Source organism: Silene latifolia, chromosome 3 (assembly GCF_048544455.1).
Source record: "Silene latifolia isolate original U9 population chromosome 3, ASM4854445v1, whole genome shotgun sequence".
NCBI classification, from domain to species: domain Eukaryota; kingdom Viridiplantae; phylum Streptophyta; class Magnoliopsida; order Caryophyllales; family Caryophyllaceae; genus Silene; species Silene latifolia.
The window spans coordinates 132,921,688-132,993,776 of record NC_133528.1 but is presented as its reverse complement, the minus strand read 5'-3'; the positions used below and the strand labels follow the sequence as shown (position 1 = coordinate 132,993,776).

Sequence of the window (72,089 nt, the reverse complement as noted above, 5' to 3'; positions counted from 1 at the left end):
AATTTCACTCCTCTCATCCTTCTCTAAAGTTTCACTCACCAAATCTTTCAACAGCACATCATCATCATTCTTTTCAGTAGCATCATTTTCATTTTCACTATTCTCCTTCTTTTCCTCTTCTCTTGAGTCCCCTTCATTTTCTTTTGATTTTTCCTCACTTTCCTTTGATTTTTCGTTGTCTCCCTCTAATTTTTCTTCACTTTCTTTTGATTTATCATTGTCTCCCTCTGATTTTTCCTCACTTTCTTTTCCCTCTTTTGATTTCTCACTTTCAAGTTCCCCCTCTTTCATCTCACTTGAGTGATCTCCTTTTTCAATTGTTTCGACAACATCACTTGATTTTCGAGTGTCTTCATCCTTTTTGGTTCCCTTAGAACCGGAATCTTCCTCATCGGTGTCATAGTCCACCGCAGCATCTAATTGTAGAGAGATAGGAGGGTTCCTACTTCTACCTCCTCTGCCACGGCCACCGCCCCTTTTGGCGGTTGTCTTTTTTCGTGCAATGGTTGGCTTGGCAGTGGCAGGGCTGATCTCATTAGTTTTGGCAGCGGTTTTAGGAGCCATTTTCTTCTTGGCAATATATTTTGGATTGAAAGTGTTTCTGAGTTGAAGAACTTCTTTTGAAAACCTTGGAGGCATTTTAAGAGGGTGGAAAAGGGAAATGGTGTTGACGGTTTTGGGAATCCGAAAAAGGTGAGGATTGGTTTTTGTTTAGTGGGTAATAGGGAGTGTTAGTGGAAACATGGAAGTAAATGAGGGGTTGGTGTAATTAATCAAGGTGAGAGGACGGTTGAGTGTTAAGAGAGTGAGGCTAGGGTGTAGGCTTTAGGGGTGATGGGACATAAAGTAATTTGGGAAGCTCAATGCAAAAAATAACTCAAGTGCACATAGACAATTGTTAATTTCATCTTGTTCGACATATGCATGCATTTTAACCATATTAACTAAAATTTAATTACATGTAAATCCTCCTTCTAATCAATCATTGGAAAAAGTAATCTAATTTAGCGGTATGTCACCCAATAAACCAATTTCCGACCGAAGTCTTTCGAATTGTTATCTTTCTAACGGTTTTGTAAGAATGTCCGCAATTTGATTTTCTGTTTTACAAAAGCTTAGACAAATATGACCTTTCTCAACTTGATCACGTAGAAAATGATGTCGTATGTCGATGTGTTTAGTTCGTGAGTGTTGTATAGGATTCTTTGATATATTAATTGCACTAGTGTTGTCACAAAAAATAGGGGTAGTCTCGAAAGTAAGGCCATAATCATGCAATTGTTGACGTACCCAAAGAATTTGTGCACAACATAGAGCGGCACTCACATATTCACTTTCGGCCGTGGACAATGTAACGGTGTTTTGCTTCTTAAAAGCCCATGAAATGAGACACGGTCCTAGGAAAGTAGTAATGCCCGAAGTGATTTTCCTATCCAATGTATCACCGGCATAGTCCGCATCCGAAAAACCTACAAGATCAAGTTCGTAGTGAGTTGGGTACTAAAGATAAAGCCCTTGTGTTCCAATCAAATACCTAAAAATCTGTTTGACGGCTTTGAAATGAGATTCTTTAGGATTTGCTTGGAAATGGGCACAAGCACACACACTAAATTGTATGTCGGGTCGACTAGCGGTTAAGTAAAGTAAGGAACCGATCATACCTCGATATACCTTTTCACTAATGCTCTTACTGTTTTCGTCTTTGTCAAGCTTTACTTTAGACACCATTGGTGTAGGCATAGGATTAGAATTAGTCAACCCAAACTTACTTAGCATTTCTTTTAAGTACATTTGTTGGTGAATCATCGTTCCATTTTCACATTGTTTGATTTGAAGACCAAGAAAGAATCCAAGTTCTCCCATCATACTCATTTCAAATTCCGAAGTCATCAAATCAGAAAAGTACTTATAAAGAACATTGTTGGTTGCTCCAAAAATAATGTCATCGACATATACTTGCACAAGCAACAGTTCATCTCCTTGTGACTTGATAAACAACGTTTTATCCACAGACCCACGTATGAAACCATTTTCCAATAGAAACTTAGAAAGCCTATCATACCAAGACCTAGGAGCCTGTTTTAAACCATAAAGTGCTTTATCTAGTTTAAAAACGTGGTTGGGAAACTCGTTGTTTATAAAGCCCGGAGGTTGTTCAACAAACACTTCTTCATCAAGGTATCCATTTAAAAATGCGGTTTTGACATCCATTTGAAAAAGCTTTATACCTTGAAAAGACGCAAAAGCTACAAGCATTCGTATGGCTTCAAGCCTAGCTACCGGTGCAAAGGTTTCATCGTAATCAATTCCTTCTTGTTGGTTAAAACCTTGCACCACTAGTCTAGCTTTATTCCTTACTATTTCTCCAACATCATCTAGCTTATTGCGAAAGACCCACCGTGTACCAATTACAGTACGTTGGGAGGGCCTAGGGACAAGATGCCATACCTTGTTTCTTTCGAATTGCTCCAATTCCTCTTGCATTGCAATCACCCAGTATTCATCAGTCAAGGCTACTGTGACATGGTCTGGTTCGATTTTTGAGATGAAAGCATTGTGTGCACAAAAATTTTGAAGCGATGATCTGGTTTTTATTCCAGAGGTTAGGTCACTGGTTATGTTTGATAAAGGATGTGAGCTTTGGTGTTTCCATTTCTTGGGGATAAGTGAGTTAGAGGATTCGGTTTGTTCGTCCGCAACAGTAGAGGGGACTGTTGCATGAGGATTGTTTGAAGGAGGTGATTGTGGTTCATTTATGTTTAGATTGGGCTGTTCTTCACCATCCTTGTTCCCCTGGATGAGGTAGCATCATCTTGTGTAGGAGGACGATTAGCTCCCCCTGAGTTTTGGACATCCTCCTCATGCAACAGTGGCTCCAACTGTTGCTCAACCTCTTCTACCACTTGATCCATATCATGTCGTATCAAACCAATCTCAAAATCGTCATCATATTCATCATCCTCATCATCAACCTGTGTGTTTGACACAAAAAGACTAGATTCATCAAATATTACATGAACGCTTTCTTCCATTTTCATAGTCCTTTTGTTATAAACCTTATAGGATTTACTATGATCAGAATAACCAACAAAAACTCCTTCATCACTACGAGCATCAAATTTGCCAAGGTTGTCTTTTCCATTATTGTGCACAAAGCATTTACTACCAAAGCATTTTAAATGTGAAAGGTTAGGTTTTCTTCCTCGTAATAGTTCATAGGGAGTTTTCTCAATGATTTTTCTAATCATGACACGGTTGTAAATATAACAAGATGTGTTTACGGCTTCGGCCCAAAAATTCTTAGGAACTTTAGAGCTAATGAGCATGGTTCTAGCCATATTTTCAAGAGTTCGATTCATTCGTTCCACAACCCCATTTTGTTGTGGGGTTCTTGCAGCCGAGAAGTTATGACTAACACCATTCTCATTACAATAAGAGTCAAATGACGAGGTTTCAAACTCGGTTCCATGATCGGATCTCAGTGAGACAAGTTTATAGCCAAATTTGTTTTGAACATTTTTGACCCAAATTAAGAACTCATCAAATGTTTGATCTTTAGAACTTAAGAAGAGAAGCCAAACAAATCTTGTGAAGTCATCCACAATGACACAAATAAAACGACTTCCACCTCTACTCACAACTCGCATGGGACCACATAAATCAATATGAATGAGTTCAAGAGTTAAGGAAGTGCTAACAACCTTTTTGGATTTAAAAGAGCATTTAACTTGTTTTCCTTTAACACAATCATCGCAAAGTGATTTAAATTCAAACTTAATGTTAGGAATGCCGTCAACTAGATCATGTCTCTTGAGGGTGTTAAGTGTCTTAGCATTTACATGACCAAGTCGTTTGTGCCAAAGCCAAGGGTCGTTCTTTTGAACACTCATGCATGATAATGATTGACCCGACAATGAATATAAGTTAGTCATGTAGACATCTTTGACACGTTTACCTTCAAGTATGAGTTCTCTAGTTTTTCCATTGATGATTCTACATTCACTAGCAAGAAATTCAACAATATTACCTCGATCACATAGTTGTGAAATGCTCAAGAGATTGTGTTTCAAACCTTTGACAAGCAACACTTTGTCCACGTATAATGACTTTGACTTACCAACTTTTCCAATACCAACGATTTCACCTTTCTTGTTGTCGCCAAAAGTCACCATGCCACCATCGTAGGCTTCTAGCGAGAGGAATTGGTTTTCATCTCCCGTCATATGACGAGAGCATCCACTGTCTAAGTACCAATTGCTGCTGCCCCTCACTAATGCCTATAAGAAATCAAACATTTAGTTTACGAACCCAAACAAGTTTGGGCACCTTCTTGACAACGACCTTTTTGACTTCCTCTTTCTTTATCCACACTTACTTAGCATTTTTAGTGTTTCTTTCTAAGTCACGGACTCTTTTATCACAACCATTAAACTCATGACCTATTTTGCCACAGTAGTTACAAATGATGTACTCAGGAAGACCATCATACTTTCTTCTTCGGAAGTCAGTTTGACTTGGATCCAGTTTTGAGTGCAACAAAGTGTGTGCTCTTTGTTGCATTTGAAACCAAGTCCAAAGATTCTTTGAAAATTTTTCATATTCTTGTGATTGTTTCAAGAGAAACTCCAAAACATTCTGACTTCCTTCCCATTTTAAGTAGAACATCTTAGCCTCATCTAGCTCTTTAGTCAATGTTTCGATTTTAGCAAGATGATTAAGATTCAATTTACCTAAATTGTCGAAAGCTTGTTTTGCAAGTCTTGCTTCGTCACTAAGTAACATCCTAATTTGTTCCAATTGTTTATTATCCCTTTGACATAATTTGAGGTCAGCTAGAAGAGTGTCACGTTCCTTAGTTAAAGAAGACACTAATTTTGTGAGAGTATCTACTTCTTTTCTCGACTCAGATGCCACAGTAGAGACCTCTGTGGCATGAGTCTGTTCAGCTCTTTTTAACATCTCAATTTGAGCAAGAAGGTCATCATTTGATTTTTGAGCTCGTTCTAAGGCACTTTTGGCATAACTAGACTCATCATTTAACATTTCAGCAATTTTAACAAGATCGTCTTTTTCGTTGTTACGAGTAGCTAAGTCAATCAAAAGTTGGTCACGTTCTTGAGTTAATGATGACACATTTCCTTTGTTAAAACTGGATGCAACAGTGTAGGGATCTGTTGCACCGGTTTCATCAATTTTGTTGGCTAGAAACAAGTTTTGTTTTTGAAGCTTTTTGATTTCTTTCTCAAGACTCAACATGAAACTAGGTTGATCATTCTCATTTAGACTTTCTTTTAGGACTACATTTTCCTCAGCTATGTCCTCAATTTCGATTTGCATAGCTTCCAACTTATTAGTTTGGACACGACATTTATCTATGAATTGATCTAGGAGGAGACAAATTTTGTCTTTAGAGAAAGATCGAACCTTTTTCTTGAGCTTAATTACCTCATGGTCCAATCGAGTCCGAATCATGGAGTGAGCCATAAGATACTTGATGTCTTCTTTCTTTGATGATTTGGAAGCAATTTTTGAGGAACTGGACGAGATGCTAAGTTTGGCGTCTAATTCATCCTCAAGGACATCGTCCTCTTCAGAATCAGACATGCCCCAAATAGCAGTCATTACTTTGTTTTGTAATCACGTTTTGCAAAGTCACGTTTTTCCTTAGATTTGATATCGTTCCACTTTGGGCATTCCTTGATTTGGCGACCTTTGTCGCCACACTTAAAGCAACCAATAGTGGAGTTAGATCTTCTCTTAGGAAAACGGCGTTTACTAGAGTTGTTGCTATACCTTTGAGAGTTTCGACCATTGATCATGCCAACAATGTTTTTAGTGAACATTGCAAACTCATCATCTTCATCCTCCTCATCACTTGAGAGAGCATTAAGAGCGAGTCCTTTCCCTTTAGAGCTTTCACTAGAACGCTTCATGAGAGTTAACTCATGAGCCATAAGTGAGCCCATAAGTTCATCAAGGGTGAGCAATAAAAGGTCCTTAGCTTCCTCAATAGCCGTAACCTTCGGTTGCCACTTTTCAGTTAGGCTACGAAGGATTTTACGGACTAAATCCTCGGATTGAAAACTCCTACTTAAACTCTTAAGGTCATTGACAATACTAGAAAAACGTGAAGACAAACTATTAATTGACTCATCTCGTTCCATATTGAACATCTCATATTGTTGCATGAGAAGATCAATACGGTATTTCTTGACTTGTGACGTTCCCTCATAAGCAAGGCTTAGGGTGTCCCAAATCTCTTTGGCCGAAGCACATCCAGATATACGAACCGATCCCATATTGAAGAATGGACATGGCCTTAGAGTTTTTCTCGATTTTCTTATAGTCGGCCTCAACATACTTATCCTCACTTTTCAAGGAGCTAGTGCCATCAGCATTAGTCACTTCGATTTTGAGGGGACCCTTTTGAATGATTAACCAACATTCATAGTCCGCACTTTTGACATAGTGCTCCATGCGATGTTTCCACCAGGCATAGTTTTCTCCCTTGAAAATGGGATACTTAGTGTGTTTTGAATCGTCCATAACTATAGGATCAACTCTTTGGATTTAACCAATATCAAGAGCACGAGGCTCTGATACCAATTGAAGAGTTAAGAACGATTAACACCTAAGAGGGGGAGGGGGTGAATTAGGTGTACCTTTTAAAAATTTTATCCTTAACTTAGTTAATTAGTTACTTTAAGCTAAAAATAAAGAAGTACAAGACTTGAGAAACTTAGTTGAATGTAAGTTCACAAGAAGGTACAAAGAGTTCTCTCATTACGGATAGGTGATCGTGACACGAGCTTGATTAGGTACATGCGAGAAATAGCAAAGTGGAAGAACGTAAAAGTAAATGAACAAACAAACGACATTTAAAAAATTGGTTCAGCCTCTACTCCGAGGCCTACGTCCAACCGTTATTTTATTGATTGTTTAGAAATTTACTCAAACTTACTAAACCCCTTACAATGAAAATAACTCGCCAACCTACTCCGGTTGCACTCAAACTTAAAGCTACTCCGCTTCAAGAGTTTATGGGTTCTATCTCAAGGTGTTACAGAATCTTAAATTTCAAGAGTTCACTTAAATGAACATGGAGATTACAATGAAGATCTAACACGAGAATCATGGAACAAACTCATTATGTCACAGTACAGCGAACTGATACTTGGAGGTTTTACAACTTTTTTCGAAAATAATTTTGAAGACTTAAAATCAGAAAAACGTTTTGCAAATACTTGAAGAACAAAGCTTTAAATGCACAAATGATTTGCAAGGTTTTTACAATAAATGTTTTGGAAGTCTTGAGAAATAAATGTGACTAAGACACTCTATTTATAGTGGATTTAGTCTTAGGTAAGTACAACTTAGAAAGATTAAATCCAATATTAAAATGATAGCTTTGAGTGATGGTAAGTGTTAGACTATAGGCTTGGGGCTTAAGAAATCAGAAAACTTAAGCTTCTACACTCAACATGTGACAATTTACCAAAATGGCAAAAAACTTTTCTTACTTTAGAAGTTTGACAAGTCTTCTTTGCCATTTTAGTAAAAGGTGTTTGCACAAATCTAGAGGCTTAGACAAGTGGGTTTGTGACTCCAAAATTTCAGATTATTTTCAAGCTTTTGAAAATTCAAATGTTTAAGGTTTAAAGTTTGCAAAGTTTTGACACTTAAAAACATTTGGTCGAAATTCCTCCTCCGTATGATAGTACCAGAAACCACAGTACAGCGTATTGTTGCATGGTTTTGTCATTACTTGACTTAAATGAGAATGTTACACTTACTCTCACATATGTCGACTAAGGCTTGGAAAATATCATTGTCTTGACTTCCTTGATTAGCTTGATCATCTTGAATCATTGTTGAAAGTCCATTTGATTGCTTCAATCACTAATTATTTCAACTAAGAGCAAACAATCAAATAACAAAGAGACTTGGCATCATCAATCCAATGTGTTCTAAAAGTAAAGATAATTTTGAATGGGCCGGAGTATAAAAAACAACAAAGGGAGTATTTCTTTTATAAGGTTTGCTCGATGATGGACACATGAATGTACCGTGGTACCATTCTGATGGTGCAAACTGCAAAGTGTAAAAGTAATGCAATTTCTTTTGAGCTTTGTGATTTTGTTGTGCATTAGGTAAGCCGTTTGTCTTCTTTTTGTAGATTTTTTGTATGAATCATAGCACATACTTTATCGGTGCTCTATTATACAAGTATATGTTAGGTTAGGTGTGAATTTCTCGTATGTGTGTATTATGTAGAAGGGCACGTACTATATTAAGCACACATGCCAAACAACCAAATCAATTAGCATAAGGACGGTGTGTGAATTATTGGGGAAGATATGGTTTATTGAAAAATTGCATGAATATTAATGAAATACAAAATGTTATACTAGTACGAAGATTTCTAGCTTTACGAAACTAAGTTAGGAAGTGCGATCTTGGAGAAGACAATGTTTTTCGCCAAGATGGTGGTTAGAATGATGAGTTGCTTGGTAGCGTTGTCAATGATGGTAAATCTCACCGGTAGATTTTGATGTGTAACTTGAAGGTAAATTTAGGTTAGTGACCGAAACGGTGGTGGTCAAAAATCGATAGTAGCCAAAAAGATTGTGACTAGGTTTTGATGGCATAAAAAGGTTCTCGCCAAGTTTTGATGGTTGAAAGGACTATAGCTATAATTATAGCGGTGATCTGAGTTTGATAAATGGTAATGACCAAAAGGAGTGGTGACCATAAAGATAGTGACGAGTTTGATGCAATTTTCAGGGCAATTGGTCTCCCTTGTGACGGGTTACCATTTGTGACGGATATTTTGTGAGATAAAATGGTAACAAAATGGATTAGTGGAGAAAGAGAACCACATGAATAGTGTTGCAGAGAGAGAAAAAGTGGGTACTTTGTGAGGTAAAATGGTATCCGTCTTCAGCTTGTCACGGATATCTCATGTCTTCAATGAGAATTTGTGTTCTCAGGGTGGTAACAACAAAAAAAGAGGTTTTGGATATAGGCCGAGCAAAGTCGGTCATGGATATAGAAGTCGTACGAAGTCGGGTTTTGGGTGAGTGTACGCTGAGGTGTTATCCTTCTTTAAGAACACGAGGCTCTGAAACCATGTTGGAGAGATATGTTTTATTAATAAATTGCATGAATATATATTAATAAGATACAAGAACAAAAACTCCCAACTTTCCTAAATTAAGTTACTCATACAACAATAGGAAATTAAGTTACTCATACAACAATAGGAAGGACAAGAGTTCTAGACAGAGAAATCATAGGACTATAAAATAGATAATTTCAATGTAATTAAGAAAATTAATTTAATTAGGAAAAGACGTTATTGTTCTAGATAATATTTCCAATATATGCCAATTCTGGCTAAAAAAAAGGATTGTACATACAAAGACACGTTGATATGCACTTTAATTTCGCTCTACTCATGACAATTATATGGGAGGTGAGAAATGAAGCTATTTTTGAGAACAAGATGTCTTGCTGTCGTTGGCCCTCCATGGTGGATAAATTGCTTTTAAGGGTCGGTGTGTGGTGCAAATCAAGGAAGGAAAATATACTTTATACGTTGGAGGAATGGTTGAACAACTGGAAATCGTTGCGATCGTGGAAGGAACAAAGGATTTTGGAAAGAAGGGCTCTGAGGGTTGGTGCTTGAACCCAATATACAGGGCTTTCATTTTTTTTTTTGAAAGGATTCAATGTTTTAGTTGTCTTGATTTTTTCGGTTTACTTGTGAACTTTTATTTGGGATTCTATTCGCTATAGGTCGCCGGGTTTTACCCCTTCTTAATCAAAAAAAAAAAAAAATTGATCTACTCATATCAAATATAATATGCGCTTTAATGGATGCGTATTATAATAAGTCAGTGACTACGAGCCATTTTATCCATATCCTTTTGGCTATGTTATATGACAGTGATAATTACTTAACCCATTTTAAACTTATGATAGATAATATTCGTTTTAAAGGAGAATTTGTGAACTACAAAAGACTTCTAGATTCTGTACATTTATAATTTCCAACCATGCATGCACTGCGTATCATCAAGAAACATGGACGGACCGTTGTAATCAATTTGCAAACTTTTTTTGAGCGTACGACAAAATTCTTCCAAGCTTTTCTGATCTCTATACGAAGCACACTTTTCACCAAAACAACACTATTGTTTTATAATTGCTTTCTCATTAGACGACCAAGACACTATTATTCATGGCACTAGAGGCGTATCTTGGACATAATACATAAAGACCTAAAGGCTCAAAAGATAATTAACTACTCAATTATTGAGTCAATTATAAAGCCAACTAATGATGTCTTTCCTAAATTGCATAATCTTATATCAAAAAAAGAGGATTGAGGTCTGACATTACTTTTGACATGCTTCTATTCCTCATTGACGTCATATTTTACAAAAATGCCATCCAATACAACTTCTTCTTCTGTCGTTCTTATCCTTTGTCTTTTATCACCTACTGATATTTCTCATTTTTTAATTTTTGTTTCTCTGTTCTCGATTTTATCGATGCTAAAGATAGACACCGTCACATATTTCACCTTCGATTTCTTAGATCAATCAAATAATTTGATCTGGGTTTGTAATTGTAGCTATGAATTCAAGAGAGGGTTGTTTGAAATCAGATTATCCTCCTCCTAACTAAGAAATAGTCTTAATCCATTAGACTCACATAACTAATATGCTCCTTTACTAAAAAATACTGTAATTATTTTTGGGGAGAGGGGGTGCAGATGAATCTCTGCACCCCCGCCAAAAACGCCTCTGCGTCTTGGCCATGACGTAACATAACCACGATTTTACATATGCAGTGACAAAGACAGAAAATAAATAAGAGCAAAAATTCTCCGACTTTTACATAAGACGGTTTTACGATAGACATGCTGAATGAGTTGGTCTCATGACACTCTCATACAAGCTTTTTGGCAGCATTACTGTGCATGAAACAGAACATAGAATGAAGTAGAACCAATGAATCTTTGTGACCTATACATTACTATAGTAAACATTAGCTATTTACGTAGTCAAGAGATCATGTCTTCACCCATAACAGATTCATTACAAAAAATGAAAACCATCTTTCATTTATCCAAACTGCGGTAAGGCCACATTTGAATCGTAAAAGAAATTAACATCATCAGGTATTAGAAGACCGAAATCTATGTACCATAACATAGAAAATGAATGCGGAAAATAGGGATAAGGGCCTGAAAGAAAAAGCATTCGATTTTTAGTTGGGATAATTCACCGAACAGCTGGTGAGCATAATCAGAAAGTAAGTTTGTGATAACAAAATATGTGTAAAATTTTTTAAAAAACCTTAGAAATTAAAATTCACACCAAAATGTGGAATGACACCAATTCAGAATAAAAAACATCAACTCTAAAGGTACGAAACTGACCAGAAAAGGCAATAATAAATTCGCAAAATCGTGAACTTCAATTGTGTACAGATCTGATCGGTGTCGAAATCGTTTTTTCATTGGGACTTCTCAAAGGTCGCATTTTTATCTAGTTTCTGGGTTGGTATAGAGTTTGGTACTCCGTATTATTGTATTTGTGCAATATAATCTTTGTACAGTTTGAGTGGAATTGAAATTTGTAAATGTTTAAATTCAATTTACTATGGTTTTGTCGGATTAAATTTCAGTAAGAGGGATGTTGGTTATTAATTGTTAGCCTCTGATGATTGTGGATTTGTGGGTGCTTAAAGAAAAGAAATCTAGGATGCTGAGTAATGGTGAATAACAGAGAAGCGGTGATAAAAGAAATCAAGTGTGTGACATTTCCGTAAATAATGATGTCAGTAGAGGGTACAAGCACCTCAAAAGTTGTGTCAGCGTGGTACTCTCTTTTTTTGGGGTCTGACATTACTTTTGACATGCTTCTATCCCTCATTGACGTCATATTTTACAAAAATGCCATCCAATACAACTTTTTCTTCTGTCGTTCTTATCCTTTGTCTTTTATCACCTACTGATATTTCTCATTTTTTTATTTTTGTTTCTTTGTTCTCGATTTTATCGATGCTAAAGATAATCACCGTTAGATATTTCACCTTCGATTTCTTAGATCAATCAAATAATTTGATCTGGGTTTGTAATTGTAGCTATGAATTCAAGAGAGGGTTGTTTGAAATCAGATTATCCTCCTCCTCCTGCTTTCTTAGGTTTGGATATGTACGATGAATTCAAAGAGAGATAATCCGATTCATCCTGAGGTCTTATAATCTTATCTTATGTCAGACGGCAATCCCCATCTACACCGTCTTAATCGCCGTCGCCGTTGCCTGATGTTGCATCTCTTCGAATGGATGAAGCTAAGTATATATGGCCGACGAATATGATATGGAGGACATCGATGACGATATGCAAGAAACTTTTCGAGACAGAGACGGCTGCTCAGATTTGGATAATGAAGAATATGATTTCATGGTTAGTTGTTTTGATTGTTGTAGTTTGTAGTCTATATTAGTATTTTTCTTTTGATTCAATTTTGATTTTGCTCATCCAAAATTATTTAGGTTGTTTATTACAGTATTTTGAATTCTGAAGTTTTGTTTTTTTGTTCTTGATTTTATCGCTGCTATAATCACTCTCACAAATCTCACCATTGATTTCTTAGATCAATCAAATATTTTTCCCCAATTAATTTCCAGAAATTGAAAAAAAAAATCAAATTAGGTTGACACCCGAAACCCATTAACAACCTTGTCTATGTTTTCTTGCATATATTTCATTGGGTGATAACTGATCGTCGCTATGCTTTATTAGATTAATCTTGGTTTGCTTTTTCGATTGTGCTTATGTTAATTATTAAACTAATCTTTGATTGATAACAGATCTTTGTTTTTCGATTGTTATTATATGAATTATTATATTAAACTTGATTAGTTGGAATGATAGCCGATCCTCAATATGTTTTATTAGACCAGGCTTAATTTGGGTTTTTGATTGATAACTTTATTGATTAATTGGGTATGCAGATTATCGTGTGTAGTCGTGATTTGTTAGTGATGCCGTGTTTCTCTTGTGGTGTTTTGCAGCCTGTTCCATGGTTGAGCTTCCTTTTGTTGCTTTTGACAGAAGCAGATCTTATATTCTATTATGACCGGGAAAAGAAGTGTCATATTGAAGGTAGATTACTATGGTGAGTTAGTGTTTTTTTCCTGGTTGTATGAATTATTGTTGGTTGATGTGAATTTGAATGGTTTGGCCTTAGAGTCTTGGACACATCCAAAATAGATTACAACTAGACCTTAATGAACTATTGATCGGGTACATTTTAGATTATGAAATATTGAGTTCCAATTGAATCAAGGGTGAAGTTAAAAGTGACGGAGAACTGAGTGGTAGAAAATCATTTACCACTCATGATCTAATTATCACCCTTTTTCCCCTTTCACCTCAAAATTAATAATAATGGATGTTTCACTTCACATTAGCCCACCTACTATTTCTTCCAATAATCATTTTTATTATGCGAAAGTCATTAGAATTTCTTTATATGTGTATGAATGTTTATCCTTTTCTTGGGAGATTTAAGAACTATATGGTGTATTGTCCCGTAGATTCGGGTTGCCAGTAGACAAGTTGTGGGTTAATGTGTATAAAGATGATGATGAAACTTTTGCTATATGGCGTGAACAGGTTGTAATACCCGCCCTCTTAGAGACCCGTTGACCAGCGTTGACTGACCTTGGGAGCGGTAATAGTCCTTAGAAGTGCGTACCAAAGTTATCATGTGCTTTGAGTTAGGGGTGGTACTCGATAGAGTAGAGGCTACTCGATCGAGTAGCTTAGATACTCGATCGAGTAGGGGACACTCGATCGAGTAGGTGGGACACTCGATCGAGTAACGTGTTTTCAGCGAGGGTTTATAATCGTATTTTGTTAAATCCGCAAATCATTTCCGCCTCATTTCTTCAGATCCTTAGGTCGCCTCCTTCCCTTCCCTTCACCATATAACCTCCACGGAAGCCTTTGAAGGTTCTTGTGCCTTAGGAGAGCATAGCTTGGGTCGGGTAGCGGTCTTTTGCCAGGTTTCCTCTCGTAGGTATGTCATCATCATCATCCGTATCCTCGTCTTTGTAGTTAGGGTTTGCTTGGTAGTGATAGATGGTTGTGTTGTATATATAGGTGTTGCTTGGTTGCTGGATATTGCGTGTGTGGACATGGAATGGTTGCAGTTGCTTAAAGGTAGGTTCGCCTACTCAGTTTCTGTGGATGGTCTAGTGTGTCGGTTGTTGTGTCGTGGTTGTTGTGTTTGTGTGACAGCGTATATGCGGTAGTCGGTTGGTGTATACAGTTTGTTGGTTGTTGTTGTATTGCAGATATCTGTGATTGTTTGTCTCTGGTTCTCGAGGTGCGTCCTCGGCTGAGTGGAGTCACTTGCGGGAGTGGCTTCACGCCCTAGTTTCGCCCTCCGTGGAACCCGCCACGAGAGGGGATGTGCACATTAATGGGACATGGTTATCGCTCGGTATGATGAGCGAGGATTTGGTGGGTACGGCTGCGGTCCCCCACTGGCAGGGCTGGTCCAGTGGACAGTCGGTGACGGAGATTGATTGGGGTGGGTGTGATTGTATGTGACTGGTTGTGTTTGTAACGTGTTGATAAGTGTTGTTGATTCAGGTTGAGTCTTGCCTCGGTTACTGACCTTGTGTGGTTGTCTTGTTTGTTTATGTGTCTGCCATGATCCCTTATGGTGAGCAGTCAGTCTTAGCAGGTGTTAATGTTGTTGATAGCTGGAGTCCTGGCGGGGATGAGTCCTCACGAGTTTTGACAGAGATAGTGTGTAGCTGACGAGTTGTATTTTTTTTTTGTTAAGTTGGTTGTAATGCCTGTAATATAACTATAATTGTTCTTTTATCGACTTTTGATGATTACTTACCTCGGGCAACCGAGATGGTAATGCTCTTATATGCTAAGGAAGGCCTAGTTAAGGCTCCTCAGAATATGGGGGTGTTACAAAGTGGTATCAGAGCGACGATTTTGGAACCTGTAACTAATGAACCTAATGAACATAGCAAGTCTAATAAAATGAACCTGGTGTATGTGTAATGGGAGCCCCAGCTGATGCTAAGTTTTGGGTAAGTAGGCGCCCTCATTTCAAAATCTTGGCCCCATTGTACTTAAGCCAGTCACTGGGTATGGGAATGTGGAGTCCGTGAGTATGTGCTTAACGTGAATGTGAATTGCGTTGGAACTATCCGTGGTTGAGTCTTTGTTAAAGTTGGTATAGGCATGATAGTTGCGTTTGGCTTGTGTATGGTGAAGTTTTGGTAGAATTAGTGAGCTTATGCGATGAATATGAAGAACGTAAAAGGCTTTATTTAATAGAATTGCGTGAAAAGTGTGAAAGTGTATGCTGTAATATGAAAGTGATCATGTTGGTGTTTGCTTAAGGTTGTTAGAAATGTTGATCCCATATAAGTTTATAAGTCCTACCATAGCTATAATGATGATAGTTAAAGGAATGTTGAGTTATTATGTGAGAAATAGCCAATAGCGATGCATTTGTGCGATGTTTAATGGCTGAAAGTTTCCGCTCACGTGGTGATTAATTTGTGTAGAATGGCCTGTTTATGTTGAACTGGAACATGATAGTAATACACTTGGATGACATGTGGGTATTTATCGTTAATTATATGTTTTCATTAACGTGAGAATAAGCTGATAGCCATGTGGTAAGACGAGTTTAGATATGATACAATGACATAATTGTGTATATGAATGACTCAGTAGCAGGTAAACCATGTAGTGTGCAGTTGTTGTAGCGTAATATGATATGAACCTTGTCTGATGAGACGGTATGATATGTTTGAATAATAATGGTGATATAGAAGTGAGTACGATAACCAGTGATGAATTCCGAACTTAGTTTGGAATCGACACGCGATATTGTTTTTGCAGGAACCTTCAATTAATTTCGTATTTCTGACCGAGTACTCAACCTTACTTGACCGAGTGCGAGTGCTTACTAGACTGAGTAGACCTCACTCGATATAGTTAGGAAGCCATGACGTCGGAATGTAGAAATTTTCTGCAGATACTCGACGAAATAGCACCTACTCCATCGAGTAGAGGGCACTCGATCGAGTAGTCTACAGTACAGAGGCTCTTTCGGGTTTCATAAAACCCTTGTTTTTCCTCATTCTTCTCATTCTTTCTTCTTTATTCGAACCCTAACCTCCTAAATCCCTCAAAACCTCTCATATTCTTGTGGTTGTGGTGATTGATTTGGGTTGTTTTTCCTTGTTTAATTGCATCCTTTTTCTTTCCATCTAATCAAGGTATGAATTTCTTCTCTATTTACATGTTTTCATCACTTTGAACCTATTAGAATGATAGAATAGTCCGAAAATTTCGATTCATATGGACAAAAATTGCTTGTAATTGTTGTAATGTGACTCATATGCTTCCCTTTCATGGTTATTGATGTTAATTGTGCTAAAAATAGAGTAGAAATTGCAAAATTGGGGGCGAATTTTCTAGGGTTTGCAAAATCAAAATTGATTTTTGGTTGTTTTCCACATGTTGGATGATGAAATTGAGTACTATATGTTACATATGTGATGTTAGAAGTTGGATTTTGGTAATTTTCACCTTAAAACTTGCCTTAAAACTCCGTCTTAAAAGTGCCCCAAATTGAAATTCGTTTCCTATGACTAAGGTTTTGTGTTGGATATGAATGTATATGCAAGAGTTAAACTTTTAATATGGTAATGGTGATGTTAATTGTCGATGAATGTGTCAAAATTGTTACAGCTGTAGAGACCGTCTGACTAGTTTAATTGAGTTGTTTGCTTCTAATGTTGAAGGTTGATGATGACATGTTTTAAGTTGCCTTTCTATGAACATATATGAATATTTCACATGTTATCAAGTATTTATATGGGGTAGCATTTGAGACATGCCATGATAGCCGAATTGGTCGAGTAGATTATGTTTATCATGTTAAACTTTTCACAACAATAGAGATCGTCTGAGTTACTATAAACTGAATTTATGTATCAATTGAGAATTTGTTGGTGAAAGTGTGTACCTAGATGATTATTCAATGTTCAGTTGTGTAAATTCTATGTTTTAAGTGCCTATGCAAATTTGTTTAAACCGTATGCTGAAATAGATGCCGAGACTAAACATAGGGACCCGTCAGAGTAAGAGGGGGAGGGCTTCACAACCCGAAGTTGGGGAAGGTAGTGGACCCGTAGTACCCGCTGTACCGGAATACCCTTCGGTGGTGTTTGTGGACTTTAAACAGAGAGAGAGATTTGTGGCGTTGCAAAAACGCAAAATGAGACCCACCCGTTGTGTGGATACCACACTTCTTGATGACTTGGGAATTGAGACAGATGTCCGTCATATCTTTGAGACTTTGGGATTTATGGGGTTGTATCGGTTGAGGAAGCATTCCTACCCATTTCTGACTTTGGAGTTTATGAGCTCGTTTAATTACGAGCCAGCTGCACAAACTGTTGAGTTCCGTCTTATGAACACGAGTTTCGTGTTGACCATGGACCTTTTTGCTTCTCACCTTGGGTTGGCCAAGCCTCCCAAGGATTCCATCAGTGAGATTCCATCTGAGTGCGGTGTTTTTCGCCTTATGCCTTGTCTTTCCGGAAAGTCAGCTCCCGCCTCCAGCAACATGTTGATTAATGATGTTCAACATGTTACTTTGAGGATCTTTCTTCATTCTATTTCAAACCTTCTTTATGAGAGGCCGGATATGAGTAAGCTGAACAATCATGAACTGTTGCTTTTGATGTCTTATCTGAACCCGGAGCGGACCGAGAGGGTGGTCTTCAATGCTCCTGCCATGGTGTGTGCTAGCCTTGCCTTGATGGTTACTTCTACCACCCGGTACCTGAGTTGTGGTGCTATCGCCACTCGGCTAGCTGAAAAGCTAGCCTCCTTTGAGGCTTCTTCTGAGTACGTGCCTCTATCTACACCGGTGCCTACCATGGACAGAGACTACTACCTCGACCTGAAATGGTTGAGAACTTTAGCTGACGGTAGCCTAGCTTGGAGAGTGTGGGGTATGAGCTGGATGAGGATCCCGGCTCCTGAGCACCTCCAACCGACAGAGCCGTTAGACCCGGTGGTGGTAGCTATTGACTCTGATGAGGAGGAGGAGGATGATGACGTACCTCGGCAGTTGCAGACATACCTCATTGATGACACGATCTTTCAGGTGATGCCCGTGCCGAAGAAGGGGGAGAACGTGGCAGCGGTGGAGGAGAGACCCAGGTTGGGGAGAGGACCTCGTCGTGTGAGGGAGAGGATAGCTGAAACCAGACCACGGCCAGCAGCACCACCGCAGCAGCACCCTTTTCCTTGTTACCCCTACCTCGACACCCCAGAGACGCATTCGAGCTACTTGGCAGAGAGAGTGTCGTCCACTTTGACACTCCGGAACATGCATGAGATGGCGTATGCTCAGGGGATTGGGACAGAGGGACCACATCCAGTGTGGTGGAGCGGAGTTGGGGACTATAGTGGGGTTTTCCACTCTTATGGGGTGGACCAGACAGCTTGGGGGACACCTCAGTCCTTTGCTTTTGGTGGCTTAACCCCATGGTATGTGAGTCCTGGAGCTGGGGCAGGGGTTGATGCGGGTATTGGGTCATCGGGATCAGGCACCTCGGGAGGAGATGGTGGTGGAGATGAGATGATGGATGAGCAGCAGCAGCAGGAGGAGTGATACTCCTTTTTCCTTCTTTTGTTTATGGTTGATGATGTTGGATGATGGTAGTCGTTCTTAGTTGGAACTTTTATTTTGGTTTGTATGGATGGCCATAAGGCCGGATTTGCTTAGCTTGAACTTGTTTACAGGATTTTGGGGGTCGGGTTGTCATCCCGACTCGCGCGTATGTGACGTTATATATATATATATATATATATATATATATATATATATATATATATATAGATTTAGGATCCTATGAGAACCCTCTTCCCATGAGAACCATGAGAACCCATGTTCAGAACTTTAATACCAAATGTTCAGAACCTAAAAACTCCCTTATCACCACCATAGCTGTACCACACTACATTCTCACAACCATTCACGCCTATACCAATCGCCACCATTCCCGATTACCACCATCACCCCCATTCGCCGCAATAACCTACTACCCGACACCGCCGCAGCTACTGTGAACCAAGAACCACACACTATTCTCCCTCCACTTCGACCACCGTTTCCGCATAAATCACCATCACCATCGACACTAACAACAAATGCAAACAGCCCAAAAAGCTAAACTACCTCCATCATTACTGTCGATCATAAAATCGACACCGTTAACCAAACTCTATTCACCACCGTGAACAACCTGTTACTCACCATTCGCCGCCAATCACCACCATCAACCACCACGGCCTTATTCTCCCCTGTTTTCCCCTTTTCTCGCCGATATCCTCTTCGCGTCTCACCACAGCCACCACCCTTGCTCCCTCCTCCTTCCGTCGAGCCTAGTGTAGGCCAAGACCACCGCAAGTTACCAAGTAGTGAAGGAAACAAATGAAACTATAGCAGAGAAAATGGCGGAATATGAGGCAATATGAAAGGCTTTTGCCGATAATTACTACCATATTTTCGGTACTGAATAACGTCCTTCGCTTGAAGGCCAACAGTTTGAAGGCGTAGATCTTATATATAGCAAGATCAATAGTTTGCCTTTTGATCAATGTCGTCATTTGATCAGCTTTATTGATTCTCAACCTTTTGGAGTTACCTAGGTATTATCGTCTTTGTAAGTGGTAGCTTACAACCATTTTATTATATTTAAAAGCACCATTTGTGAAAATCGGGTTCTGTGAGACAAAAACATTAAGCGGATATCGCGTGTGTACTTGAATTAAAAATGGCAGTGATTACCGTACTTTCTTAAATGGCTGAACCTTTGGTACAAAAGTTCTGAACCTGATATATAAAGGTTCTGAACCTTTGGTACAATAGTTCTGAACACGAGGTTCTCATGGTTCTCATGTAAAGAGGGTTCTCATGGGATCTCAACCCTATATATATATATATATATATATATATATATATATATATATATATATATATATATATATATATATATGGTGTTATGACAGGAATTTCTAAGGTTTTGACCTGTGGTTACTCGACAGAGTGCCCCACACTCGGTCGAGTAGCTGCAGGTGTGACAGGAATGAGGTATTCTGATCTCAGGGCTACTCGATCGAGTAGCGGGCACTCGATCGAGTACCCTATATACTCGATCGAGTAGCACTGTTACAGAAACTTTTCGTAAAATTAAAATTTTTTAATGGTTATATAATTACATGTTTGGTGTTTAACATGGTTATTGATGATTAGTAACATGTTTGAACCGTTTATTTCATATGTTGGAAGTCGTGTTTGGATTTTAGATGCGGATTCATAACAAATAGTGGAGTAGTAATTGTTTCTTATTGCATTCATTTTACATCCGTAATGTCTACTAATTATATTGCACCGGAGATGTGTCCTTCCATATACTAATACAAATGATATATACATGCATTCTTGTCGGTGGCTAGTTATTCGAATATGGTTGCATACGTTTTTATGGTTTAATGGTTGTCTAATTAATGAGTAATGTCAATAATGAATGATATGGGTTAGATATATGTGTCAAGACGTAAGTAGTACATAACATGTGTAGTGATTTGGTGGTGAACTTCGGGGACGGAGTTCCTTTTAGAGGGGAAGAGTAATGTCGCAAAATAAAAAGGCCGATATTGCAATTTTTTTGTTGTTTGTTTATAAGGTTTTCTATTACTTTGGTTACATTTATTGTATGAAATTGTAATTGTTTGCATTGGTTCGTTGAGTAATTCGTGTGTCGAAGTAAAAGTTGATAGTATGTTTTAAAAGACGGTCATAAAGAGATAGTTATGATGTCATGTGTTGGAATAGAATCGCGTTGTTGAGTAACATGGTGGTATAGTCATGCTGCGTATTGATATGAGACATGTTTCGTGTTGATGGTTGTTGCTAGTGAAAGGGTAATCTCGTAATGTGTGGGTAATCGTTGGTTGTGACGGTTCGTGTTGTGAGGTTGGTATTTCAAGTGGTAGCTTGTAGAGGTCGATCTATATAGAGCGTTAGACAGTTGATGATGATGACATGGGGGATGGTATTTCCGGGGAGTAGTGACCTAGGTCGAAAGAGTAGTGATGTCGTTTTGTTTCCGTATCGTGTGCCTTGGTTGGGTGAGTTGAACTTCGGGGACGAAGTTCTTTTTAAGGGGGGAAGACTGTAATACCCGCCCTTTTAGAGACCCGTTGACCAGCGTTGACTGACCTTGAGAGCGGTAATAGTCCTTAGAAGTGCGTACCAAAGTTATCCTGTGCTTTGAGTTAGGGGTGGTACTCGATAGAGTAGAGGCTACTCGATCGAGTAGCTTAGATACTCGATCGAGTAGGGGACACTCGATCGAGTAGGTGGGCCACTCGATCGAGTAACGTGTTTTCAGCGAGGGTTTATAATCGTGTTTTGTTAAATCCGCAAATCATTTCCGCCTCATTTCTTCAGATCCTTAGGTCACCTCCTTCCCTTCCCTTCACCATATAACCTCCATGGAAGCCTTTGAAGGTTCTTGTGCCTTAGGAGAGCATAGCTTGGGTCGGGTAGCGGTCTTTTGCCAGGTTTCCTCTCGTAGGTATGTCGTCATCATGATCCGTATCCTCGTCTTTGCAGTTAGGGTTTGCTTGGTAGTGATAGATGGTTGTGTTATATATATAGGTGTTGCTTGGTTGCTGGATATTACGTGTGTGGACATGGAATGGTTGCAGTTGCTTAAAGGTAGGTTCGCCTACTCAGTTTCCGTGGATGGTCTAGTGTGTCGGTTGTTGTGTTGTGGTTGTTGTGTCGTAGTTGTGTTTGTGTGGCAGCGTATATGCGGTAGTCGTTTGGTGTATACAGTTTGTTGGTTGTTGTTGTATTGCAGCTGTCTGCGATTTTTTGTCTCTGGTTCTCGAGGTGCGTCCTCGGCTGAGTGGAGTCACTTGCGGGAGTGGCTTCACGCCCTAGTTTCGCCCTCCGTGGAACTCGCCACAGGAGGGGATGTGCACATTAATGGGACAGGGTTATCGCTCGGTATGATGAGCGGGGATTTGGTGGGTACGGCTGCGGTCCCCCACTGGCAGGGCTGGTCCAGAGGACAGTCGGTGACGGAGATTGATTGGGGTGGGTGTAATTTTATGTGACTGGTTGTGTTTGTAACGTTTGATAATTGTTGTTGATTCAGGTTGAGTCTTGCCTCGGTTATTGACCTTGTGTGGTTGTCTTGTTTGTTTATGTGTCTGCCGTGATCCCTTATGGTGAGCAGTCAGTCTTAGCAGGTGTTGATGTTGTTGATAGCTGGAGTCCTGGCGGGGTTGAGTCCTCACGAGTTTTGATAGAGATAGTGTGTAGCTGACGAGTTGTATCTTTTTTTTTGTTAAGTTGGTTGTAATGCCTGTAATATAACTATAATTGTTCTTTTATCGACTTTTGATGATTACTTACCTCGGGCAACCGAGATGGTAACGCCCTTATATGCTAAGGAAGGCCTAGTTAAGGCTCCTTAGAATATGGCGGTGTTACACAGGTAAGCTGGCTTATAAAAATATATTCACACTAAAATTTGTATAGGACTATCTCACCTGCGGGGCTTTACAATATATGTTTAGATTCTAAGATGATTCAATTTCAAACATTCAGAAACCTCATTCTGCCATCTTGAAACCTTTTTATTTGTATATTACTATTAAATAGATTCATACTAACAAAACAATGAAATAGTATAACAAGATAAGATAAGAACAATCATACTTACAATTTTTTAAAGAAGTTGTAAAGAAGTAATGCAATCAAAGAGAGATCTTTACTGTATTCATACTAATAAGACAAGAACAATCATATTGAAAAGGTTTTTATCCGTCAACGCAAGCGGTACCCTGAGTAGTATGGGTAGCGAGATTAGTTGTCCGGAACCTAGGTTAAGTTTAGGGTTTGATTAAATGGGTCATCATGTTAATCAACTTGTTTATAATCAGCATTATAATTATAATTATAATTATAATCATCATCATCAACAACATTATTTAAATAGTCAGCAGCCGTAAATTAATGGTAGAGATTTTAAAAGGAGTTCAGCAAGATCAATGATTAAAAGGAGTATTAGAGCTCCAAGAATGAGATGGACTTGTACTCTTCATGCTCATTTTGTTCATGCTGTTCAACTTCTTGGTGGTCATGAAAGTATGCTCCTTTCTTTTCTTCTTTGCATTTTCAACATGTTAATTATTGTGTAATACTTCGTACCGTCTTATATATAGTGAACTTTGAATGTTGTTTTGTTTAATGTTGGAGGGATTAAAGAACATTTTTTAAATGTTTAATTGGATGAATTTTGAATAGGAGCAACACCAAAATCAGTTCTTGAGTTGATGAATGTAAAGGATCTAACTTTGTCACATGTTAGGAGTCACCTCCAGGTGAGTTATTATGCTTGATTTATGTTACAATCGATAATGTATGGTTGCGTACATCTGACCCCATTCTTGAACCTTTCATCAAATGAGTCTAGGAATTCTCTACAGGTTCTGATCGTCAATTTACTAATTTTTTTTTTTCAAAATTATAATAAATTTATTCTTTTTTTTGTTGTTTTTTTGTATTTACGTATTAAATTTGGGCATATGATGAAATTCAATCTTTCAAATGGGTAATTTGCGTCTGAACTTTTCATTGATGTTATCACCTTGGAGAACTGGTGCCCTTTTCATATTTTCTCGATACTAATTCTCATATGAGACGGTCTCACATTAATTTATCGTCAAACGGTCTCATACATTATAATAAAGGGATTGTAATGAGGATAACAAGCTTCCTCTTCTGAGTAAAGTTGAGGACAATCGCTGGCTGAATGTAACCAATATAATTACTGCCGCTACTGAACTATCCCTTATTATGTATCATTAAAAATTCCTGTATAAGACGGTTTTATATAAAACTATAAACAAAATTCACTAAACTGTTTATCTTAGCCGAATGTGTCACAAGTTAGAGGGCAATTACATATTGTGAGAGGGAAACTATACGTTTTTAGATTGTGACGGGTTGTGTTCGTTTTTAATGAAATTTTTTTTGTAACATATAGATAATATTTAATGGATAAGATATAAGGTAACATATTAGGAATAGAAATAAAATCTACTTAATATTAAGTGAAATTGTTTATTTCTAACATTAAGCTTTCGCTATAAGCCGTCGTAAGTTGTAATATGTTAATTTTGTATGCATTGCTTGTGTATGCTCTGCAAGATAGGCATGTCCAGTAAAATTTCAAGTATTACGTGTATTAAAATGTACATCCGTCTGATTTTCACAATTTTTTTTTTAATAGAGCAGTTTTTGTTTTTGTTGTCTACTGCCACTTGTGTTATGGCACTCTGAAATGCAAAAAACTAAAGGATATGTATGCATTAATAACTTCTGACTTATTATGCATGTGCAAAGAAAGTGAAAAAAAGGTGAAAATAGAGTAAAAATTGTACTTTCGCTACACATGTACACACATGCATATCTTGTGTTGTGACTATCTTCAATTCATCTATAGTTTGACAGACATACATACGCATGTTAAACTAAGCATAGGACATCTGTTTGGTTTTTAATTTTTTTTTTTTTGTGAAGATAAAGGAACCACATTTTTTCTTCCCACCTATGCTTTGTTTAAATACCCAAGTACCTAAGATTCACTTCGGCTTATAACTACAACAAATATCTTTACAATATTTCTCTTCTTTCTAAATTTTCTGAAAAGCTTTTCCAAATTCTATAATTTTTTTTGTGGTTTAGTATATACTGTTAGCGTTAGGAAGAGGTACAGGTTACCGCGAAGTTGTCTGTCTATAATTTCGGGTTAGTATATGCATGTAATTGTATTTAAATATAGCTTCCCTTTTCACTTAAATTGTATTTAGATAATGTATATAGTATATAATTAAAAAAAATATAGCGTATAACTTCATTTATATGTTCACATTTTTTTTCGTACTGGAAGTGAATAACAACTACAACTTTTGCAGGTGATAATTGGTAAACGATCAGCCTACAAAAAGAAAAAAATACTTTGTAACTTTTTAAGGGAATTTGAAGGTTAGTACGAGAAAGGTTGTTTTTTACATTATTTAGTAATATTTTTGTTTAATGGGATTACCATATTAATTAGATGTAACTGTATTCTAACTTTCTATTGTTACCATTGTTAAATTATTCACCTAGGTGCCAACGTTTCTGTGTAAGCGGTATATTTTCCTTACGCATCGTCCTTTTTTTTGGTTGAAACTATAAGATTTAGTGTGTGTGTGTGTGTGTGTGTGTGTGTGTGTGTGTATATATATATATATATATATAATGACGATAAGGCGCCACCCGGTGACGCTCAGCACCAGCTTAATTAAAAAAGAGAAATATTATAAATTTAATTATTAGTTTTCGATTTTGCGCCAAAGTCTAAAGGGTAGTAACGTAATCTTATATTTATTCAATTAAATTGAAATTGTAACTAAATTAAAGCAGATATTTTCTTTATCAATTGTTAACCTAAAAATCATTTGTTGACTGAGCAATCCAATCATCTATAATCTCAAAAATAAACATAACTGAATCAAGTATTTATGTCTATTGGTGTTAGCAAATATCAAACATATTAGAGTTGTAATATTCACTTGAAAAATCTGCAATCCCATGCTCGTACCCAGGATTTTATATACGAGGTAGCGGAATTTTTTTTAACATTTCCTCGGTTAGAATAAACACGGATGAACACAAATTTTTTGTAATAGTAACTTTTTTTCAAATTTGAAAAAAATATTTGTTTTAGCGTAATTGTTTAATGAATTAACAAAAAAAACTAAATTGCACTCAATTGCAAGTAAATAAGGAAAAATAAAAAATGCTGCTTGTTAGGATCAAACTTGAGTTGTCTATGTAAGTGGCTTAAGAGCTCAACTTCACCACTTTGGCACAGACAATATACTGCTATTATGATGGTTTTACTTGTATTTATATTTCGATTACAGCCATCTATACGGGGCAGCAAAAGGTCATTTTTCTTACTTATTTTTCCGGTTTCGGGATAGCGGCCACTACCCCTTGCTACCGCCTGGATTCGCCCCTGCTCCTACCTTTCTAATTCATTAACAATCATATCATTTTGATGCATCTTCAACCTTTGTAATGATGTTTGATAACATGCAACGAACTTCCAATAAGTGGAACCTTAAGTCATATATACATACTCTTGCTATATAGCCCAAAATGCTTAATGGTGAATTCATCGTGCATGATGATTGAGTTTGATGCCGAATTGTAATCAATTTAAAAAAATTTATTCGTAGGAACGTATATAGACTATAGTTACAAACTGTGTATTTTGTTTGTTCTAACTTGGAACTCATTTCCTCAAAAAGATACAAAATGTTAGGAACAAATCAACTGTTTTTCTTCCAATTATCTATAACTATAATTAATTATGCAATTTAAAGTTCCCAAACTACCCATTTCAATTAGTGACGATGAAATTCAAATTTTAGTGGAGGAAAATGAAAATACATAATTAATTTAATATAATACCCGTGATGGCGCCCAATTTGAGTACCACCCGGTAGCTCCATCTCATTTTCCACATATATATATATATATATATACCTTAATGTTTACGCATTTAAATATAAAAAAAAATTAAACTGGAATAATAAAATTATAAGACTACAGATATTATTAATAATCAATATTTATTATAAAAATTATAAGTATTCCATCTTATATGTTAATGCAAATTGTACATATTTTTGCCGTCAAACAACTTCAAAATCTCAAGAAAAATATTCAGATATGTGTGTAATTACAGTTACGAATTTATATTATTTATTTATCATTTAAACGTAATAGATTTATTTTATTAGTTCGCCTTTGCCTTTTACTTATACTGGTTATATAGATTGTTTTTTAAATTTCTATTTACGATTTATGACCGTTTAAATTTACTTAGTTTAAAAACACAAACAAAAAAAATTATGTACATGATAACTATGCGTAATTTTATTATTTAAGGTTTTTTTTTTTATTTTTTTTTTCGTTTCTTAATAAATCTGTTAAATTATGTATTAAACAGTTTTTTTTTTGCTATTTTTAAAATAAATTATTGTCATACTGCTTCGGATATATGAATTACGAAAAAAAATATTTTTTTGAAAATAGGTTATATTTATAATTGACACTAACTTTGCACTGTATCATAGCGACATTTCTACATATTTTTTTTACCCCCCTGCATATCAGTACGTTTTATAGTCGTTATGCGCTTTCATTTATACTTTAATATTTACACAAAAAAATTTCAAAACAAACTGATGTTGTTATCCAGCAACTACTAACTCTATAAATAAATTTGCCATTTTATGTTATCTATAAAAGTTCTACATTGGTAGTCGTATTTTAAAAAATAAAATGTCCTACCTTAGACAGAAAACGAATATTTTTACTTTGTTTCACGTATTCTTACATTTTATTACTTCTTTTTAATGGCAAAAAAAATGAAAATATAACAATAGACGCTTCATTTTAAATATGCATACCTTTACAAACTGAATATAAATATAAATACTTTAGTTTGTTTTTAAATTTTTCATATTTTTTTTTTTGACAATGTCAGTGTCATTTTTTTTTTAAATTGTAAGTAAATAAAACACAAAATTATTTTCTTCCCTAATTTATTAGACGCATGCAGTTACACTTTAACGGTTACTTAAATTTAACTTTTTCGATACAGTCGTAATAAGAAATTTTTAAAAGTTCACATAATATATATCGTTTTGCACAATTTTTTTTTTATTTTTTTTCCACAAAAAATCATAATTTCTTTCACAGAACGACTTTCTTAAATATAATAGAATTTTATATACTTCATCTAATGATGAATATTACGTTCACAATGCCAATATAAGCGAATGTAGATATTTTTTTATAACATTCTGTAATTTTTCATCTAATGATGAATATTGCCTTAGTAATGCCTATATAAGAGAAAAAATCTTAAATTCTGTAATATATACTTCATAAATGCTTTTTTTTTTTTTAAAAATCCGGTAACAGCCTACTTATATAGAAGTTATACATAAATCGTTTACGTATACTTCGATAATATTTTTTGAAACAAAAAGATAAATTTTTTACTTTGTCTGATATTTTTAATCACTGCGGAATTGTCAAAAGGAAGCCATTGATGATTAACAGAGACGAATAACAGACGTAATGAAAGACAGCGGGTTCGACCATGGCAACCACAACGTAAATTTCTGCAATAACGATGATGAGTAATGGAGAATGACAGAGAAAGGCAAGTAAAATCAGGAAAAACATTTGTAATACCCCGTATTTTCTATAATCAATTAAACGGATATTATTATATATTAATTATTATACATTTTATATTACTAATTATATCGAGTTAATTATTTAGTCGTGTTGATATCGTAAGACCGAGTTACTCGTAAACTTGTTGAGACGGGTTTAATTGAACGATAGCTTACCCATTTACCAATCACGTTACCCATGACCCAATTACCATCTAACTTGATCTTTAACCTAAATTTTAACCGAGTTTTACCCTAACCATACACGCCCCTCCTCTCACACGCCTCCCTTCTTCATCAACACCAATCTCAGCCTTTCACGCATAGAGAGAGAGAGAGAGAGAGAGAGAGAGAGAGAGAGAGAGAGAGAGAGAGAGAGAGAGAGAGAGAGTGGCCGTGGGTGTTGACGGCACAACAGGGAAGAGCTAGAGGCTTTTTTCGACAACCGTGGGTGGCCCTGGTGGCGGTAGTGGCGGCAGGAAAAGGTAAGAGCAACCCATCTCCTCTGTTTTCGCATTTATGTCGGGTTTTGTGGGTGGTTGCGTGTCTGATAGGGGCATTTCTGGTGGTTGTTGACGGGGTATATGGGTAGGGTGGTTAGTGACGAGGGTAGTGGTGGTGGTTAGGGTGGTTATAGGTGGTGTTAGTGGCTGTGCAAGGCGGCATCGACAGAGGGGTAGTAAACGTGTTTAAGCAGGGGTTTTCAGGCGGTTTAGATGGTTAAGTTGGGGTGGCACCACCGCGGACTCGGGGGAGGTCGAAATGGTGGTGCCACGGTGTCTGGGTTCGTGGGCTGACGGCGAGCAGGACTGTGGTGGTGTGGCAGGTTATAGGTGTTGGCTGCAGTGGTAGTAAGGAGAGAACAGAGGGCGTTTGGTGGGGCTTGGCGGTGAACCAGGCCAAAGGGCAGCACTGGTTCGACTCGCCGGCGGCAGTCGACCAGGCTGGTGGTGGTTGTTGGTGGTGGGGTCGAAGTGGGGAACACGGCTGGTGGTTGTCACGGTGGTTCAGGCGGCGCGTGAGGGTTTGGGCGAGTGAGATGTCACGGGTGGTGGATTCGGGTTTTTCCAGTTGTTTTATGTTTGATTCGGGTTTTCTTAAATCGTTTAATTCGTTTAATATTTTATTTATCATATTAGTTACTAAATGCAGTTCCCGAGTCATTTAAATAATTTATTTAATTTAAATTCCCGAGTCTTTTAAAATAATTAGAGACGGATTTTGAGTCGGGTTAGTTAAAAGGGAAAAGTTACTATATCGGGAAAGTTTCCATTTTAAGAAGTTCTACTTTAGTAACTTTCTATTTTGGGAAGTTGGGTCAAATACTAACCGGGTTATTTTAGTTATCAGTTGGGCACAAGTTTGGTGTCGGGATTGTATTTCGGGAAAACTTCTATTTTAGGAACTCTCTATATTGGGTAACCTATCTATTTTTAGTAGCTTCTACTTTGGGAGATTTCTATGTTTAGTAGTTAGTAATTATAAATATTATAATTGTTTTAGGTGACGGATTCGTGAAGGATCGATAATCAAATTCGTTGCTTTATGTTCTGGACTGCTTGAACTGCTTAATTGGATTTGCTGGCACTTTGAGGTAGGGAAATACACTTGACCTATTATCGTTGTTGTTGAATTGTGTTGACTTGATTCGTGGTTGTTGATTTACGTTATGATTCATATACGGGAAGGTGATTGACTGAATTGATCGTGTTGAGTTTGTTATCACAACATTCGGTAGCTGGCATGATTTCATTCATTAATATATATATTGTGTTGCATTAATTTCTGTTGAGCATTTCATATGCATTGGAGTTGGAAGATGGTGTAGGAGTGACGATGTTGAGATACGATGTGGGTTGTGATAAGGCCCAGGCGGGTTCAAAGAGACTTGCCCTGGTGTCCTCAACAAGGAGTGGCGGATCGGCTACGGTCGATATATATAGTCTACCGGGATCGGTATGGTCAAGGTTGTCCGGGGTATGAGATATGAGATATGAGTTGAGATGGAGATGGAGGTGACGGAGGAGCATGCATATCATATTTTGTTGTTTTATTGTTTTCCCTACTCAACCTCGTGGTTGACCACGTGTGTCGTGAACACCCGTGATGACCCAAATATTGGCGAGCAGACTTGACAGGTTAAGAGATAGAACGGGAGCTGGATGGGCGTGAGACACTGGATCAGACGACTTAGTAGCTAGATCATCATCTAGAAGACTTTCACTTTTATTTTTGTTAGTTCTTGTAATTTGACGTAAAGAGGTTTTGTAATGATTCAGTTAAAAATAATTATATAAATTGCCTTGGAGTTTAATTTGTTATTCACTACCTCGGGAAACCGAGATGGTAACAGTCCGGTTTATTAGGGAATGTCTTGACGAAGGCTTCTTTTATAACCCGGGGTGTTACAAAGTGGTATCAGAGACGAACGATCCTCATGCCTAAACCAATGAACTCAATGAACGTAGGATGTGTCTAAATAAAATGAACCCCTGGGAATAAACTGTTAGGAGCTCACAGTGCGGTTAAGAAGGCGCCCTTAATACATACTCTTTTGCCCTCTCAGTTTTGAATCAGGTAACCCGAGAGAAATTGAGTGAATGGGGTAGTTAGAAGGAAAACCTTGGATATAATCGAGTTGATGTATACCTTGAGACCCATATATTCTAACCATTCTGCAGGACAACGTTACGGTAAGTGTTTTGTATGAATGATGACGTGATCATATGATGTCGTGGAGATGAGAATAAATTTTCGTGTTCAGTTTAATAATCAATGAAGTGTTGGATTGTGGTAATCGTGAGCGTGAAAATAATTGCGAATTGATGATAATTATCTGGATAGATGTTGAATGATGTGTTGATAGTACTACTATGTCTAGTAATATGTGGTTATGTGATCCCGAAGCCATGCTAGTATAGTATTGTGACAATAATTAGAAACACTATTGAATTGCATGTTTATAGTCATAGCTATCGTGATTTAGATGTAAGAGTAGATCGTGATGCGAAAGGATTCTTTGGGGTAGATGTTACGAAATACACAGTGTGAGATTTAAGTTAGGATGAGTTAGTATCGATAGTATGGTTGTAAGAGTTTGGGACATAGAAAATGAACGACTTAGTACTGAAACTTGTTTTGTTTGATTGTACCCTTTAATTGACCTTGCTGCCATTTCTTTTCTGTTTATTACCTATGGATGAAAATTTTATGAGAGATAGCCTTGGGAGTTAGTATTCATTTGGCGTTGGTTTCATGCTTATATGATATACGGATTAGGAGTAATAAATATTTTAGTGAGCTGTGGTTAGGAAGTTCCTGTGCAGTGATGTTTTGACCAACGATTTTGTAAAAATCCTCATTTAAATTGTAGTAATAATTTTTGCATAATTCCAACTCCATCGATCAGAAGATTCACATATGTTTTCAAATTAATAAGCCACGAAAAATCTTGATGTCTCTATATTAAATAATAAGTTTTGCAAACTGACCCAAGTTCTGGACCAATTGCTGTCACATGTTTGTTTGGACCAACTGAGTTGTAAAATTCTTTAAAAATGGAATTCTTATGCTTTAGACCTAATTATTTTTCCCCCGATGTTTATAACCCTCCGTGTTTTATAAAAATAATATGAACCAAGTTTTAATCGAACGGTTATTTATTCGTGATCTTTGAAAGTTACAACGTGAATCATGACTTGTAAAATGTGTGTTCTAGGTTGAGTTTTCATACAGTTGTTTGATTAATGCATGTGCTTGAGTAATATGAATTTATAATGTCCTTATATGATGATAGTAGCGGGCATGTTCAGTAGTTATGTATCTTAACCGGTGTTAAAATTAAAGTTTAGTTGATAACATTGTTGGCATGATAGTATGAGTAAAATTGAATAGCTTAAATTGATTCTTAATCAAGGGTGAAATATTTTATACGAGTCCAGTTGTTTGCATATTTTACATACGTTTGGCATGTTGTAATACCTCTGGTGTGTTCATCATATCTGCATAGTGGTCGGATATAAATAAATATAAAACTCTATTGACATATCTTGGTAAAATTGATGGCATTAAAAGTTAATTTGATGGTTCTAATATACTTGCATGAATAATTATAATAATTATGTTTAAATGTTTACACATGGATGGTAATAATGAGTATGTCTAAATGTTCACACATGTAGGATGCATCTGAGTTCTAATGTCTTTCATATGAGTTGTGTGCCCATAGTTATATTTATTACCTTCATCGCATTAAATTATTTCAGTTGGACCTACACCTATAACATGATAATAAACAGTGTTGTTATTCCTTATTGAATATGTTCGTTATTACAATGTCATAAAATGCTAAAGTGATTCTTGCAATTGTAGGGGTGTGATATAAAGGAAACTGTTGGATATAACACGACAATTGGCATATCTATATTCTCGAGTCGTTACTATCAATTAGATTATAATAAAGATTGTTATGATAACTATGTTGACAATTATAATAGGATAACCCTTTGATGATTCACATGATATGCATTGGTTTAAATGATAGTCGTTATAGTTACGTTTAATTAAGCCTACGAGTTGCCTAATTATTCAAACCGTACAAGTCGGAGAAAGTTTGTTCAAGTTGTTAATCTTTTATCATAGCTAGTGTTCTACAAAGTATATGATGGCAAATGTATATGTCTAAGTTATTTATACGATATCTTTTGTTTTGCTGAAAATGAGTATACTAAGTTGCTAGACACAATTGAAAGATATGATTGCTAAAATCTGAAACATATGTGGGATATGAAAGTGATGTTGTTGTTGTCATAGATCATATGTAGTTACTTTTATTGGGAAATATGTTTTCAGAATTGATATCGTGCAAACAATTTTTATAATTTAAAATATGAATTATGAGTATGTTGTTGATTGCTTAAATTCATCGACCCAATTCGTGACCTAAACCAGTGAGTGAGTAAATGATTGTACGGACATGTCAATAATATCCCGTGAGTGTGATGGATGGTTGTGGTAGATCTCTTTTCTGTGATATGTTTGCAATGTGAGAAGTTCTTAAATTGTTTTGTTGATTTTGCTCTCGCTCGTTCATAGTCTATAATTGATCATCAAATTGTTTAGTGGTGAAACCGTGTAAACCTTGGTTCCTTTCTTGTTGATTCTTTAGTTTGATGTTGTGTTTTTAAGTTAAGCATGAGCTAGTAATAAATGTTACTTGTTGACAATCAGTTAATTCCATAATAAAACCTTGTTTCGACCTTAATGTTAATGCGCAATCTTTTATCATATGTTCTTTCCTGTCACATGTGGTTGATAATGACTTTGTTGCATATGTATATGAAAATTGAAAAGAGGTTACGAGGACGTAACCATGTTTCTAGTCGGGTAGGATTGTAAAATCTTAATGCTTAAATTGCACTTGTTTGTAGATAGTAGTTTTGATCAAGTAGATGTTTCGTTGTGGGGTACCTATGCAAATGAGTTCTATATGCTTTATTCCTACTTCTGTTAGTTGGTGTAGTTAAACTACTGGTATTGAGTTATGAGTTGTGGGGCCTTTGTGCCGAGTTACGTTTACGGTCCAGTGTGACCATGGTTATTGAGTTATTTGAGTTTTAGATCGGAATTTAAATGGAAGATGACGGTGTTCTCAGGTGATTATTTAGTTGCTATACATTTGTGTTCTCAGGTAGTTATTAGTTGTAGTTAGTTGGGTTAAGTGAAGATGAGTTAAACTTCGGGACGAAGTTTATTTTTAGGAGGGCAGAATGTAACATTTCGTGTCTGTTATGTTTAATTGATGTGTCAAAAGTGTGTGTTAACTGTGTTAGAAATGCGTGACGTCCGTATGTACGATATACAATACCCCTTTTGATATTTGAGTACGGGAGCGAACTTCGGGACGAAGTTCAGTTTAAGGGGGGAAGACTGTAATACCCCGTATTTTCTATAATCAATTAAACGGATATTATTATATATTAATTATTATACATTTTATATTACTAATTATATCGAGTTAATTGTTTAGTCGTGTTGATATCGTAAGACCGAGTTACTCGTAAACTTGTTGAGACGGGTTTAATTGAACGATAGCTTACCCATTTACCAATCACGTTACCCATGACCCAATTACCATCTAACTTGATCTTTAACCTAAATTTTAACCTAGTTTTACCCTAACCATACACGCCCCTCCTCTCACACGCCTCCCTTCTTCATCAACACCAATCTCAGCCTTTCACGCATAGAGAGAGAGAGAGAGTGGCCGTGGGTGTTGACGGCACAGCAGGGAAGAGCTAGAGGCTTTTTTCGACAACCGTGGGTGGCCCTGGTGGCGGTAGTGGCGGCAGGAAAAGGTAAGAGCAACCCATCTCCTCTGTTTTCGCATTTATGTCGGGTTTTGTGGGTGGTTGCGTGTCTGATAGGGGCATTTCTGGTGGTTGTTGACGGGGTATATGGGTAGGGTGGTTAGTGACGAGGGTAGTGGTGGTGGTTAGGGTGGTTATAGGTGGTGTTAGTGGCTGTGCAAGGCGGCATTGACAGAGGGGTAGTAAACGTGTTTAAGCAGGGGTTTTCAGGCGGTTTAGATGGTAAGGTTGGGGTGGCACCACCGTGGACTCGGGGGAGGTCGAAATGGTGGTGCCACGGTGTCCTGGTTCGTGGGGCGACGGCGAGCGGGACTGGTGGTGTGGCGGGTTATAGGTGTTGGGCTTCTTTGTGGTAGTAAGGAGAGAACAGAGGGCGTTTGGTGGGGCTTGGCGGTGAACCAGGCCAAAGGGCAGCACTGGTTCGACTCGCCGGCGGCAGTCGACCAGGCTGGTGGTGGTTGTTGGTGGTGGGGTCGAAGTGGGGAACACGGCTGGTGGTTGTCACGGTGGTTCAGGCGGCGCGTGAGGGTTTGGGCGAGTGAGATGTCACGGGTGGTGGATTCGGGTTTTTCCAGTTGTTTTATGTTTGATTCGGGTTTTCTTAAATCGTTTAATTCGTTTAATATTTTATTTATCATATTAGTTACTAAATGCGGTTCCCGTCATTTAAATAATTTATTTAATTTAAATTCCCGAGTCTTTTAAAATAATTAGAGACGGATTTTGAGTCGGGTTAGTTAAAAGGGAAAAGTTACTATATCGGGAAAGTTTCCATTTTAAGAAGTTCTACTTTAATAACTTTCTATTTTGGGAAGTTGGGTCAAATACTAACCGGGTTATTTTAGTTATCAGTTGGGCACAAGTTTGGTGTCGGGATTGTATTTCGGGAAAACTTCTATTTTAGGAACTCTCTATATTGGGTAACCTATCTATTTTTAGTAGCTTCTACTTTGGGAGATTTCTATGTTTAGTACTTAGTAATTATAAATATTATAATTGTTTTAGGTGACGGATTCGTGAAGGATCGATAATCAAATTCGTTGCTTTATGTTCTGGACTGCTTGAACTGCTTAATTGGATTTGCTGGCACTTTGAGGTAGGGAAATACACTTGACCTATTATCGTTGTTGTTGAATTGTGTTGACTTGATTCGTGGTTGTTGATTTACGTTATGATTCATATACGGAAGGTGATTGATCGAATTGATCGTGTTGAGTTTGTAATCACAACATTCAAAAGAGGCATGATGATTTCATTCATTAATATATATATTGTGTTGCATTAATTTCTGTTGAGCATTTCATATGCATTGGAGTTGGAGGATGGTGTAGGAGTGACGATGTTGAGATACGATGTGAGTTGTGATAAGGCCCAGGCGGGTTCAGCAGGACTTGCCCTGGTGTCCTCAACAAGGAGTGGCGATCGGCTACGGTCGATATATATAGTCTACCGGGGATCGGTATGGCTGGGTTGTCCGGGGTATGAGATATGAGATATGAGTTGAGATGGAGATGGAGGTGACGGAGGAGCATGCATATCATATTTTGTTGTTTTATTGTTTTCCCTACTCAACCTCGTGGTTGACCACCGTGTGTATTCGTGAACACCGTGATGACCCAAATATTGGCGAGCAGACTTGACAGGTTAAGAGATAGAACGGGAGCTGGATGGGCGTGAGACACTGGATCAGACGACTTAGTAGCTAGATCATCATCTAGAAGACTTTCACTTTTAGTTTTGTTAGTTCTTGTAATTTGACGTAAAGAGGTTTTGTAATGATTCAGTTAAAAATAATTATATAAATTGCCTTGGAGTTTAATTTGTTATTCACTACCTCGGGAAACCGAGATGGTAACAGTCCGGTTTATTAGGGAATGTCTTGACGAAGGCTTCTTTTATAACCCGGGGTGTTACAACATTAGTCGGTGCTTAAGAAAAAAAATCAAATTTGTGGCATTTTTGTAAATAATGATAATGACATTACTTTTGACATGCTTCTATCCCTCATTGACGTCATATTTTACAAAAATGCCATCCAATACAACTTCTTCTTCTGTCGTTCTTATCCTTTGTCTTTTATCACCTACTAATATTTCTCATTTTTTAATTTTTGTTTCTTTGTTCTCGATTTTATCGATGCTAAAGATAATCACCGTCACATATTTCACCTTCGATTTCTTAGATCAATCAAATAACTTGATCTGAGTTTGTAATTGTAGCTATGAATTCAAGAGAGGGTTGTTTGAAATCAGATTATCCTCCTCCTCCTGCTTTCTTAGGTTTGGATATGTACGATGAATTCAAAGAGAGATAATCCAAAGAAGCTTAATTCGGGTTTTATGGAAGATGAAATAGAGTAGTAATGAGAAAATACCGTCGGAAATCACTGCGGAATTGTCAAAAGGAAGCCATTGATGATTAACAGAGACGAATAACAGACGTAATGGATGACAGCGGGTTCGACCATGGCAACCACAACGTAAATTTCTGCAATAACGATGATGAGTAATGGAGAATGACAGAGAAAGGCAAGTAAAATCAGGAAAAACATTAGTCGGTGCTAAAGAAAAAAAATCAAATTTGTGGCATTTTTGTAAATAATGATAATGACATTACTTTTGACATGCTTCTATCCCTTATTGACGTCATATTTTACAAAAATGCCATCCAATACAACTTCTTCTTCTGTCGTTCTTATCCTTTGTCTTTTATCACCTACTGATATTTCTCATTTTTTAATTTTTGTTTCTTTGTTCTCGATTTTATCGATGCTAAAGATAATCACCGTCACATATTTCACCTTCGATTTCTTAGATCAATCAAATAATTTGATCTGGGTTTGTAATTGTAGTTATGAATTCAAGAGAGGGTTGTTTGAAATCAGATTATCCTCCTCCTCCTGCTTTCTTAGGTTTGAATATGTACGATGAATCCAAAGAGAGATAATCCGATTCATCCTGAGGTCTTATAATCTTATCTTATGTCAGACGGCAATCCCCATCTACACCGTCTTAATCGCCGTCGTCGTTGCCTAATGTTGCATCTCTTCGAATGGATGAAGCTAAGTATATATGACCGACGAATATGATATGGAGGACATCGATGACGATATACAATAAACTTTTCGAGACAGAGACGGCTACTCGGATTTGGATAATGAAGAATATGATTTTATGGTTAGTTGTTTTATTGTTGTAGTTTGTAGTCTATATTAGTATTTTTCTTTTGATTCAATTTTGATTTTGCTCATCCAAAATTATTTAGGTTGTTTATTACAGTATTTTGAATTCTTAAGTTTTGTTTTTTTGTTCTTGATTTTATCGCTGCTATAATCACTCTCACAAATCTCACCTTTGATTTCTTAGATCAATCAAATAATTTTTCCCAAATTAATTTCCAGAAATTGAAAAAAAAAATCAAATTAGGTTGACACCCGAGCCCTTTTCATATTTTCTCGATACTAATTCTCATATGAGACGGTCTCACATTAATTTATCGTCAAACGGTTTCATACATTATAATAAAGGGATTGTAATGAGGATAACATGCTTCCTCTTCTGAGTAAAGTTGAGGACAATCGCTGGCTGAATGTAACCAATATAATTATTGCCGCTACTGAACTATCCCTTATTATGTATCATTAAAAATTCCTGTATAAGACGGTTTTATATAAAACTATAAACAAAATTCACTAAACTGTTTATCTTAGCCGAACGTGTCACAAGTTAGAGGGCAATTACATATTGTGAGAGGGAAACTATACGCTTTTAGATTGAGACGGGTTGTATTCGTTTTTAATAAAAAAAAATTTTTGTTATATATAGATAATATTTAATGGATAAGATATAAGGTAACATATTACGAATAGAAAATAAAATCTACTTAATATTAAGTGAAATTGTTTATTTCTAATATTAAGCTTTCGCTATAAGCCGTTGATACGTGCATTTTATATAGTCTTTTTAGCCTATTTTATGCACGTATTTCTATGCTTTTATCGTAGTTTATGCTACGAAATGCCCCGAATATGCTACTTTTGGTTATTTTGTCTTATTTGCAGGAATAAACCAGAAAGTAGTGAAATCAAGCCTTTGACCGTCCGTTTTGCATGCATTTGGAGGAAGAGTAAATTTGGAGCGGAATTGTTGCTGTCTTGGGATGCGTGAAGATGTTTCGGGAGCTAAAAAGACAAGTCAAAGTCAAACTAACGAGAATTATGAGCTGCTGAAGTTAGTATTCACTCGATCGAGCACTTTACTAGTCGATCGAGTGGTTTTAAATTCAATAATCAGTCGATCGAGCACTTTATATGATCGATCGACCAGTTGCTTAATTGTGTTTAGTCGATCGAGTGCTTTATTTGGTCGATCGAACGGTCTGAGCCTTAGTTTGCTCGATCGAGTGGTTTCTCCTACGGGCTTAGGCTTTTTAGTTTATTTTCGTCATTAGGTTAAATAATTCCTATTTTCTTATAAATAGGAAGCTAGGACGTCAGTTGTAATCTCTCCTTCTTTCCTCTAACTCGGGTTCAGACGCTGTTTTCCCTTTTACTTTGTTCTTCCTTAATTCCGGATTTATTTCAGTAACATTTCTCTCCCTTTTCCTCTTTAATTTAATGTTTATTTCTCTTCCTCTCTTTATTATTTATGTTCTTCATTTAATTATGTTTAGCTAATTTCTTTAATATGTTAGGACTAGGGAAGCCGTGGTAGCAATATGTTAGGATCGACTTGATTAGATTAGTTTTGCGACAAGAATTGTATTAGGCAATATAATTGTGATTAGGTTGAATGAATGCATGCAGGAGACCGATTTATTTAGTTACCCCCGACCTGGATCGAAAGATTGGAAGGGAAGGCTTGCTTAATTACAATAGGTGATACCTAATTAGGGTGAAAGCTAAGTTAGGGAGACCCTAGGGCGAATAGAGACCGAAAGGGTATAATCGTAGGTTTAAGGACCTGTGGACAGCGGGCCGCCCACGGGGGCGCTTGGTGAAGGTCGAAAAACAAGCGTTTGCATTTTGTATGGAGTCGCCACCAATTTTTATGGGAAATTGGAACCGTTCGAATACCTCATGTCATGTCAAGACACAAAGTAGAGACATGAACACTAAGCAATCGTTACCCTTAGCATTCTATGTCTAGAATGACTCTCGTGGATGCCAATGAACACGGGTGCTCACGGAGATCTGGAGTAAGGGGTGAGGGTACGTATTAGGAAGCTCTTTTGATCGAACACCTAATCCCGCCCGCCTCGATAGCGGCCTCTACTAATGATTAGGGAGTTTATTCGTACTTGATATATCGTCGGTTATATGCATGCAATGCAACATCCAAGTTTTGATCATAACATGTGAAAATTAGACTAAGTCGGTGAGACATGTAATTTACCATGCAATTAATGTCGAAGTAGGAATTTAGGTTCAATTACATGTGAAAACATACAAATGATACGAGAAATATGACAAATACAAATTACAATAATGAAAATTACAATGAATTAGGCGATTTATGTCGAAAATACCTTTAAAACGGATAATTTGAGAAAAAGAAGTAAAAGAATAAATTAACGAACAGGAATTAGCGATATTACGGATAATAGTTAATTAATTACGTAAGCTAATTAAACTAGGTCAAGGCAACAACGGAGTTCAGAGACATAAATCATCCTGGAACAGGCGCAGCAGAGCTGCGCCCTCTGGAAGAGGCGCAGCAGTTGCTGCGTCTGTTCCAAGGGTGAGTTCTGGCTGTGAAGCCGGAACTGCAAATCGTTAATGTTAATTGTTAATTTTAAGGAAAAATTTTTTACTCGGATGAAAGTGATTAATACTTTTATTACATGTCAATGGTGGTCATGAAAGCGATAAACATGGATGAGACGGATGCAAACGGATTATTTACATGAAATTATGATGGAAACATTAATGAGTCCTCTATTGAAATAAGTCAATTAGGCTAAATATGACGGATATACAACGAATATGTGACGAACATGCGAATAAACAGATGAAAATTATATCAGTGACGAATTCCAGAAACTCAATATGAACGAATTGAATCTCTAAAACCCGGGTTTGAATTTAATGACGAAAACCCGCAAATATTGATTATTTGGGATTTAAGTCGGATTTGTGATAATTAAAACATATTAATGAATGATGAATTATGTGATACAATATACATGTGATTATTAAACTATTGTGATGAAGAATTAAAGAAAATAAACGAAACAAAATAACAAACACACGAATTACGAGGATTTAGGAAGAAGAAAAGAAGCGAGAATCTGCGGCGGCCTCACGAAGAGGCGCAGCAGGAACTGCGCTCCTTCGAAGAGGCGCAGCAGTTGCTGCGTCTTTTCTCGACGTCTGTCTACTGGAAATTCGCAAAAACAGAGTTTTAAAGCACGGTTTTAGAAATCGGTTTTAATGGTGTATTCGACATAAATCTTACAATAATGATTACAATAATTAAAATACAATAAATAGAAGAGAGATTATACACCCTCAGACTTACATGTTGATGAAACGAGATGAACTAAGATATCGATTAGTGAATGCTCGACGCGAATGCAAAGAGAGTGCCCTCGTAAGAGGAAAACGATTGATTAATTTAAGTTGATTATTGGTGTAGTTGGTCAAATTGGTCGGTCATGCAACGGAGAGGCTGGTACCCGGAAGGATCCGAGCTTACGTGGTCGGAAGTCCAAGCACGTAGGCGCCAATAAGTAAGAACAAAGTCTAGAATGCAAAGGGAGAAGAGAAGGGCGGACACTCGCGTGAGAAATATGAGGAACAAAGGCTCCTATTTATACTAATCACGTGAAGGAATAGGGTTTCGGAGACTCTTTGGAAGTGAATCTCGGAAAGATATGAAAAAGATATGTGGAACATGCAGAGAAGGGCCTGGGAAGAGGCGCAGCAGCCACTGCGTCTCTTGGAAGAGGCGCAAAGACTGGCATGCGTCTATTCCCGTGGAGGTTTCCTCCTCGTTTGAAGAAAGATTTCCGCGTTTGAGTTATGGTAGGACGGAAATAATCCGATTTTCCTTAATATCTTATATGAATATTACGGGATATTATTTGCCAAAAGATAAAACTTGTAAAATATGGAATAGAAATATCCTAACATTCCGAACATTCGACTCGGGATTTAACATTATCGAAAAATGGAGACGGTTTTTGACCCGGACTCCGAATGTACTCTAATTACTGCCAAAACGACCGTATCAGGACGTAGATGACAACTAAGAGGTCGACATTAATATTTGAGCAATCACTTGACGATAATCTTACGAACTGTCACAAATCGTTCCGCGAATCAAACATGCGGCCCAATCATCACCGGGTGGTTTGCGGGAGGTGCGAAATGAGGTATCTCTGAGCCCCCACTTTGACCGAGGCTTGGACAAGGCGAAAGTCAAAGTATAGCCATCAGGTCAATCGAAGATTACAACTTGACGACTATGGCGACGCGAGGCGGCTCAAGGGGTCCGAGCCAAGGACCTGTCGTCGGGAACATTTTAGAGTCTGTCGACTATCGGGAGGGTCGTTTAAAGTCCATTAGACTACGTAAGGAAGCTCGCCACCATAAGAAGAGACCATAACGAGACTTAATCGAACTTCGCGGGGAAACAAGAAATATTGAAAGCGGCAGGACGTCGGTAGAAACTGCTGGGGAATCCGCTGCGTTAGTCTCAAGCGAACTCGGCGAAACTTGAGGTTGAATCGCTTGCGTCGGTCTCAAGCAAACTCATGCTTTGGGAATATACTTGACGACTAGGAACATCTAGATCGTCATGGGAGAAATCTTGAGTGAGCAAAGATCTTGCAAAATACTACTGCTATTGGATATAATGATCTTGAGCAATCTCAAGCAAAATCTTTCTTTGCTACTGGATAAAATGAATTGAGCAATACCGCAAAATACTACTACTACGGATAAAAGGAATTGAGCAATACTTGCAAAATACTCTGCTACTGGATAAAATGCGGGCGGAACGAAAGAAAATCATCGAAACGGACCAAAAGAATATAACAAATCAAGGAAGAGGCACACCAAAGATGGGCCCACAAATAACGAACTCATAACGAATTTTTGAAAATCCGTATGGAGGGAACACAAGGAAGAGGCGCAGCAAGAGCTGCGTCTCTTGGAAGAGGCGCAGCAAGAGCTGCGTCTCTTGGAAGAGGCGCAGCACCTGCTGCGTCTTTTCCCCAAATTGGCTATTTCTGCGTAAAAACGCGAACTCAGAAGGATTGTGTTCATTATTTCGAAACACACTTCTTGCAATTTCTCTCTCAAATCTTCACCATTTCCGTCGAGGTTTGATCCAAAAGCTTGCATTAAACATGACTAATCGAGGTATGTGTTCCAATCTTGCATTAATCATCTACATTTGTTGAATTTTGAGCCGCGAGATTTAGGGTTTTCGACCCTTTTGATTGAAAATTTGGGGCTTTTCCCCCAAATGGATTTGTCATGCCAAATTGACACTAGAAACGGATAGTAGGCAATGTTAGAAACATAACCATGTGTTTGCTTCGAATTTTTGTCGAGTTTTGGGCTCTTGAGTGAAATTTGAGACGGTTTTACAGTTGAACCGTAAATTGCTTCGAAAATAGCCTTAGGAATGCCCATTTGTGATGAAATTTGATATTTGAGATCCTTGAATAATGGGTAAACTTCCTACCATCTCGGAATTTTGGTTTGTAACAACTTTTTCGGGACACCTTTCTAGGGCATAATCGCCGTTATAGCGGAATGCTGCCGAATTTTCGACTCGAACCTGGAACTAGGCTTTGACTTGGACTTGACTTGACCCAATTTATCACACGAGTGATTGGGTTGGCGGGAATATGGCCAAAGATGGCATGGAAAGGGGCGTTTTCTGGGCTTTGAAGGCTCGAAAACTCCTTAACAAAGGCTTGTCGTCATGTGACGCGGCCTGAATTTACTTTAACGTTGCAGGTGATGAGGCTTCTACTTCTGGGAGGACTCCCATGGAGATAGACGCCACTACTGTTGAGGAGGCTTTAGAGCAGGCCTTCACCGCTGCGGTGATGGCTGCTGAGTTTCACGAGGGGGAGGCTGTCGAGGAGGAGGAGATCCCGAGACGGGCCAACGTCAGGCGAGGAGGTCGTCACCGAGGGGAGCTCTGCGTGGGCCGAGACCTGGGAGAGTAGGCACCTCGTGTGGGCTGCAGAGGGTCACCTGTCCTACAGGACGGTGAAGAGCCTGGTGAATAGGAATTCACTACTCACTTCCTGTCCTCTTTCATTCTTTTTGTCCAAACTCCTTGCAAATTTCATTCAAAACTAAAGATAGCTTTGTTTCAAATCATAATAGGAGGCCGGGAACATCAGGTCGTTCTCGGGTTACACGACGCGATGGAGCACTACGAGCGGTCGTCGAGGCGGAGGAGAGGGCCATGATCTAGCGTGGAGCGTTTGGTCCTCTGGTTCAGGTCTGGAGGGATATCGTGAAGAGGAAGTTGCGGGCTAACCTTAGCCTGGTCCGCGCTTTCTTGGACCAATTCTGGGATACGACTTCCACGTTTCACCTGCCTTTCGGTGAGGTGGGAGTCACTCTGGAGGATTACGGCATGATTTCTGGTCTGCCGCGTGGGACCGAGGAGATGGTGTGGCCGGAGACTGCTATGAGGGCGGATTCGGCCGAGGCGAGGAGATTGATCGGGTGGAACTTATCGCCGAAGGTCATTGCGATCTTGCGGGTTTGGTACCCGTACCTACGTCGAGACTACTTTGCGGGGAAGACCCCGGCGCCGGTGACGATCGATGGGAGGGAGACTCGCTCCTCCTCCTTGTACGGTGAGCGAGGGCTCGTCCTCGTGGCTTTGGTGGTTCCCGTCTTCGATTTATCTCGGAGACAAGGGCGAGAGGTCGTCGACGAAGCTTCTTCCCTTTCTTTCGACCGAGTTCCCTAGGACGCCGGGGACCGGGTCATCTTCTGGTTTTGCGGTCCTCATCCGCTTCATGAGGGCCATGGTTCGTCCAGAGCTGATGGAGAAGGGGACTTCTCCAGGTGCTGTCAGACCTGGACTACTGTTGGAGGTATGAACCTTCCTTTTAATAGCAAATTCCTTTCTTTATCGAGTTACGAAGGATCGTTCTTAATTATTCTGCTTTACAGGCGTGGGTGTACTCCTACTTCCCGAGTCTCGCACCGAAGAGGACGGAGCCGTTGGAGAGGGCCTATCCCGTGGTGAGGGATTGGGTCATGTGCCGGACGAAGAGCAAGCGTTCTTCTCACAATGTCTACCGGCGGGACGTGAACGCCCTTCAGCTGAGCAGCGTGAGTATCCCATTTACTCTTCTTATACTTTGCTTTTAATTGATCATAGGAACGATTTGTTTGCCTTTATCTTGTTGCAGTGGGTGCCCCGACCTTGGGCGGAGTACGCTGGAGCGCCTCCTTTTGTCGCTGAGGTCCTTCGACCTAGGAGCTCGAGTCGGCTGCGGTTGTGGACGTCGATGGGTCATGTGTGGTATCTGGGCGAGCGTTTGGCTCGTCAGTGCTCTCGGGACGCGTTGACGGTTCCCGTTGATCCTCCGAGGACGATGTTCAGGGAGCCTACTGAGGCTGAGAGGGAGGCGGACCTAGCTGGTGCTAGTGGCGACGACCTTCTTCTCCCTGGCGAGGACTACTCGGCGTTCCTTTACGGGAGGTTGGCGTACTGGCCAGTAGTGGTGAGTATTTTCTACTTTTCCTTGATTTGATTTTGAGAATTATGACGAAAGATCATCGATTAATGAGAGCTATTTGTCTTTGCAGGAGGTCGAGGCGGCGGGCATCGAGCCCCCAGTGTACCCCGAGACTCTTGAGTACACTGACGCGACCGGGAGGACGACGATCTCCGAGTTGCGTGACTTTGACGTAGCTGTGACGGATGCTGGCCTAGACGACTGGCAGCATCTGATTCGGAGGGTGAGCCTCAAGCTTATATACCTTTCGTGTAAGAGCACATTTGGATGAATTTATTCAATTTGCTGAGAATTTTCTTTGAAATGCAGGTCGCGCCATCTCGGTTCGTGGCACTATGAAGGGTGGCCAACCGGCTGCGAGCTACTGCCATCGAGGCACTCGTCGGTGGTCGAGGTCGTCAGGTATGAACCTCATTTGATTTCTTTTGATTTTTGATTTCCAATTTTGCTTGAATTGATTGTCATGAGCCAATTTACTTCTGTTTACAGGCTGGCCGTGAGTCGGAGCGAGAGTTGACCCAGTCTCGGGGGGAGACAGCTCGCTTGTTGAGGGAGCTCGAGTTTCGGGATGCCGAGATTGCCGCTCTTACGGCGAGGGTTGCTGAGTTGGAGGGTGCCCAGCAGTAGTTTTGTGTAGATTTGTACATTTGGACATTTGGACATCTGATTTTGAACATTTTTGGACTTTGTTTGGGGCGCAAGCCCCCAGTTTGCTTGTACATTTGCTTCGTTTGGTGCATATACGACGGCCTGAGTGCCTTTGCTGCTGGGTTGTGTTGCTTGTATCTGCAGGTTAGTTCTTGAACAAGTTTGGTAGATAACGGTTTACGCCGTCATGCTGCCGAAATTTACATAGAAATCACGCAAAACATACATTTTATACAAATGGCCTTTGACCAGCGCAAAATGAGACTCGAAAGAGCACGAAAAATGCAAAAATTTTGTCGGAAATGACCGGACGGTAGGGAGGGTTACCCCCTAAAAAAAAAGAAAAAAGAGAAATCTGTAAGTGTAGAAATGAAGTGTTGAAATGAAAACAAAAGGAAATTGTTTCCCAAAAAGAAAATGAAATTTATTTCCTAAAAAAAGAAAAGGGATTAAGTGTGACGAAATGGCGAAGGTGTCGACGTCGCCTCGAAATGCGTGCCCGCGGATTAGGAAACTCGAACATGGTAATCTCCCCGTATTTACCAAAATACAACTCCGCAAGAATAGGAAATCATGCGTTATAGAATTAGGAAAGATCCAACGCGGAAATCACAGAAGTGAGACTGGGGAAGAGGCGCAGCATGAGCTGCGTCCCTTTGAAGAGGCGCAGCAGGTGCTGCGCCTGTTCCCAAGCTGGTCAGTTCTGGCGGATTTTTGGAAATAGCAATTAGTATAAATAGAAGCGTCGATGGAGTTTTAATTCACATAAATCTTCCGTCTTTTCTTCGTCTATTCACATAAAATTCCCAAAATAAATTTTCAAGAGAAAATTATCATCATGAATACTTTGGAGATTCGCTTGAAGGAATGGACTAATGAATTTTCGAATATGGAGAAGCATGACATGGGTGCTTATAACCTTGGGTCTTTGTTGAGTTTGAAACTCATTAAAATTGTAAAACCATTCTTGGATGCTTGCCTTGACTATTGGGACCCGAATTATCATGTTTTCGCGTTCCCAGGAGGTGACATTTGTCCATTTCCCGAAGAGATAGCTGCTATTGGTGGATGGGATCCCGAACATTTACCTGCCATTCCTTCTACTTCACAAGGGTATAATAGCAAATTCAGAGACTTGCTTGGACTTACCAGACTTGAGGTGGATCGTCTAGTTACCCCGAAAGGCGTGAGAATGTTGGACTTCATCGATCGATTCATCAACAAGGCTGACCCTACTGTCTCTCATGTTGCTAGGAGGAGAGCATTTGGCTTTTGTTTGTTGCATGTGTATGTTTTCCAAGGGCATGTTGATGAAGACTTGAGAGGTGATCCTCGTCTTTTGTGCCTTATCGAGCAAATGGAGCTGCGCAGGAGCTCAGCTTGCTTATGTTTAGGAGAGATTATTTTGGGTTTGGATAATAGGAAATCCAACCGCGATCTACCGTTTTTGGGGAGTCCCGTCATCTTACAGGTAAAAGACACCTTTTTGTCTTTTTTTTTTTTTTTTTTTTTTTTTTTTTTTTTTTTTTTTTTTCGTTTTTTTTTTTTTTTTTTTTTTTTTAAATGTCTAATACCTACTTTTTGGTAGGTTTGGCTTATGGAACGGCTCCGATTGATCGAGCCCCCAGTTCATGCACTTTCCTATCATTCCCGTATGATTGCGATGAGGACGCGGTTGTACATGGTGGACTTCACCCGGGTCTGCGATTATTGGAAGAACAAGCTGAAGAGTGATGATGGCCCGTTGATTAGGTGGGTCGTACCGTGGTCGCACCTCAAGTCTGTCACTGGAGTGTCTTCTTTGGATCCTACTAGGTCCGTGCGCATTCCGGGATTGGAGTTCATGGTATGCGTCTTTCCGGAAAGATTGATGAGGCAAGTTGGGCTGAAGTAGACGATCCCGAGGCTTGACATCGTCCCGCAGACTGCTGTGGCGCTTACTACCGAGAGCCGAAGAGAGTGGGCTATTAAATGGGCCCAAAGAAACATGTGGTTCTTGAACTTCTCCGCCAATGCTTTATGGGTGTCGGATTCCTATCTGAGGTGGAGAAAGGCTGCAACTTCGGAAGAGCGCGAAAGACTGAGGAAACGCGAGCCTGTCGACTACAAGGTGCGCGAGGGAGAGAAAGAGAAGGAGAAGCATCTGACAGAGGGAGAAGAAGAAGCCGGGCTTCAGGTCATTCGTCCTTCAAAGAAATCAAAGACTACTCCTGTTGCAGAGATGGTGGTTGGCAAGAATAGAAGAGTCAGGCCTCGAAAAAGACCGTTGGTGATTAGGTCTGAAGTGGTGCATGAGCGCCCAGCTCGAGGTCGTGACAAGAAGTATGAGAAGAATGACAAGGGCAAAGGGAAGATGGAAGAATAGCCCGAGTCTTTATTTATTATTTGATTATTATTATTATTGTTGTAATAAAAAGGAGGGATTTTTAGAATCCTAGCCTATTCTATTTTTATTATGTAACGTACTACTATTATTAGAAAGCGAATGGAATAAAAAAGGTTGAATGGTTATGAAACCGTTGTGATTTTCTTTTATTATTCTTGTCGAATTTCAAATGCAATGCAAATGTCCTTCTATTTACATTTTAGATATAATGGGTTGAATCCTGTGAAGGATTGCCTACGTATTCACTTTAAAAAAGCGAAATCAAACCCTTGCGCGTAGTTCGAGTAAATGTAAAAGAATAATTGTCCTAAGCAAGAGCTTGTAATGAACATAGAAAATAAGCATGAGCTTTTGCTTGTTCTCAAGGTGCGAATTTAGTTTATTTGATGATATGAGGACGACAAATTTGTCAAAATGCAAGAGCACAGTGACACTTAGCTTATTTCAGCTTGGCCAGGGGCCGTCTATTTAGTGTCACAAGAGCGACACATGGGTTTACGCGAGGCGCATGTTTGGTCTTATTCTAGGCATAGTATCGTTTCAATTGGTCAAGGTTTGTGGGGTTTGAAAACTCATTCCCATCTAGGTCTGTGATTCTAACCGCACCCCCTGGGAGTATGGATTTGACTAGATATGGTCCGGCCCAATTAGGTTTGAATTTTCCCCTTGGGTCGACAGGTAAAAGAGCTCTAACCGATTTGAGTACTAAGTCTTCTTCTTTGATGTTTCTTGGCCTAACCCTTTTGTTGAAAGCTCGTTTGATACGTGCTTGATATGTTTGGACATTATGTAAGGCGCGTAGCCGACGTTCATCCAGGAGGATGAGTTCTTCATATCTATCCTTTTTCCAATCGGCTTCCGGGATTTGGCTTTCTAGTAGAATACGCAAGGATGGTATTTCTAGTTCGACTGGTTGTACGGCTTCCATGCCGTAGGTCAAATAGAAAGGAGTAGCCCCAGTGGGCGTCCTAACTGATGTACGATACCCCCTTAAAGCGAAGGGTATCTTGCTTGGCCAATCTCTGTAGTTGTCAGTCATTTTCTTGAGAATTGTGACAACATTCTTGTTTGCCGCCTCTATCGCGCCGTTAGTCTGTGGTCTATAGGGCGAGGAGTGGTGATGCTTAATCTTATATTTGGCTAGCAATTGCTCGGTTTCAGCTTGGAAGTGTGATCCATTATCGCTAATGATCTCATGTGGGCAACCATATCGATAGATAATGTTGTTTTGTATGAACTTTGCCACATTTTTAGCTGTAAGACCAGTGTAGGAAGCCGCTTCTACCCATTTGGTGAAGTAGTCAATTGCTACTAGAATGAAACAGTGACCTCCTGTTCCGGCTGGGGTTATCTTTCCGATTATGTCAATTCCCCATGCAGAAAATGGCCACGGAGATGTCATCGTATAGAGCAATGAAGGAGGGACGTGTTGTACATTCCCGAAGATTTGACAATTGTGGCAATGTCTCACATATTTGATGCAATCAGATTCCATTGTGGTCCAATAATATCCCAAACGTGTGATTTTCTTTGCCATCATAGGCCCACTCATGTGGGGACCGCATTCTCCATCATGGACTTCTTCCATCACCTTTCGTGCCTGTGAATGATCAAGGCAACGTAGGATTACACCAAGAGGTGTTCTTTTGTATAATTCTCCTTGCATCAGAATGTATTGGGAAGCTAATAGGCGTATAGCACGTTGTCCCCTTTTGTCCATATCCGGTGGATAGGTACCATTGAGCTTAAAGTTCAGGATTGCTTGGAACCAGGGTTCCTGCGCGATTTCCTCTTCATCGGTGATTTGGTGGACATAAGCCGGTTCTGACCGTCGTTCGATGCACAAAGGCATGTCCATCATGTGATCTGGCATATTTATCAAAGATGCAAGTTTCGCAAGAGCGTCTGCAAATTGATTTTCCTCTCGAGGTAGGTGTAAGTAGGTTACGTGATCAAAGAATTGAGCGACTTGGTCTATCCTAGCCTGATAGGGTGCAAGGCTTTCACTTCGGATTTTCCAAGATCCTGTAACTTGGTTGATGATCAGCGATGAATCCCCATGTACTCGGAGGTTTTTGATTCCTAAACTTACTGCCGCTTGTAGTCCAATGAGACAAGCTTCATACTCTGCAGCGTTGTTTGTCACCTCGAAGTCGAGTTTGACAGCAATTGGTGTATGCTCACCTTTAGGAGAAATGAGTAACACTCCTATTCCGAATCCTCTTAAGTTTGATGCTCCGTCAAAGTATAAATCCCAGGAGTCTACATCTGTTTGAAGTATATCCTCGTTGGGAAATGACCAAGTATCTATGGTTTGTGCGTCGTTGATAGGATTTTCTGCGAAGAATTCGGCGACGGCGCGACCTTTTATGACTTTTAGTGGCACATATTTGAGGTCGAATTCTGAGAGCATCAGAGTCCATCTTGCTAGCCGTCCGTTGAGGACGGGTTTCTCGAAGAGGTATTTGACTGGATCCATTTTGGAGTATATCTTGATAGAGTAGCTAAGCATGTAGTGACGTAGCTTCTTCGTTGCCCACACAAGAGCGAGGCATGTCTTTTCGAGTTGTGAGTATTTGCACTCATATTCCAAGAACTTTTTACTTAGATAGTAAATAGCTCTTTCTTCACTTCCTACAGATTTGAGCCAAAGATAGCACCCATCGCAGCTTTCGATTCTTGTGAGATATAAACCAAGAGGTTGATCTCGTTGTGGCGGCATGAGCACTGGTGGTTTAGCCAATATCTCCTTGATTCGGTCAAACGCCTTTTGACAATCATCATCCCACATGGTGTGGTCTGTTTTCTTGAGTTTCTTGAAGATAGGCTCACAAATCATCGTAAGTTTCGATATGAATCGACTTATATATTGTACCTTTCCCAGGAATCCTCTGACTTCTTTTTCTGTTTGGGGTTGTGGCATTTCGATCAGAGCTTTGATTTTGGAAGGATCTATTTCTATTCCTCTTTGACTAACCACGTATCCCAGGAGTTTGCCAGATGTTACCCCAAACGTGCATTTCTGAGGATTGAGCCTCATGTTGTACTTTCGTAGCCTTGCGAAGAATTTGCGAAGGTTCGCAATATGTCCCTCTCTTTCTTTGGATTTGACGATCATGTCATCTACGTATACCTCAACTTCTTTGTGCATCATGTCATGTAAGAGTGTAGTTGTGGTGCGTTGGTATGTAGCTCCGGCGTTGATCAATCCAAACGGCATTACTGTATAGTAGTAGGTTCCCCATTGGGTGACGAATGCGGTCTTATGCATATCTTCCATGGCCATCTTGATTTGGTTATAACCCGCATATCCATCCATGAAGGATAGTAATGCGTGGTCTGCAGTATTGTCCACTAATATGTCGATGTGAGGTAGAGGAAAGTCATCTTTTGGACTTGCTTTGTTCAAATCCCTGAAATCAACACAAACACGGATTCTCCCATCCTTTTTGGGTACGGGTACTATGTTAGCTACCCAGTCAGAATACTTGGAAACTTTGATGAACCCGGCTTTGAATTGCTTATCAACTTCTTCCTTAATCTTTAGAGCCCATTCTGTTCTCATTCGTCGAAGCTTCTGTTTCACAGGTTTGAAACCTGGCTTAATCGGAATCCTATGTTCGGCAATATCCCTGTCGATCCCTGGCATGTCTTTGTAGGACCAAGCAAAAACGTCTTTGAATTCATTTAGGAGGTCTATGAAATCGGCCCTTTCGGTGGAGCTCAAGGTAGTCCCTATCCTAAGTTCTTTGGGTTCTAGTTCGGTTCCTACGTTGATGGGTTCGGTATCTTCTATTACTGGTCCCCCTTCCCCTTCTTGTAATATTTCTTTGGCTACGTAGGGAGGTATTTCGGTCAAGTCTGGGTCTTGGTCATCCTCAGTATCATCATAAACAGAATTGCACTCGAAAGAACACAGAGAGTAAGCAGAACCTGATTTATTCATATTAAGATTTGAGTAAAGTTGAAACAAAGAAGCCAACTGATCCATGGTCAGTGGTGGCAAAGGAACAGTAGTTGGGGCATTTCCCGAACTACCGTGACTACTCGAGGCTAAGCTAGGAGAAACGAAGGGAGTGGGGATGACAACAGGAGTAGACTCTCTAATGACTTCTCTAGACTCCGACTCTGACTCCGACTCCGACTCGAACTCATCGTCTTCTGGTTCTTCTTTGAACATCTCTCCTTCTCCAGTGGTGAGCTTGAAGAGTCTTCCTTGGTTGTTGGTCCATTTGATTGACTTTCTCCATCCTTTCTGCTGCTTTGTGTCGGTTTCTGTGATCAACGCGGTGGGGTTGAAGCGATCGTCCTGAAGTATCATGGTAATGATCTCATCCTGCGCGGCCCTAACAAATCGGTCCTCTCCAAACAATAGGCTAACAGCTTGTTCGTCTAAGCAAGGTGCTTGATGGGTTTTGACGGTAGGAACCGTTTCTGGAGGAATGAAGTAGCAATCGTGAAAGATCTCGATTCCGGCTAGCTTCCTCTCAAGGTAATGCCAAGGTTCGGGAAATCCATGAAAGAGCTCCGAACTTCCTTCTTGAACGAAGTACCCATTTAGAGTGGGGAGATATGGTCTCATTTGGACTCCCACATGCTTGCGATTTTGGACTTGAGCGAGCATTTCGAGAACTTCTTCTTTTGTGGGTTTGTACCCTAGTCCAAGTGGTATCCTTGTCGAGTTGCCTTCCTTGCATGGTGCGAAGGTGTTCTTCCGAATTGGGTTCAAAGGCATTCCAGGGAAGTATCCCTGAGATTTGAGTATGTGGTTGACCACCAAGTTGGAGTAGGGATTATAGTATAGAGGTGCCAACTCACTTTCTATGACATTCACACTTTGGAAGCCCCCAAGTTCGTATATGGGATCCGCAAGGACTTGATTGTTTGATTGTTTCTCGATTATTGCCTTGATGGGTGACGAAGTGATCGTCACAACTTTGCCATTTAGTGGGATCTTGATCTTTTGATGCAGGGTGGATGTTACCGCTTTGGAAGCATGAATCCAAGGCCTTCCCAGAAGTATGTTGAATGAAGCTTCGATGTCCACTATTTGGAAGTTAACTTTTCGTTCGATTGGTCCCGTGGCTATGGTTAGGCTAGCAAGTCCAACCACTTTTCGTCGCGTACCGTCATATGCACGAACACCTTGATTTGTAGGAGTCCAATCCGACTCCTTTATGCCTAGTTTGTATGCCGTTTTGAGGGGTATGACGTTGACCGCGGAGCCATCATCTACCAAGGTCATTGGCACGTTTTTCTTTAGACAAATGACAGTGATGTATAGAGCAAGGTTGTGACTAGCGCCAAAAGGTGGCAAGTCTTCATCCGAGAAAGTAACTGGATTACTTAGCTTAGGTGATTCTTGGAAGACCAAGTTGACTACATCTTCAGGAGTGGAGTTATGTGCTACATTCAATTTGGCCAAAGCTTGCAGTAAAGCTTGGCGATGTGGAAATGAGCTTGCCACTAGTTGCCAGACTGAAAGATCAGCCTTGGTTTTCTGTAATTGCTTGAGCAAATGATCAGTGGGGTCATCTTCGTTGTCATTTGGTGTGATGACGTTAGTTGGTCCGTTTTGAGTAGTGCTTTGATATGGGCGACCCGAACGAGTTAGGTGATCCACATCTTGGTCTTCACCATTTTGGACTATTTCCTTGACTAAGGAGTTTTCAATGAGGTATTCGTCTTCATCATCATCGGCCCAAACCCCATTGACTGCAGCTAGTTCCTTCATTCTCATGATGTCATTTTCTAGTCGTATGATTTGATCGACTAGTTTATCAATCACGGTGGCTACTTCTTGCATAGTGGCATTTTGAGAGAAGATCAATGGTACGCGTTCTTTAGGTATTGCATTGGGATGGCGCAAGGCTGCTACCATGTTTACTAGCTCCCACACTTGTCTATCTAAATTCCTTGCCCATGTGATGAAGTCGGAAATGGTAGGGGAGATAGTAGAGTAGAACTCCTCTTTCTCAATTGCATGAATTTCATTTTCGGTGGGAGAAATGAGGTGTGAGCAATCTAAGGTAGATTCATCACTTGTAATCACTAGAACTCCAAGAGGATTCTGCGTGTTGTTGGGTTTACCTCCTGGTGGAATTGGAAGTCGACCATCTTCAATCATATCTTGAAGTACGTGTTTCAACTTGTAGCATTTTTCTGTGTCGTGCCCTTTGCCCCTATGGTATTCACAGTAGGAATTTTCATCCCAGAATTTGGACTTCCTTTCGGGTTCGGGAGTAGGTCCAATGGGTTGGAGTTTACCTTGTTTCATTAGCCTTTTTAGAGCGTTGGAGTACGTATCCCCAAGGTTTGTGAATTTCCTTGGTGGAGTAGTTTTCTTGGATGGCTCGAGAAGGTTAACTTCATCGGTCTTGCTAGTAGAGCCGTATGAACGACTTGTGGACCCTTGATATCCTTGACCTACCGTTTTGGACAAGAGTCCTTTACGGACGTCATCTTCAATTCGCGTCCCTAGTACAGTTAAGTCTTTGAAAGTCTTGATGTTTTGATATCTCAAATGGTTGGCATATATGGGCTTGAGATTATCCACAAACTTTTCCACAAGAGTGGCCTCATTCGGGCGTTCAACTAGTTGAGTACTAGTCTTCCTCCACCTACTTAGGAAGTCGGTGAATCCTTCTTTGTCATTTTGGGTAAGGACCTCTAGAGTACGCATGTTGACTTGGATCTCGGCATTATCCGCGTATTGTTTCGAGAACTCGATTGCGGCGTCTTCCCAAGTAGCGACCTTTTTGTGATCTAAAGTGTAGAACCATTGCTTCGGAATAGTGTCAAGAGATGAAGGAAAGATCCTTAAGAACATCTCGGGTTTGATGCCTTTGATAGACAAGTAATCGTTGAAGGCACGGATGTGGTTCAAAGGGTTCTCATGTCCTTTAAACTTAGGGATATCCGTCATGCTAAAGTTAGTTGGCAATTTGGAATTGACGGCTTCATATTTGCGATTGTTTTCCCTATAAATGTCATCCCCCTTAAGGTACATCAATTGCTCCTCTAGGTATTGGAGTCTCTTCTCGGCTGCAGTTGTTCCTATGATAGGATTCTCATCTTTAGACTCGTCATCGGAAAAACGTAGTACTTCACCTTTAAGGGGAGGCAACCATCCCTCTACATCAAAGATACGGCCTTCGATAAGTTCAAGGCGGTCATAGGTTTGTTCTTGAGTGATTTGCATTTGGGTTAGCGCGGCTAGGATTCGATCATTACTCTCTTGAATTTGCTGGAGGTTTGTTTCATCACTTGATCCGGGCATCTTGGAAACTAGATAAGAGATCGGAGACGAATCAAAACACGATCGACCATTCTATCACACTTGCCAAAGGAAGAAAAGTCTTGACTCGTGAAGTGGGTGTGTGCCACTTGTGTTGAGTGAGTTTTTGAAGAAAGACAAGGTCTTTGAAAATGTGTGTCCTAGTCAACTGTAGTGTAGTTGTAGGAGTGGACTCGAAGTGAGGTTTTGAAATGGGCTTGTGGCCCGAAATTTGACGCGACAAACGGACGGAGTTTTGACCGGATTTTGCGCTAATTAAAGGCCTATTTCAAAATTCTTGTTTGAAAAAAGGATTTTGATTTTTTGAAAATTCGTCATGGTTTTGTTTAGAAGTGGTGATCACGTAGGGTTTACACATTTATACAGGCATTATAACGGGATGCTGAGTGCATTTAGAAGGGTTTTGGTTTAAAGGGTGGGTTGCCATACCGAACCATCAAACCCGAAGTCTGTGGAGAGGCTCGTGCCAAACAAGAGTAAGGCCGATTCCTAGTCCATTTCCTCAAGTAGTGAAGGCCCTTGATACAAACAAGAGTAAGCATCATGGTACGGATGACGTCAATCGCTATCCATCCTTAGGCCCAAATAAGAATTAGGACCGTTTAGACGGGACAATTGGTCGAATGGGTTGGGTTGGGCCTAGGAAGGCCGAATAAAACGGTCTAGGAAGACCGAGTTATGAAAACCGACAATTGTCTTGTACAAACTATTCCCTAACCTTGTTCGAGTTTCACCCTAGCTACACGTAAGTGTATATTCCCCAGCGGAGTCGCCAAACTGTGGACAGCGGGCCGCCCACGGGGGCGCTTGGTGAAGGTCGAAAAACAAGCGTTTGCATTTTGTATGGAGTCGCCACCAATTTTTATGGGAAATTGGAACCGTTCGAATACCTCATGTCATGTCAAGATACAAAGTAGAGACATGAACACTAAGCAATCGTTACCCTTAGCATTCTATGTCTAGAATGACTCTCGTGGATGCCAATGAACACGGGTGCTCACGGAGATCTGGAGTAAGGGGTGAGGGTACGTATTAGGAAGCTCTTTTGATCGAACACCTAATCCCGCCCGCCTCGATAGCGGCCTCTACTAATGATTAGGGAGTTTATTCGTACTTGATATATCGTCGGTTATATGCATGCAATGCAACATCCAAGTTTTGATCCTAACATGTGAAAATTAGACTAAGTCGGTGAGACATGTAATTTACCATGCAATTAATGTCGAAGTAGGAATTTAGGTTCAATTACATGTGAAAACATACAAATGATACGAGAAATATGACAAATACAAATTACAATAATGAAAATTACAATGAATTAGGCGATTTATGTCGAAAATACCTTTAAAACGGATAATTTGAGAAAAAGAAGTAAAAGAATAAATTAACGAACAGGAATTAGCGATATTACGGATAATAGTTAATTAATTACGTAAGCTAATTAAACTAGGTCAAGGCAACAACGGAGTTCAGAGACAGAAATCATCCTGAACAAAGTAGCAGAGCCGCGCGCTTCAGAAGAGGCGCAGCGATTCTTGCGCGCGTCTTTCCAAGGGTGAGTTCTGGCCGTGAAGCCGGAACTGCAAATCGTTAATGTTAATTGTTAATTTTAAGGAAAAATTTTTTACTCGGATGAAAGTGATTAATACTTTTATTACATGTCAATGGTGGTCATGAAAGCGATAAACATGGAAGAGACGGATGCAAATAGATTATTTACATGAAATTATGATGGAAACATTAATGAGTCCTCTATTGAAATAAGTCAATTAGGCTAAATATGACGGATATACAACGAATATGTGACGAACATGCGAATAAACAGATGAAAATTATATCAATGACGAATTCCAGAAACTCAATATGAACAAATTGAATCTCTAAAACCCGGGTTTGAATTTAATGACGAAAACCCGCAAATATTGATTATTTGGGATTTAAGTCGGATTTGTGATAATTAAAACATATTAATGAATGATGAATTATGTGATACAATATACATGTGATTATTAAACTATTTTGATGAAGAATTAAAGAAAATAAACGAAACAAATAACAAACACACGAATTACAGAGGACGAAGGAAGAAGAAAAGAAGCGAGAATCTGCGCGGCCTCACGAAGAGGCGCAGCGGAATCTGCGCTCCTTCGAAGAGGCGCAGCGATTCTTTGCGTCTTTTCTCGACGTCTGTCTACTGGAAATTCGCAAAAACAGAGTTTTAAAGCACGGTTTTAGAAATCGGTTTTAATGGTGTATTCGACATAAATCTTACAATAATGATTACAATAATTAAAATACAATAAATAGAAGAGAGATTATACACCCTCAGACTTACGTGTTGACGAAACGAGATGAACTAAGATATCGATTAGTGAATGCTCGACGCGAATGCAAAGAGAGTGCCCTCGTAAGAGGAAAACGATTGATTAATTTAAGTTGATTATTGGTGTAGTTGGTCAAATTGGTCGGTCATGCAACGGAGAGGCTGGTACCCGGAAGGATCCGAGCTTACGTGGTCGGAAGTCCAAGCATGTAGGCGCCAATAAGTAAGAACAAAGTCTAGAATGCAAAGGGAGAAGAGAAGGGCGGACACTCGCGTGAGAAATATGAGGAACAAAGGCTCCTATTTATACTAATCACGTGAAGGAATAGGGTTTCAGAGACTCTTTGGAAGTGAATCTCGGAAAGATATGAAAAAGATACGTGGAACATGCAGAGAAGGGCCTGGGAAGAGGCGCAGCGGCCACTGCGTCTCTTGGAAGAGGCGCAGCACCTGCTGCGTCTATTCGCAGGAGGTTTCCTCCTGCTGAAGAAAGATTTCCGCGTTTGAGTTATGGTAGGACGGAAATAATCTGATTTTCCTTAATATCTTATATGAATATTACGGGATATTATTTGCCAAAAGATAAAACTTGTAAAATATGGAATAGAAATATCCGGAACATTCCAGAACATTCTGACTCGGGATTTAACAGTTATCAGAAAATGGAGACGGTTTTTGACCCGGACTCCGAATGTACTCTAATTACTGCCAAAACGACCGTATCAGGACGTAGATGACAACTAAGAGGTCGACATTAATATTTGAGCAATCACTTGACGATAATCTTACGAACTGTCACAACTCGTTCCGCGAATCAAACATGCGGCCCAATCATCACTGGGTGGTTTGCGGGAGGTGCAGAAATGAGGTATCTACAGGACCGAAAGGTGACGACCTCGCTCTTCTTATCAATAATTTAATCGACTCAGTTGACCCGATTGTGTAGCTGCCACGGTAGACCGATTCCTAGCATATTTCCCTCTTTTATCTGATTTACCCTTGTATTTCTTCATTATTTTCTCTTATTCATCTCCCTCTTGCTTTAGCCTCATTAGTTTAGTCAAAACATTTTAAACCCCCAATTGTAACATTAAACGGATAGAATAGACAAGTAGATAGTAAACCGTCTCCCTGTGCTGATCGACCCTACTTACCGCTAACTTCTGTTAGTAGTACTTAGGTATTTATTTTTGGTACAGAAGCGACCGTATCAAATTTTGGCGCCGTTGCCGGGGAGGCAACTATTTATTTATCTGTTTAATTCTGTCTGTTTTTAGCCTCAGGGGATTTTTCCCTTAAGGTCGTTCTAATCTTTTTCTTTAGTGCTGTTTTGATAGGCCTTACAGGTTCTACCTAGACAGTTCTAGGTGAAATATCGTCAAAGGGAAGGCTTGAGTACCTTTGACCCGTCACCTATGTCCTATTATATGGTGCATCAGGTGATTTACTGCGAGAGATGTGGTGCTGCTGAGCACAATGCAGCTCTTTGTATGGCAGAAAATGATGCGGTCTATGAGTTCAAGCGTTGGGGACGTGTTAGCCATTCCCCTGTAGTTGTGCCGCCACATCCACCCTATCAATGGCCACCGCAACAAGATTCTCCTGATATACAGAAAGAAGAGCTTGCGGAGCTGAAATCTTTGTTGAAGACACTTGCATTCCAAATGCAAGATGATGATAGACGCATTTGTGCGCGATTTGATAAGCTCGAGTCTGAAATTGATCAGTTAGTAGCTGAGTCGGATAGTTGGCAACCAGAAGAGGTATATTTTACCGAGAGCGGTTTTTCCCCTGAAGAACCCATGTTGCCCAATGCTGAGGATGATTTTTATGACTCGGATGACAAATTTCTATCATATTTCACTGCCTTACACGAAGAATTCAGCGCTGTACAGGAAGAATCACTCGATCGAGTGACTTATATTAGTCGATCGAGTGAATGTCCAGGAGTAAGTTCTCGATCGAGTGATATTTCTACTCGATCGAGTGAAATGCAGGAGGAAAGTACTCGATCGAGTAATAATTCTGCTCGATCGAGTGAGTTGGCCAGCGAGAGCAATGATTTGTTGCTTGAGTTCGTTTTAGACGACAATTTTGATGATGATAATGGATACGGTGAGTCGCCCCTATTCAAGGCCGAGTTGGATGCACTTGAGGCTGCGATTTACGGGACGAAATCCACTGAGAAGGGTGACGGAAGGACAGCTGAGTCGGTAATTGCTCCTAACACGGAAGAGGTAATAAATTCCTTTATCTATGATTCCATCGTTGAGAGCAACCTACCTGAGGTAATTAGCGATAATTTTATTATTGTTAATATTCAAAGTACGCTACCTCGTTTGACTCGTGCTTTTAATGCTATAGCCCCTTCCATGTGGACGTTTAATTTAACGAATTTTCACCGTCCTTGTCATTTTAATTTTGTTAATCTAAAACGGAGCCCTAATTTATTGTCAATTGCTCCTGCGCTCCTTTATTTTGTGGATAAATTTAGGAGCTCACATAGGAAATTTGTTAGGCTTAAACGGTTACATACTTTTATTTCCTATGCTTGTATTCCACTTTGGTGCTACCTACATTTTTGTGTAGCACATGCGCAGATGTATGATTTAATGCTGCGCGCTTTGAGCTGTTTTGATTGTGACTAATTAGAGAGACTCGAAGAAAAGAAGGTCGAGCTGGGACCTGACTGAAGCTAGCGCTACCCGGGAGGCAACCCGGAGAATTTATTTTTCATTTTATTTCATTTCAGTTGTAATAAATGGTTTTCATACCATAGACTATCTCAGTATGCTTGTTTAGTTAGTTTGCGGGCTGTTTTTAATTGCGTTTTGCAGGAACACACTGAGGATCACTCGATCGAGTACTTTTTGTACTCGATCGAGCACTTTTGCTGCTAAATCCACTCGATCGAGTGATTATTTTACTCGATCGACTGCTATTCTTCTCGATCGAGCAGTTTTAGATGCCCAGTTCACTCGATCGACCACTGCTCGACTGCTATCGAGTGCTTTTGACTTGGATTAGCTTCCTGAGACGGTATTCCGGGCCTTTAGCAACCTCCCATGTTCATGGCTGGTTTGGGGAGGTCCCTTCTTCGCGTATTCTTGTGAGTTTTCCGCATTTACTCTCTTTCTCTTTCAGTTTGCATTTCCTTTCCATGTTTTGGTACAATGGGGGCATTGTACAGTTTGGTTTGGGGAGGCTATGCATCCATATCTGTGTCTGCATATTGTTTTTTATTGCATTTCTGTTATCATATTTAATTTATGTATGCATTGTCTGTTATTTTTATAAAATTCAAAAAAATCTCATAAAAATTCAAAAATTGTTAAAAATTCAAAAAATTCACGTTTATTTTTGCATATAGGTTGAGTCGGAACGGTAAATTTCAATGATGATATTGCACTATTATTTGTCTTTTTGCTTAAGCCTTGCATTAAACTCTTATTCTTTTTAGCTTTGTCTTATTGCATATGTACGAGTTAATGTTGAATTTAGCTGAACGAATAGACTTGACCTGAAATTTTGGCAACCTACTTATAATTTCTAAGGATTAGAGCCTTATAAACTGGTGTCATTTGTGGCCGGTTTCATGTAGGATTGTGAGTAGTATACTCCTTGCATATCATGTATCATTAATTTGCACGTATATGAAATTCAATTGCTTTTTGCCTTCATACATTCGGGTTAGTGGTTGGTGTCACATGCAGGGAGGTGCTTACAATTTCCCTTTCTTTCATTTTTACCCATTTAACTCCACATTAGCCAAATTTGCCTGTTGACCCTTAACCGCATTCCAAATTTAGCTTGCCTTGTCAAGCTAGTTTAGATTGTTCTGCGGTATATTGTCTATTGTATCAAGTTGGCTCGTATTCTGTTGATTCGTAGTTGGTAATCTAAGAAGAAAGGGAAGATGATGAAAAAAGACGTGAAAAAGAAAAAAAAAAGAAGATGAAAAAAAAAAGAACTCGAAAAGAAAAAAAAAAAAAACAGAAAAAAACGTGAAGAAATGAAAAGAAAAAAAATAGAAAGATTTCGAAAAAAAAAAGATGTTGTTTGGTTGATGGTTTCGCTCCTATGCTTTATTTACATCTATTGAGGAGTATTTTCAGTTCGGTTTGGTGAGTTTTATGCCAATTGAAGGGCATGTGCTTAATTCAATAATTGAGTTGGAAATGGATGTTGTTATTTGGTTCTGTTTAGGTACTAGCTTGATCACCTATACCTCCACATTCCCATAAATGTTTTGCCTTTTCTTACCCATTGCCTCACTTTACCATATTTTTGTAAGCCCTCGGCTGTGACAGGACCTTATTTGGTTGGAATGTGTGTACGGTAGCTAGAATTTTCTATCATATTAGTTGCATGCATGTTTATGTGGGTCGTAGTTTAGGTGAGCGACTATTTTTCTTTCTCTCTTATATATATGTTCACCCTTTGCTTTATGAGAGAAGAGTGACCCGTGAGAGTCCATTATTAAAGGTCTTGCAAGGTCGACGGTTGAGCTTTATTATAAACATCTTATAACTCGTTTGCATTTGACTGTTTGCTATAAGTATTAGTTGCTTGCATTAAATTGGTTTAAGTGGGCATTTGTAGCTAGCTCTGAGTTATCTTTTCCGTTCCATTAGTTTGCATTTAGTTTACTCGAGGACGAATAAAGGTTTGGTTTGGGGAGATTTGATACGTGCATTTTATATAGTCTTTTTAGCTTATTTTATGCACGTATTTCTATGCTTTTATCGTAGTTTATGCTACGAAATGCCCCGAATATGCTACTTTGGGTTATTTTGTCTTATTTGCAGGAATAAACCAGAAAGTAGTGAAATCAAGCCTTTTACCGTCCGTTTTGCATGCATTTGGAGGAAGAGTGAATTTGAAGAGGAATTGTTGCTGTCTTGGGATGCGTGAAGATGTTTCGGGAGCTAAAAGGACAAGTCAAAGTCAAACTAACGAGAATTATGAGCTGCTGAAGTTATTATTCACTCGATCGAGCACTTTACTAGTCGATCGAGTGGTTTTAGATTCAATAATCAGTCGATCGAGCACTTTATATGGTCGATCGACCAGTTGCTTAATTGTGTTTAGTCGATCGAGTGCTTTATTTGGTCGATCGAACGGTCTGAGCCTTAGTTTGCTCGATCGAGTGGTTCTAAAGCACTCGATCGAGTGGTTTCTCCTACGGGCTTGGGCTTTTTAGTTTATTTCCGTCATTAGGTTAAATAATTCCTATTTTCTTATAAATAGGAAGCTAGGACGTCAGTTGTAATCTCTCCTTCTTTCCTCTAACTCGGGTTCGGACGCTGTTTTCCCTTTTACTTTGTTCTTCCTTAATTCCGGATTTATTTCAGTAACATTTCTCTCCCTTTTCATCTTTAATTTAATGTTTATTTCTCTTCCTCTCTTTATTATTTATATTCTTCATTTAATTATGTTTAGCTAATTTCTTTAATATGTTAGGACTAGGGAAGCCGTGGTAGCAATATGTTAGGATCGACTTGATTAGATTAGTTTTGCGACAAGAATTGTATTAGGCAATATAATTGTGATTAGGTTGAATGAATGCATGCAGGAGACCGATTTATTTAGTTACCCCCGACCTGGATCGAAAGATTGGAAGGGAAGGCTTGCTTAATTACAATAGGTGATACCTAATTAGGGCGAAAGCTAAGTTAGGGAGACCCTAGGGCGATTAGAGACCGAAAGGGTATAATCGTAGGTTTAAGGACCGAAAGGTGACGACCTCGCTCTTCTTATCAATAATTTAATCGACTCAGTTGACCCGATAGTGTAGCTGCCACGGTAGACCGATTCCTAGCATACTTCCCTCTTTTATCTGATTTACCCTTGTATTTCTCCATTATTTTCTCTTATTCATTTCCCTCTTGCTTTAGCCTCATTAGTTTAGTCAAAACATTTCAAACCCCCCAATTGTGACATTAGACGGATAGAATAGACAAGTAGATAGTAAACCGCCTCCCTGTGGAGATCGACCCTACTTACCGCTAACTTCTGTTAGTAGTACTTAGGTATTTATTTTTGGTACAGAAACGACCGTATCAGCCGTCGAAGTTGTAATATGTTAATTTTGTATGCATTGCTTGTGTATGCTCTACAAGATAGGCATGTCCAGTAACATTTCAAGTATTACGTGTATTAAAATGTACATCCGTCTGATTTTCACAATTTTTTTTTTAATAGAGCAGTTTTTGTTTTTGTTGTCTACTGCCACTTGTGTTATGGCACTCTGAAATGTATAAAACAAAAAGATATGTATGCATTAATAACTTCTGACTTATTATGCATGTGCAAAGAAAGTGAAAAGGGTGAAAATAGAGTGAAAATTGTACTTTCGCTACACATGTACACACATGCATATCTTGTGTTGTGACATCTTCAATTCATCTGTAGTTTGACAGACATACATACGCATGTTAAACTAAGCATAGGACATCTGTTTGGTTTTTAATTATTTTTTTTTTTTGTGAAGATAAAGGAACCACATTTTTTCTTCCCACCTATGCTTTGTTTAAATACCCAAGTACCTAAGATTCACTTCGGCTTATAACTACAACAAATATCTTTACAATATTTCTCTTCTCTCTAAATTTTCTGAAAAGTTTTTCCAAATTCTATAATTTTTTTTGTGGTTTAGTATATACTGTTAGCGTTAGGAAGAGGTAAAGGTTACCGCGAAGTTGTCTGTCTATAATTTCGGGTTAGTATATGCATGTAATTGTATTTAAATATAGCTTCCCTTTTCACTTAAATTGTATTTAGATAATGTATATAGTATATAATTAAAAAAAATTAAAGCGTATAACTTCATTTATATGTTCACATTTTTTTTCGTACTGGAAGTGAATAACAACTACAACTTTTGCAGGTGATAATTGATAAACGATCAACCTACAAAAAGAAAAAAATACTTTGTAACTTTTAAAGGGAATTTGAAGGTTAGTACGAGAAAGGTTGTTTTTTTACATTATTTAGTAATATTTTTTGTTTAATGGGATTACCATATTAATTAGATGTTACTGTATTCGAACTTTCTATTGTTACCATTGTTAAATTATTCACCTAGGTGCCAACGTTTCTGTGTAAGCGGTATATTTTCCTTACGCATCGTCCTTTTTTTTGGTTGAAACTATAAGATTTAGTGTATATATATATAGAATGACGATAAGGCACCACCCGGTGACGCTGAATTCCAGCACCAGCTTAATTAAAAATAAGAAATATTATAAATTTAATTATTAGTTTTCGATTTTGAGCCAAAGTCTAAAGGGTAGTAACATAATCTAATATTTATTCAATTAAATTAAAATTGTAACTAAACTAAAGTAGATCTTTTCTTTATCAATTGTTAACCTAAAAATCATTTGGTGATTGAGCAATCCAATCATCTATAATCTCAAAAATAAACAAAACTGAATCAAGTATTTATGTCTATTGGTGTTAGCAAATATCAAACATATTTGAGTTGTAATATTCACTTGAAAAATCTGCAATCCCATGCTCGTACCCAGGATTTTATATACGGGGTAGCGGAATTTTTTTTAACATTTCCTCGGTTAGAATAAACACGGATGAACACAAATTTTTTGTAATAGTAACTTTTTTTCAAATTTGAAAAAATATTTGTTTTAGCGTAATTGTTTAATGAATTAACAAAAACAAAAAAACTCAATTGCAAGTAAATAACTGAATACAAATGCCTCTCAACGAATCCCATCAGCCCTATGATATATGGACAGAAACAAAAAAATGACGTGAGGAAAAATAAAAAATGCTGCTTGTCAAGATCGAACTTGAGTTGTCTATGTAAGAGGCTTAAGAGCTCAACTCACCACTTTGGCATAGACAATATACTGCTATTATGATGGTTTTACTTGTATTTATATTTTGATTACAGCCATCTATACGGGGCAGCAAAAGGTCATTTTTCTTATTTATTTTTCCGGTTTCGGGATAGCGGCCACTACCCCTTGCTACCGCCTGGATTCGCCCCTGCTCCTACCTTTCTAATTCATTAACAATCATATCATTTTGATGCATCTTCAACCTTTGTAATGATGTTTGATAGCATGCAACGAACTTCCAATAAGTGGAACCTTAAGTCATATATACACACTCTTGCTATATAGCCCAAAATGCTTATGGTGAATTCATCGTGCATGATGATTGAGTTTGATGGGGCATATTCTGCACCGTTGACCAAGTCAACACACTGAGCAAGGTCAGAGACATCCACAGCAAAGTCAACATATCAGACAGCCTAGCCAACGCCACCTGTCGGCCTGCCACCTGGGTCCCGGCCCGGCACCTAGCCCGCCGGGATACATATCCGCGTACTCATATCCAAGACCCGTCGGCCGGCCTGCCATAGGTCCATCGGCCGAGGGTAGAACGGTCTTTCCACCTGCTAGCCACTTGGCCACTTGGCCACTTGGCCACTACGTGACAAAAGGTGAAAGTCTATAAATACTCCTCAACCTTCATTGAGGAAAGGATCCCACAACTTAACCTAAATACACTATTCATCTGGTAATATCCTCTTTATCTCTCTACAATACATACCTAGCCAAGTAACACAACTTAATCCTTTAAGTTTACTGACTTGAGCGTCGGAGTGAGTACGCTTGGCCAAAAGCCAAGCCCTCAGTTCGTTCAGTGTTGCAGGAGAGGCCGTGAGGAAAGATAGAAGCAAGAAGGGTTCAACTCAAGACTTCATTCTACAAGCCAAGGGTGGTAACGATACTTGCTCTGGAATTACTCCCGGAACAATTGGCGCCGTCTGTGGGGAATAGACACTAGAAGCTAGTCATATTCATTCCCAAACAAAAAAAAACAACAAAAACCCACCCAAAAAGCTAAGAAAATGTCGAAACAACAAGACGCAGTCGTGACCGACGAAACCGCGTTCTACCAAGATGATGCTTTCAACAACTCTGGAGTCGTGCAGCCCTCCACCGGCGGAGTAATCCAACCAGAGTTCGGATGCCAATAATACCCGACACGCCGCGCCAGCCAACCAGGTCACCATCATGGGGCGGTGGTTGACGTAGCAAAACCGAAAATGCTCCTGGACCTAATCGAATACGCCCGCTCACACTTTGTCACGCCGACAAGAGCGGCGGAAACCGTCCGGAGACCGGGGCCCTAAACGTGACTCCAAGAAATTTGAACGGAGCACTAGGAGAAGCGACCCACCAAGACACCGGGAGCCCAAAGTGGGCGCGGTAGACCTAAGTCCTCCCCGCACTCGTGGGAGGACAGCGTCCCCGCCACACGAACGAGGCTCACCTCGAAGGAGCCGAGGAGTCCGACTCGGCGAGTTGGAGAAGAAGTCCGAGTCGAAGAAGGAGCCCCTCCCGCTACGGGGAGGAGCCGAGGTTAGGGATGCGAGGAGCCGATCGCCGCGTGTCGTTCGACACGTGGTTAGGCAGCCCCTCAACGCCTACGTCCTAGAAGTCCCGGTGCCAACTAAGCTCAAGTTGCCACCTATTTCATACAAAGGAGATAGCGATCCATCCGACCACGCCGAGGCTTCGAGTCTTACATGTGGGTATGGGAACGGCTGATGATGAGGTCAGTGCCGAGTTTTCCCAACAACTTTGCATGGGATGGCTCGGAGCCGGTACAAAGGGCTTCCCGACGGCTCGGTGTATTATTACGCCGACCACGAAGGGCGCTTTCCTAGCCCGATATTCTGCAACAAGAGAAGAGCCGTAGAGACATCGACCTCCCGACTATCGACGGGAGGGAGGCGAGTCTCTCCTGAGCTATGTGAAGAGGTTTGATGGAAAGGTCCAGCAGATTCGAGAAATTAATCCCGAGCCGGCGGCCTTCGCGATGAAGGGCCTCCCAAGGGGAGCCTTAAAAAATGAGCTCATCAAGAGCGGAGGCCTGGGCTTGGACGCCGCCAGGAAGTTGGCCGACCAAGCCATCAAGGTGGAGGACTATCACAAGACCTGGGTAGACCCCACCGAGGCCGAGCTCTCAGAAAAGAAGAGTCACCGAGAGGACAGCCAGGGCGAAAGACGCCGTGACAACAACAGGTCGCGGTCCGATGAAAGACGCCGTGAGAATAATAGGTCACGGTCGGACAGATCCGACCGGAAACAGGACTCGGCGGGCGCCGGGTGGAATTCAGGAACGTACCACCAGAGGCGGTATAGTGAAAAAACCCCTCTCGTCGTATCAGCCGCCGAGTTCTTCGCCCTGAGCAAAAACGAGGGCCAGAAGTGGGAGAGACCCCCCAAGCCAAAAAGTGACGGTGACACGAGCCAGTACTGTGAGTACCACGGCCACACCGGCCATTTAACCAACGACTGCCGCCATCTGAAGAATGCCATAGAGGAACTGATCCGGAAGGGAAGCCTCGGCAAGTACGTTGCAAAAGGTCAAAAGACTGATGCCGGCAGTTCAGATAAGAAGTCCGTCTTCGAGCGGATAGGAGTGATTCATGTTGTCATCGGGGGCAACGAAAACGGAGGGTCCGCTCATGGGCACAAACGACACCTGAACGAGCTATATCAGGCCATCAACTTTGTGCCCAACTCAGGGATCCCCTCTGCAAATATCCCCGATATGACTATTGGAAGAAAGGACTACGAAGGGGTCATCGCTCCTCACAGCGACCCGCTTGTAGTCAATTTGGACATATCCAACCACCTGGTCAAGAGGTGCCTGATTGACACAGGCGCATACACGAACATCATGTTCAGAGAGTGCTTTCTCGGCCTCGGCCTGAAGATCAAGGACTTGAGCCCCTGCACCAACCCCCTATACAGCTTCTCTGGGGCTGGCCTGGTACCGCTGGGATCAATCAGACTCCCGGTGACGTTCGGCGAAAAGAATGCGGCTAAAAATGTCCTAGCCGAGTTCGTGGTCATCGACGGCTCGTCCGCCTACAACGTTCTCATAGGCCGGGTCACCCTGAGCGAGGCCGACGCAGTGATGTCCATCCGGGCCCTAACACTGATGTATGTCTCGGACCGGGGGGAAGCGCATAAGCTCGTCTCCAAGGACGAGAAGGATGAGGTGGTCAACGTCCAGATAGCTGTTCGAGGATGCAACATGCAATCCCTCAAAGAGGCGAAGAAGTCCGAAAAAGGAAAAAGTCCGTCCTTACAGCAGGAGGGCGACCTCATGGATACAACTAGTGGCTGACTGGGAAGGTGTGCCTGTGATGAGCCATTAGGGCATTGGTAATCTCGTGAAAATTTATGTAGCGGCGGAGGTGTCCAAAACAGCTGTGGACACCCCAACGCATGTTTTCACCTAATGAAAAACCCTCCAAGCCTTCCATCAAGATAAATTTTTCCCATCAGACATTTAAAAGAAACCGACGCCGGCTCACACTGTCATACCGACAAGAGCGGCAGTCGCTATCAAGAAACAGACGCCGGCTCACACTGTCACACCGACAAGAGCGGCAGTCAGTATCAAGAAACAGACGCCGCCTCACACTGTCACACCGACAAGAGCGGCAGTCGCTATGAAGAAATACAGCGCCGTCGCAGTCACCCCAAGAAGTAGACGCCACGACAGTCACCCCAAGAGGTAGACTCCGTCGCAGTCACTCCAAGTGGTAGACGCCACGTAACACGCTATCAAGAAACAGACGCCGGCTCACACTGTCACACCGACAAGAGCGGCAGTCGCTATGAAGAAATACAGCGCCGTCGCAGTCACCCCAAGTAGTAGACGCCACGGCAGTCACCCCAAGAGGTAGACTCCGTCGCAGTCACTCCAAGTGGTAGACGCCACGTAACACGCTATCAAGAAACAGACGCCGGCTCACACTGTCACACCGACAAGAGCGGCAGTCGCTATGAAGAAATACAGCGCCGTCGCAGTCACCCCAAGAAGTAGACGCCACGGCAGTCACCCCAAGAGTTAGACTCCGTCACAGTCACTCCAAGTGGTAGACGCCACGTAACACGCTACCAGGAAACAGACGCCGGCTCACACTGTCACACCGACAAGAGCGGCAGTCAGTATCAAGAAACAGACGCCGGCTCACACTGTCACACCGACAAGAGCGGCAGTCAGTAACATGGAGCACTCGCCGGCTGACACCCTCACACCGGCAAGAATGGCAATCACACTAAGGAAATAAACACCTAAGACTGCCTCGACCAGGCCAAGGCGGAAGCAGAGGAGGCGCCCAATTAATAACATAAAAAAAAAAACAGACAAGGATGAGAAAAGACCTCGGCCAAGCCGGAGGCAGAGGAACCGAGCTCTTATTAAATATGTTCAAGCAAATTACAAAGAATACAGACAATGGCCGTCCCCATTGGGATGAGCCAGAACACAACCTGCCAAAGGTGTACAAACTACAAGGAAAGAAAAGCAAAAGTTACAAGTATATCATTTGAAGCGCCAAAAGATGGCAGAGAGGAAGGGTTTGGTATTTGGCCCCCGAACGGCTGAAACAGATCTGCTGTAAACTTGTTCTCATCAAGCAGCACATAGTAGTGTGTGAAGAGATAAGGCAATCCGAGACGCCAGGTGAGCCTGGTGACCGCCGCCCGTCCCTCTATGGCTGTTGCTGCTTGCCGTCAGCAGCGGTAGCCGCATCTTCTTCAAGGGGCAACCCAGCAGCTTTCCTAGCAGCCTCGGCCTTGGCCTCGGCATCATCAGCTGCCCTCATCCTCTCGGCTTCCTCCTTGGCCGCCTTGGCCTTCTCAGCAAGAGCCGCTTTCTCCGCGGCCGCCTCCTTCTCCATCTTCGCCTTCACCGCCTCCTTGGCCTTCTCCGCCACGGCTTTCTCCTTAGCCTCGAGCTTATCATCAAGCAGCTCGTCAAATCGGCCCCACGGAAAGGAACCATCGAGAGGAAAAAGCTCCCCGGTCACTTCCCTAGCAGCATCTTCGGCCAAATCCCGGAATTCAGCGCACAGTTTGGGGAGCATGACAGTTTGGAGCATCTCAATGTCCTCCTCCTTTTGCTTGATGATGGCCTCTTTGCCCCGAATCACCTCCGCCTGAGCCTTAAACAGGCCCCTGGATTCGTCCCTCTGCTGGAGATAGAGGTCGGCACGCCTCTGAACAAGGCTACATTTCTCCAAAGCGACTTCGCGGCTTCGGTCCGCCGCCCTCGGCCTTGGCTCTCTCGAAGAAGGACCTCCTTTTCAGCGTCCTCCTTGAGTTTTCTCTCAGCCAAGAGCGCCTTCTCAGCATCCCTCCTAAGCCTCTGCTCATTAAGGAGATCCAGCTTCGCCGACGCAGCCACCTGCTTAGTGGCATTACGCTCAAAAACAGCTTGAGCAACGGCTTTCTCCTGCTCCATGAGACGAGCACCGGTAACCACGTTCCACCTCGCCAGCTCCTTAATCAGCTTCGTACCTTCCTCTATAAGCTGGGAGACGGAAGCCTTCTGGGATGAGGGGTCGGTGGTGACACTGTGACCACCAGCCTGCAGCTGGGAGAGAGAAGCCTTCTGGGATGAAGAGTTGACGGTGACGTCTTGATCACCAACCTGCGCGGAGATCCCCTCCACTTGCTGCCCAATGAGAGCAAAAGCCAGCGGCGGCTGGTCTACAAAAATTTAATAAAGGCATCAGTATCAACATATTTCGACATATCAGAGAGCCTGTCATCAGGGGCACCTAATGACCCGGCTAAATTAGAGCCACAGGATAGATAGGTACCATGTTTGGCCTTCTTGGCCGGAAGAGGCACCTCCTTGCCAACGGTAGAGGCCGTCCTTTTCCTCTTACAAATAAGGGGAGATCCCTCCGCATCAGAGTCCCCCTCATCGGGAATATCAACAATCTCCACCTTCTTAAGGGAGGAGATGGGAGTTGGAACCGGTGTCGACGCCGTTGCCGCTGAAGACTTTGTTTTCCGCGTCCGACG

General features: G+C 40.2%; 1 long non-coding RNA gene and 3 other non-coding genes across 4 annotated transcripts; all 4 read left to right on the top strand.

Moving 5' to 3' along the window:
* The first annotated feature begins 23,737 nt into the window (after positions 1-23,737).
* LOC141650386 (small nucleolar RNA Z101) lies at positions 23,738-23,829 on the top strand. Its single transcript, XR_012546424.1, has one exon. It is a non-coding gene; the product is annotated as a small nucleolar RNA Z101 (small nucleolar RNA).
* Positions 23,830-23,909: 80 nt separating this feature from the next.
* Positions 23,910-24,008, top strand: LOC141650467 (small nucleolar RNA R30/Z108). Its single transcript, XR_012546498.1, has one exon. It is a non-coding gene; the product is annotated as a small nucleolar RNA R30/Z108 (small nucleolar RNA).
* Positions 24,009-38,360: 14,352 nt separating this feature from the next.
* LOC141650465 (small nucleolar RNA R30/Z108) lies at positions 38,361-38,459 on the top strand. The gene has a single exon (XR_012546496.1). It is a non-coding gene; the product is annotated as a small nucleolar RNA R30/Z108 (small nucleolar RNA).
* Positions 38,460-45,470: 7,011 nt separating this feature from the next.
* Positions 45,471-45,929, top strand: LOC141646305 (uncharacterized). Its single transcript, XR_012545491.1, has 3 exons — positions 45,471-45,546; positions 45,632-45,784; positions 45,871-45,929. It is a non-coding gene; the product is annotated as an uncharacterized LOC141646305 (long non-coding RNA).
* The last annotated feature ends 26,160 nt before the right edge of the window (positions 45,930-72,089 follow it).